Source organism: Puma concolor, chromosome B4, assembly GCF_028749965.1.
Source record: "Puma concolor isolate L17-30 chromosome B4, mPumCon1.1.hap2, whole genome shotgun sequence".
NCBI lineage: Eukaryota > Metazoa > Chordata > Mammalia > Carnivora > Felidae > Puma > Puma concolor.
The window spans coordinates 63,581,232-63,641,936 of record NC_141673.1 but is presented as its reverse complement, the minus strand read 5'-3'; the positions used below and the strand labels follow the sequence as shown (position 1 = coordinate 63,641,936).

The following is a 60,705-nucleotide window of genomic DNA, read 5'->3' as shown; positions in this document are numbered from 1 at the left end:
TAGATGAGGTCCTGTAGTGCTCAAGGTATATGTGGTTGCAGATGCTGTCAGCACCTACCAGAACCTAACCTGCTCTTCTAGACCAAAAGGCAAACCATCCTGAAATCTCTCTTTTTTTTTATTTCCAACGTATTGCAGACCAATGCTTTGGTAAAATAAAATAAAAATAAATTTCCCCTCAAAAGAGATTTTTTTTTGGAGCGCCTGGATGGCTCAGTCGGTTAAGCATCTGACTCTTGATTTCAGCTCAGGTCATTTCACGGTTCGTGAGATCGAGCCCCATGTCAGGCTCTGTGCTGACAGTGAGGAACCTGCTTGGGATTCTGCCTCTCCCTCTCTCTTTCCCTGCCCCTCCCCCACTCAAAATACACAAACATTTTTTTAAAAGGAGATTTTTTTTAAAGATATACAAAATACAAGCCCAATTTTTCTTTTTTGAGAGAGAGAAAGAGTTGGGGCGCCTGGGTGGTGCAGTCGGTTGAGCGTCCGACTTCGGCTCAGGTCATGATCTCACAGTCCGTGGGTTCGAGCCCCGCATCGGGCTCTGTGCTGACAGCTCAGAGCCTGGAGCCTGTTTCAGATTCTGTGTGTCTCCCTCTTTCTCTGACCCTCCCCTGTTCATGCTCTCTCTCTGTCTCAAAAATAAATAAATGTTAAAAAAAATTAAAAAAAAAAAAGATCTACAAAATACAAGCCCAATTTTTCTTTTTTGAGAGAGAGAAAGAGAGAGAGAGAGTGTGTGTGTGTGTGTGTGTGTGTGTGTGTGCAAGCCGGGGGAAGGGGCAGAAGGAAAGGGAGAGAGAGAATCCCAAGCAGGCTCCTCACCCCACCCAGAGCCCATCAAGGGGCTTGGTCCCACAATGACAAGACCATGATGACCTGAGCTGCAATCAAGAGTCGGATGCTCAACTGACTGAACCACCCAGGCACGCCACAAGCCCCAATTTTTATTTTTGGAATCAATAGACATAAAATTGTTCTATTGTTAAAAGGGGGGGGGGGAATGTACGTTCCTAAGTGGTTATTCTCAAATTCTGTATTTATCTCTTCTCAAAGCAGTAACAAAGTGCCCGTGGCCCAGCACTGGTGTATGGCCCCATATTCTGTAAAGCACTACCAGCCGACACAGAGTACAGCTCATACAACAAGCATTAGCATCAGCCGCCAAAAATGTGTACTTGCCCTCTGGACACAGATGGTGGCTTTAGTAATAATAATAATAATAATAATAATAATAATAAATGTGGGGGAAATAACCCAGAAAAACAGCTAACTGGTAACTTATCATCATGGACACGGTGTTGCAGATTGTTGGGAAAGCTTATGATATGATGTTAAGTGAAGAAAGCTAATACACAAGCCTGTCTGCTATGAACTCACAGAAATTAAAAATGCACAGAAGGCAGACTTAAAAAGCAGAAAGAAAAGGGAATCAATTTATTAAGGATCGTGGGAGGATTTTTTTTCCCTCCTATTTCAAATGTCCTTTTCTTCCGTATTTAAGCAAAAAGTAAACATTTTTGCAAAAGATGGGGCTGAGGGGCGCCTGGGTGGCTCAGTCGGTTAAGCGTCCGACTTCGGCTCAGGTCACGATCTCGAGGTTCATGAGTTCGAGCCCCGCGTCGGGCTCTGTGCTGACAGCTCAGAGCCTGGAGCCTGCTTCGGATTCTGTGTCTCCCTCTCTCTCTGCCTCTCCCCCCTCTGCACTCTGTCTCTTTTTCTCAAAAATAAATAATTTTTTTTTAATTTTTAAGCAGGAGCTGAGATGACAGCTGCCAACAGCTACAGAGGTGGGAAAGGCGGGTGGTGGGAAAGAACAAGAGAGGTGTCTGGGAGCAGCGGTGAGAAGGCATCCTAAGCTGGGAGGGGCTATGTGAGCAGCTTCAGGCCTCCACACCTTCTCTGCTTAATAACTGTTTAGTGGACCGTCTCCAGGAGATACTGTGGGATAGACGAGAGAGTGAACCTGAAATTTACAGTCACAAAAACTGGTTTCAGCTCCCAGCCCTACTTCTACTAGCCTGTGATCTTAGGCAAGTCCCTTACTCCAGAGCCTCAGATGCTTAAAGGAATCAGTAGCTATTTCTCAAGGAAACTTCTCCAATGCTCTAAGGCATTGAAAAAAGCATCGGGGTGCCTGGGGGGCTCAGTCGGTTGAGCGTCTGACTTTGGCTCAGGTCATGATCTAGCAGTTCGTGAGTTCGAGCCCTGTGTCGGGCTCGGTGCTGACAGCTCAGGGCCTGGAGCCTGCTTCTGAGTCTGTGTCTCCCTCTCTCTCTGCTCCTCCCCTGTTCACACTCTGTCTCTCTCTCAAAATAAATAGATTAAAAAATATTCGTTTTAAAGAAAAAAGCATGGAACACTATAATACACGAAAGAAGCGTAGATATAGTTACTCTCAGATCCTGGTAAGATGACCAACTGCCCCGCTTTGCCTGGGCTTTCAGTGCATAAAGCAGGATAGTCCCAGGTAAGTCAGGACAGTTGCCACCTTAGTTCTGGCATCTCAGAACTAGGTCTGCACAGCCTTAGTCCTGGCGCTAACCCCCCCCCACCTCGAGGAGCTGTTGGTAGGGAAGGGAATCCAAGGCTCAGCCCCAGGCACGGGAGATGTGGGGAGAAAACCAGCAGAGCCAGGGGAAGGACAGGAAGTGGAGCTAGGGGTTGGGATGGGTCAGTGTAGGAGAGGTACCTGAAGGCAAGGATTCTGCGTCAGGTAGAGGCAGAGAGAAGAGGCAGAGAAAACAGAGGGCATATGACAACAGAGGTAGATCCCAGACAGGAAGCAGCCGTGGTGTGGGAAAAGATCCTTGGGTTCAGCTTTGAATCCTGGCTCCGCCCTTCCTGGCCCCAGGGCTTGGACAAGCACTTGAGCCTCTCTTTCCTGGCCCATAAAACAAAGATAATAATACCAGATTCACAAGGTGATTATAATGAGTAGCTGAGATCAAACATGGAAAAGCATGCTGGAAATTCCAAAGAGTCATACAAGGCGGGGGGCGGGGGGGGGGGGGGTCCCTCACACAGCCTCCCCTGAAGACCCCAGAGCATGTGAGCTCACCTCTCTCTCACCTGCTACAGCGCTCTGTGGCGACACTCATTTTCGAGCCCCGTCATGAAGAATGCCATGTAGTTAACTCTTCCACGTGTGTACCAGCTAAATAAACAGGAAGCTCACCCAGGTTTATATTCACCCTCAGGCTGGATAGGGAGAATGATTAAGTTACGGTAAAATAAAAGAGGAAGTCCCAGACAGAATTTAGAAAGCTTCTTTGTCTCTGGCTGTGACCAGCTACCAGCATCCAATGCCAACACCCCAGTCTGTCTCCGGTCCGCTGGATGGCCCCTGGTGGGCTGCTGTCACCCCCGTGAAGGCCTTGGGGAAAGACCTGAACCTTTGGTATAGGGTAACAGCTATTCTCTGCTCCCTCTCAAGATAAGAGAAACTCGGCATAAGGTGAAGCATGAGAGAGTTTTACTTGACCTCAAAGAGATACTTGTCCTCGGGTCAGTATTGGATGCTGGGTGAGGTTTCTGTAACAAGCTGCTATCCCTATAGGAAACCCCTCGACCAGTTGGTTGGTCAACAAAAGCAGTGGTTTCTGAGTTTGCTGTATGTTGGGATCCTCTGGAAAGCTTCAACAACCACTGGTGCCTGGGCCTCCCCACACTCCCCCACCCCCAGACTACGATTTCACTGATCTGGTGTGTTGTGATCTGGGCTCTGGAACTTTTTAAAGGTCCCAGAAGGCTTTAATGGGCAGAAAAGTTCTGAACCCACTGGCATGGAGGAGGCAGCAGAACCAATGAAATCTTGAATCTTGAGATTCTATTCAGCTCAAGGACAAAAGAATACACAATCGTCGTAACCTCTTACCAAGTGCTTTCTGTGGGCTAAAACATGGAGAGTCTCAATCTAGAAGAGACATTATAAGGAAGCCATTCTTTTAAACTATCTTTTTAAATTTATTTTGAGAGGTGGAAAGAGAGCAAGTGGGGGAGGGGCAGGGAGCGAGGGAGAGAAAGAGTCCCAAGAAGGCTCCTTGCTGTCAGCACAGAGCCCGATGCAGGGCTCGATCCCATGACCCACGAGATCATGACGTGAGCTGAGGTCAAGAGCCAGATACCTAACCAACTGAGCCTCCCAGGCGCCCGTATAAGGAAGCCATTCTTTTTTTTTTTTTTTCAACGTTTATTTATTTTTGGGACAGAGAGAGACAGAGCATGAACGGGGGAGGGGCAGAGAGAGAGGGAGACACAGAATCAGAAACAGGCTCCAGGCTCTGAGCCATCAGCCCAGAGCCCGACGCGGGGCTCGAACTCACGGACCGCGAGATCGTGACCTGGCTGAAGTCGGACGCTCAACCGACTGTGCCACCCAGGCGCCCCAAGGAAGCCATTCTTATAATTACTCTCGTTTTCCAGGTGGGGAAAAGGAGACGTAGAGAGCTCAGTAACTTGCTCAAGAATACACAGATGACAACGGTGGTGTGGAGATCTGAACCCAAGCACTCCCACTCCAGAGCCCACATGTACCGCAGAAGATGTGGGGTCTCTGGAGATAGACGTGCCCTCTTCCTCCCCTCCCCGCTCTGCCCACCTGCCAGCAGCACTCTCCTTAAAGGGAAGGAGCAAGTCCGTTGAGGGCTCCAGCTTGCCCTGCTTGTCTCCCGGGTGCTGAAACCCAGGGCTGCCAAGAGGGTGAGGCCCAGGGCACTTATCAGCCACCTGATCACAGTCTCGGGCAGCAGTGGGAGGCAGGGTTCGAGAGGAGTTGCCACAGTGACAGGCAGGGGTAGCCCCCACAAATCTGCTCCCCATCTCAGCCTGCACCTCCCAGGTCTGGAGGCGGATATCGCCGGGCAGCGCAGAAGTGTGGCAGGGGTGTGGGGACAGAGAAAGGGAGGGAGGGAGAATTTCAGTCACCTCTGCTCAGGAAGGAGGGGACAGCTGTGGCCCTGGTGTAGGTATGGAGGCCTTTAGTCTCCTCCAGACAGGAGTTTCTGGACCCCTGGGCAGCAGAGGAAGGCAATGATGTGACAGAGATCAGGGAGAGCAGGGTCCTGGGACTGAATCAAAGCTCCTGGCCTGGGCTTCCCATTCCCTCAGACCACTATTCGCCACCAGCCCAGAGTCTTCATATTTTACAAGAAAGAACTAGCTACAAAGAAAGGAAGGCCTCGGTCAAGGTCACTGGGAAAATTGGTGATGCAAGAGCTTGGGTACCCTCCCTCCCAACCCAGAAAGAACCAGAGCCTATGAAGAATTCCCACAGCCTCTCTGTTCCTGCAGCCTGGGCGAAATGGATATGGGGGAGCCCCACCTCCAATCTCTAACAGGCCCTGCCTGCAGAGGTGAGAAAGCGGTGCCCCACACAGAGGCACACCCCTGGGAAAACTCTCTCCTAATTTCTGGGTTGTGGTGGGTGTTTGCAGCAAGAGTGAAGCCTTCAAGCTTCTCCTCAGGCCCCAAACCAGCCAGGACCCCCCTCCCCCCCGATATCCTTTTGACTAGAATCCCGGGGCCTACCTGGAAACTAAGGATCAGGCAGTGTCTCTCTTTCTCGTAAAACCCAACAGGTGCTCTGGGGCCGCAAGCCCTCACAAGGTCTCAGAGCAGCCCTGCACATTCTCATGGCCAAGGTCCAGAGATAATATTGTTCCAGACGTATCAAACCCTTCCATCCAACATGCTGGAAGCCATGACTATTTATACAGCCATTTATAAAGCTGGCACCTCTCTCTGGTCTCTAAGGCAAAGGGAGCAGCGGGACAGGTGTGGGCCCGAAGGAAAATAAGGCTATGGGTTGGATGGGGATTGAATTCCAAGAGAGACCTCGAGGCCCTGGCAGGGGACTGGGGTTGTCTGGCAGAGGGTACTTCCCTACGCCGGGCCAAAGAGGAAAACAGGATCGACTCAAGGTTACAGGGCTAGTAAGTGGTGCGCTGGGGACCAGAATCACAAATCCACGGGGGGTGGGGGCAGGGAATGGGAGACCTGTGGGAACCTCCCAGATCATGTCTCCCCTTGCCCATAGTGGGAGAGACACAAACGTGAAGAATTAACAATGTCTTACCATTCCTTCTTTTAAAGAATAGGTGGGGGGCGCCTGGGTGGCGCAGTCGGTTAAGCGTCCGGCTTCAGCCAGGTCACGATCTCGCGGTCCGTGAGTTCGAGCCCCGCGTCGGGCTCTGGGCTGATGGCTCAGAGCCTGGAACCTGTTTCCGATTCTGTGTCTCCCTCTCTCTGCCCCTCCCCTGTTCATGCTCTGTCTCTCTCTGTCCCAAAAATAAATAAACGTTGAAAAAAAAAAATTAAAAAAAAAAAAAAAAAGAATAGGTGGGTTCCTGAAAGGTCGTCCATTGACAGTAATGATCATTTACTGGGCTCTCACAATGTGCCAGGGCTTAAACAGACGATATCATTCAACCTGAGCAACCTCGTTTTATTGATGAGATTTAGCACGGAGCAGGCGGGGTGGGGGAGAGGTGGGGGGGCCCCAAGCAGCTTGTCCATGGTTTGGCAGCTTGCAAGTGGCCCCCACCACACCAGGGAAGCCTGCTGCCAAAGCCTGTGCTGGATCACGTTCTGCTTTATGAGGCAGGTTCGGAACAACTGCTGGAGTTTGAATCCTGGCTCCACCACTTAATCTCTCTGTGCCTCAGTTGCCTCATCTGTAAAGTAGAGGCCATAACACTGCCCACCTCTGTGAAGATTAAATGACCTCGTTCATAAAAAGCCGCTGGCAGAGGGGCACCTGGGTGGCTCAGTCGGTTAAGCGTCAGACTTCAGCTCAGGTCATGATCTCGCAGTCTGTGAGTTCGAGCCCCGCATCGGGCTCTGTGCTGACAGCTCACAGCCTGGAGCTGCTGCGGATTCTGTGTCTCCCTCTCTTTCTGCCCCTCCCCTGCTGGCTGTCTTTCTCTCTCTCAAAAATAAATACACGTTAAAAAAAAAAAAAAGCTGCTAGCAGAGTGCCAGGCGAATCACAAGACAGCATCGGTTTTAACAAAGATCGTATTGCTGCACAATGTGTGCAGATTTCTATTAACCAAACTGTTTTTTCCGTCCCGCTTCCCTTAACAAATCAGAATGTCATCGTGAGCCAGAAAACATGGCCCTGTGATATTTTGTAAACCATATGAAAGACTCAGAAAGTTTTTTCTTTAATCATCCTACTTTAAGGAATACGGCAACTTCCTGGTAAGTTTGAAACAAGCCATTAAGCTAAAGGCACTTCTCTCCACCGCCAGGCATTCACCACCAGGGATGGGATGGAGCGGAGGGGGGTGGATGGAGGGACACCAGGTATGGCCAACAGTGGGTTTGCTTTTGAGAGGTGAGGCTGCAGCCCCTGTGGGGACCGGCTGCAACGGGACAGTCCCCAGACTTCCCTCTCTCCAGTTCTGGCTATTCCGGGTAAACTTTTCACTCCAGAGCGAGAACATTCTCTGTCAAAGCTGCAGTTGTGTGTTGTGTTTTTCTAGCCCGGTGAGCACTTGGCTCTCTGGCAGGTGGGTGTTTACTTAGCTAAGAGTTTCTGTGATCACTCTAAGGTGTGTCTTCTCTTTCTGTTTCTCTGACATCCTTTGGCAGTCCTTTATGCTAATGAGGACCATGATTTACAAAGAAGGTATTCATGCATGGACTCATACCTTTGTTCATCTTTTGTTTTTGCTTCTCCCACCTCTATGTCCCCGGTTGATGAGGGTCCTCCCTGGCCCTGCACTGAACCTGTGTTCCACCCAAGTACCCCTGGATCTGCCTTGATCGAGTGCGATGTCTGAGGTGGGGAAGGGCAGTGACCTGTCATGAGGCCATTCTAAGTTCTTGTCGGTTCTCATAACTCTTCAGATCCGAAGGCTTCACCCCACATCGTATCAAACACATTCGCTTTTGCTATGAAACATTTGAATTTTTATAATTGCCTTTTGAAAATATTTGTCTACCAACAACTCATTCAATTACAACTAGCTGTAATTTGTGGACAATTTCAGACATACTTGGAATTACTGAAAAGCAAGCAAATCTAACCTGTAACTTTTTTCAAATGTAATGAAATTTTTATGAGTTGAAAATCTTATCAGTTAAGGACGTGGATCCGTGTCATCCATAGTGTCTGATGGCTGAAAAGGCCTCTGCTGCCTGGAAACTAGAGCTTCCTGTCTCCCTCCAGGCTCAGGAGGAAGTCTCCGTGTGAAAGGGTCTGCCATGACCCATGGGTGGGTGTGCAGACTAGAATCGGGGACCATGGGGGGGCGTGTGGGTGGCTCGGTTGGTTAGACCCCCCACTTCGACTCAGGTCATGATCTCATGGTTCATGGGTTCTAGCCCGAGTCCACCTCTGTGCTGACAGCTCAGAGCCTGGAGCCTGCTAAGGATTCAGTGTCTCCCTCTCTCCCTGCCCCTCTGCTGCTTGCACTCTGTGTGTGTCTCGCTCTCAAAAATAAACATTAAAAAAAAAAAAAAAAAAGAACCAGGGACCATGGAAGCCAGAATGAAAATTCCACCACCAGGTGCGAACCACAATGCAGTTTATTGAAGCTACAGGACAGAGAGGTCTTTTCTTGGAGCCAAAAACGGACAAGTACCACTCATGGGAAATCAAGGCACAGGTAGGTGTGTGCGTCGGCTGCCTGGGGCTTTCCCTCAAGCCAGTGGGATGTGGGGCTGGAAGGGGGGCACCTGAGAGGCAGAGATGATGAAAAACCCGGCTCCTGGGCCATGCCCCTCAGCCTGGCTTTGGGTCAATAGATGGTTTTTCAACCCAATCATCCTTGGCAGCAAATTTTGGGCTAAGATGCCAGTCGTCTGGGAAGGTGGGACTCCAGGTCGCAGGTCAGAGATGCAGTGGTAAAGGGTCCCACGGGGTTGTGGAACAGCACGCAGAACTGGGGTGTGTGGGCAGACGAAGGGGGCTGGGGTCTTGAGACACCTGGGGCCCCCCCTTCAGAATTTGTGGTGGGACCGCCAGCTCTGGGAGGAACTTTGTGAGACCTGGCAGGAGCTGTTGCTGCCACCCCCACTGATGGCACATGAGCCCCCCGAACTAGAGAAGCCCCCGCGTACCACCGAGCCCCCTCCGGAGCCCAGGCCCCTGTGGGCCCCAGCTCTGCCTTCCAGGGTGGCCCCTCCCTGGGCACAGCCGCTGTCGCCTCCGCTGCTGGTGTTGTGTACCATCTCTGCAAAGAGCATTTGAGGTCAGGGAGCCTATGGGGCATCCTACAGCCCCGGGGCCACCCCCTCTGCCCTCCAGCCTTCCCCGGTGTCCCACCCACTGAAACTCCACACAGGGTGGTGAGGGCAGGTGGCTGGCAGGGGAAGGAGGGACTCAGAGCCCCTGGGTTACCCTGGCCACCACCCAAGAGCTCTTCCCAGCCTGCAGGTGAGATGATCTCACACCAATGCTGGCCCACGATTTGAGAAACCTTAATCTCAGCCGTCCAGCCCCTTCCCAGAGAAAGCACTGGGTAACTCACCAATGCTAACAGAACTCTGGCAGTCACCAGACATCCTGTGGGAAGAGCAGAGGTCAGTGTTAGCGACCTGTGTGGCAACTCCCTCTGCTAGATGCACCTGCTTAGGTCCACAGCAATTGACATTGGCAATAAGAAATAGGATGGACTCTGGATGGGTAAGGTTGGACTTTAATTATTGCCCTTCCTACTAACATCCCAGAGTAACAGTAGAGGAACATCCCCTGGCCTACCCATCCTCTCTTTATTCAGTAAATATTATTTGAATCCATATGGGCCAAGGTCCTGTACCCAAGGGTCAGGCTACAGGAACTGACTCTTCAGACCTACAATTAAGCCAATGATAAAGAAATGGCCTAGAAATAATATTTATGCCTATGACTCCTCTTTGCAGACATGTGTTTTACAGCTAAGACATGAGACAAGAAGGGTGGGAAGTCTACCCAAGGTAAGGTTCAGGTGGTGTCACTATTGTACAGAAAACACAGCTCTCTGGAGGTCTGGCATCATCTTGCAGCCCTGAAGAGGAGCAGGCTGGGCCCACCAAGGGCGCATCACCACCTCCAGCAGTGCGCACATGCACACACTGATGGTACCCGAGACCTGGCAGCTGGCTCAGGCAGGAAAGCCACCGGGCATCACTACCTCTTTGGGAACCAGAGGGATTCCCACTAACCTGCATTCCTCGCCTTCCAGGAGGGTCCGGTAGATGGCAATCTCAATGTCCAGGGCCAGCTTGACATTCATCAGCTCCTGGTACTCCCAGGGCAGCCTGGCCAGGTCCTCCTTGGCCTGCAGCAGGGAAGCCTTGAGGTCTTGGAGCTTGGCATTGGCGTCCCTGAGGGCCAGCTCCCCGCCCTGCTCTGCATCAGCGATGGCCGTCTGCAGGTTGGCATTCTCGGGGGATGGGGGCAGGAGTTCGATTTAGATTCAAGTGACATACACTGAGAGCCTGCACTGTATGCTTGGTGTCTGCATGTGGGTCACCTCACACTGGGCAAATGAGGAAACTACCACCCACAGAGGTTAAAACCTGGGCCTTCGTCTAGGTCCTAGCACATCAAGGAGTGGAGTTAGTGACACCTGGCTTCAAGGACCTAGCCCAGCTCACAAGGAGTCAGACTCTGCATTTCTCGCCTTTCATGGTAAGAGACTGAGCATCTTCCAAAGACCTCCCACCTCCAAGAAGTCTTCCTGGATTATCAGAGAAACTTTCCTGAGCTACTCTCCCAATTCATTCTTCACCCAGTCAGCTTCTTTCCCCGACCTCCCTAACCTTGCCTGTATTCAGTATTTCTGACCCACATCAGCAACCAGACTCCAGGGACAGGACCTGGATCCACATGACAAGCTTTGCTCAGCACCCAGCCCAGAACTGCACCTGGTCAATCTTGGCATGCATGAGTCCAGGACATGGTTTCACTGTGGTAAGTGCTGAGCCCTGGGATTTATGGGGCAAGCGTAAGCCCATAGTCTCAGACACATGCTCTTCCTCCTCTTCCCACCTGCTTCTTGGTGCTCTTGATCTCAGCCCGCAGCTTCTGGATCATTCTGTTGAGCTCAGAGATCTCGCTCTTGGTGTTCTTCAGGTCATCTCCATGCCTGCCGGTCATGGTCTGCAGCTCCCCCAACTGTGTCCAGGAAAGAGTTACCCTTTCAGAAAGCCAGCAGGTGCCTTACAGATCCCCTAACCCAACCCTTCACATCACACACAAGAAAACCAAAACACAGACATGTGACTACCGCAGAGCCACCCAGTTGGCGGAACTGAGTGCTCTCGCCCCTGCATCAAGGGACCTGTCTTCTAGCACAACGGCTGCTGTTTGTGGAGCAGACAGTTTGCACCAGGCCCTGTGCTTGATGTCATACTTCACAACAACCAGATGAGAAAGGCAAGGTTACCTCCATGTTATGAATGGGAAAACTGAGCACAGACTGCTTAAGTCCCATGACTAAACTCATCCAGCTATCAAGTGACAGTGCCGGAATTTGAATGCCAACATTGCAGATGCTAGAACCATCTTCTTAACCAGCAGACTGTCCCTCTTTGGGCAGAAAAGACAGAAGAGTCAGCCGTACATGGGCCAGCTGATGCCCCATTCAGATTTGGGAACAGAAGGAGGGGGATAGAACTCCTTGTGCCTGTAGCCCCTTTGCTCCACCCCCCTCTGTGTCTCCCCACTTCTTTCCAGATGTTGACAACCCCTCAGTGTGATTGAATCAGAGCACACAACGACAAGGTCCTGATTGGTGGAGGAGTGATGGAAATGTCTCCAGCAATAAAGGGAATGCAGCCAGAGGGATTAAGGATTTTCTGACCTGGGCATACTGACATTTTGGGCAGCATAATTTCTTGTTGGGAGGCAGGGTCATGCATTATAAGATGTGTAGCAGGATCCCTGACCTCTACCCACTATACTCCAGTAGCACCCCCACCGCCACCCCAGGTGTGACAACCAAAAGTCTCTACAGACACTGTCAAACATCTCCTGGGAGAAAATCATGCCTTCCCCTCCTGTTGAGAAGCACCAAGTTAGAGCAAAGTCAGAGCTTTCCGGTTAGGAAGGGAGATGTATGTGGGTGAGATCAGACCAGTGAGGCAGTGAGGGGACTGCTATGCTGGCGATAGAGAAAAGAATGACTCAGAGGCAAGGTCTGCCCTCCTGGATGGCCTGCTCATGTAGCTTGATGGGAGAGCAAGATCCTCCAGAGTTACATGTTGGTGTCACCCACCTTGGTCTGGTAGAGCACCTCGGCCTCTGCCTTACTCCTCTGGGCAATAGCCTCATACTGTGCACGGACCTCAGCAATGATGCTATCCAGGTCCAGGCAGCAGTTGTTGTCCATGGACAGGACCACAGACGTGTCGCTGGTGTCTGCGGAGCTCCTGCGGAGCCAGGCAGACATGCCCATTCCTGAGCAGATCCACACCAGGGCCCCGCAGAAGATGGGGAGCCACCAGCTCTGGAAGGGTCGGGACTGACTGAGGGCCAGGTGGGAAGGTATCACTTTTGTCAGAATCACAGACAGGACTCAAGCGCCTAATGGTGAGCTCTGAGTGCCTTCCTCTCCAGGAGGGGTCAGGCAGGTGGCGCAGAGGCTTGCACGTGAAAAGCACACTCACGGCATCATAGAAGGTCTTCAGGAAGTTGATCTCATCTGTCACAGTCTCCACCTTGGCCTCCAGTTCCACTTTGGTCATGTAGGTAACATCGACATCCTGGGGGACAGTTCAAACACTGTTCCCTCCAGCCTGTGGGCTGGCCCAGTCCTGGGCCATGAGGAAGGGGCCACAGGAGCCTCTCCCCTCCCCCCCCCCAGGAGCTCCCTCTCAGGGGAAATGAGGCAGGCGTGTCCTCACAGGACTAAACCACTGTCTGACAGGCTGGGCTGGTGCATACCCAACAGAGAGGAGCAAAGGAGCTAAGGGGCTGGGGAGGGGGGCGGGGAGGGAGGAGAGCAAGGCTGGGGCCACCACAATGGGCCCAGGGCAGAGGAGGGTTTGTGACTGTGCAGCCCTCAAAGTTTCTCTTTAGATGGATTATGGGGATGTACTCCTGAAAACACAAAACCCTGTTGCCTCCCTTTGTCCATTTTCTCATCAAAACTCAAGACCTAATGAGATTCATAAGCCCCACATGCCCATCAGGGAGAGGTATCGCCAAAGTCTGGCAGGCCCTTTATAACCTGCCCCTGCCTGCCCACCCTGCTCAGCAGGCTCCCTCCCTGGCCCCGGCCCTCACCCACATAGCCTAAAGGAGACCCTCAGCTTAGCAGGACTAAACTCATGCTTCCCCTCAATCTTCCAGCCACTCTGCTTAGTGGGAGGTGGGGGTAGGGAGGGACCCTTCACCTTCTTCAAGACCACGAAGTCATTCTCTGCAGCCGTGCGTTTGTTGATCTCTTCTTCATACCTGTGAGAAAAGAGCCCCTGTCTGATCTGCCTTCTCTGGGATGTCCCCATGGCCCCAGAGCCCTTCTCATAAGTAACATGGACTCAGGACTTCTGCCAGTTTCACTCAAGACAGGTGTCATTGCAATGCACAGCCCTTCCGAAGTCAAGGAAGAATTCGTTCAACAGACTCCCTGCTATGTGCCAGGTACCACTTAATAATAATGAATAACCACTTCATTACTGGACACTGGAGTAGAAGCCCGTTCCTATTTTGGGGTCCTATTTTGATTCATCTCCTAAGGCTTCCTGGAAATTTTTGGATTTTTGAAAACCATTTCTAAGACCAAAGGGAGATGGCTGAGCTGCCAGGTGCTTTTGGGAGGGAGGTGGGTGGTACCAACTAGCATATAATGAGTATAGTAGCCCCATGGGCTCCCAGTAGACACATAACAAATCAGTGAAACCCAAGAATGGGTCGCTAAGAATGTGCCAGTGAATTCTGCTTGTATTAACTCATTGAATCCTCGTTACAACCAATAGGGTAAATGCTCCCACTCTTTCCATTTTACGGTGAGGAGACTGATCACAGAGCTCCTAAGTGGCAGAATGAGGCTTGGCCAAGGCACAGCAAGTTGCTATTTGCTGAGAAGCTTATTGACAGGGGAAATAAAATTCCGATTCGGAGGAGAACCTGAAGACGGTCTAGCCCAGGGAGGACAGAGGACGTTAGCCGAGTCTGTTAGCTTCGGGGTGTCTTGGAACTCCCCAGAATTCTGTGTGTATACCCTTTCACTAAATTCTCAGAAGGACTTCTGCCTCAAGCAAGCCATAAGCCACTCCTTTAAAGACTGGGCTACTGAGAGTCAGAGAGGATGGGGTAAATTCTACAAGCTTACAGCTAGCTGGAACAGAGGGAAGCCAGAGCCCAGGCCTCCTGCCACCCACCCCTGCCACCTGCCAGCTCACCCGCCTCACCCAGGGACGGGGCAGTGCACACCTCTTCTTGAAGTCTTCCACCGTCTCCTCCCTGCTCCTCAGCTCACCCTCCAGCTTGTCCTTCTCTGTGTGCAGCCCATCCAGGAAGGCCTTGAGGCTACGGATGTAGTTCTCAAAAAAAGGCTCAAGGTTGTTGTCGTTGCTATTAGAACTGGAGCCCTGCTCCTGAAGGAGGGTCCACTTGGTCTCGAGGACCTTGTTCTGCTGCTCCAGGAACCACACCTGCAGCCCAATGGGAAGAGCCCCAGGGAGCTGTCTAGGGCCAGCTCCAATCATGGCGGTCCATGGCTTCCCCAAAGTCCCAGGGGTCTCCTCCTCTCTCCTGCAGGGCTGCATTCTGTAACTCTGCAACAGTTTAGTCCTTAACCCATGTGGACAGCAGCATTGGGGTAATGCAGGGGAGGCAGAGCCCTACTGCACAGGTAAGGAAGCCGAAGCCCAGAGATGACCAAGGACACACAGCAAGTCAGTAACAAAACACAAGTGACGTTTCCTGATACTTAGGCTTGATGATCTTCCCGCTATATCATTCATTCATTCCTCAGTCATTCGTTCCTCAGTCATTTAGTAGTCAACAAATAGCAGGAGATCCCAACATCCAAGAGTAGATAGAGTCCCCAGGAAGAGGTTTGCAGGACCGCCAGGTACACTGCACTAATGTGGGAAATGGCAAAAGCCACAAGGAACTGGCTTTCAGGCAGCCAGTGTCCCAGGAACAGGGTCCAGACACACCTGGAGTCAGTCTCGTCTGACAAACCTGGTTAAATGTACAGCTCAGCTGCATTTAAATTGAACCACTGGTTAAAAGTTCTAGGCCAACTGTACACACATGTAGAATAAATATTAATTGGCCATTCAACAAACATTTGCAGAGCACCAAGCTTGTTGCCAGGGCTTATGCTGGACAGTCAAGACCCTCAAGACCATGAGAGGCTCAAGACCCTCAAGGCTCATGAGAGGGAAGGGAGCAGGCACGGAGAGGGGCCCGTTGGGAAGGGAAAGCTGGAGGAGGGCCAATCCAGCCAGGAAACGGGTGTAGACCACCTCGTCCAGACCCAAGAGACCACCAGACTTTCCTCTTCCAGGCTCACATTAGGATTCCCAAGGCCTCCTCCCCCTGGCTCACGTGACAGACACCACCTTCCCCATCTGGGAAGGTTGGGTTTCCTCCCCAGGAAAATTTAAGAAGAATAAGAACTATAAAAATCACCACCGTTCTGCAGCTGGGCAGTGGCTACTTAACTTGAGCCAGATCATATGCCAGTGAAGGCTCTTTTCCACCATGAGTTTTCTGAAGTATCTTTTTAAAAAAAATTTTTAATGTTTATTTTTGAGAGAGAGAGAGAAAGAGAGAGAGAGCAGGGGAGGGGCAGAGAGAGAAGGAGACGCAGAATCCAAAGCAGGTTCCAGGCTCTGAGCTGTCAGCACAGAGCCCCACATGGGGCTTGACTCCCAGACCCACGAGATCATGACCTGAGCTGAAGTCGGACACCTAACGGACTGAGCCACCCAAGCGCCCCTGAAGTATCTTTTTATTTATCATCACGGTGTATATGCTACAGGGCTAGTTACATCCAACACATCATCCTGGAGGAGTAGATTTTTGTCCTCAAATTCTTTACATTGTTCTTGCTTCCATATTAGAAACAAAGTTTCAGATACCTTCAGACTCAGTGTTCCAAGTTGTTGGGACACTGTCATCTGTACTTCCCACCAGCCAGTGACATCCTTGTCTCTCATCTTGAATTCCTTTTCCAGGACGCACTGCCTAAAACCCATAAATTTTACAGAAGCCCCATTGAACCTACCAATTTCCCTTTTGTTATTTCCATTAAAGTTGAAAGAAAGAAAGAAAGAAAGAAAGAAAGAAAGAAAGAAAGAAAGAAAGAAAAAGAAAGAAAGAAAGACGAAGGATGCCTCTTCCTCAGGTTGTTGAGAGGATCATGTATGAGAAAAGTTCTCTGTCACTTGGGTGCGGTGTGAATGTAGGTTGTTTTTGTAACACTTGTCTCCTACTTCCCTTCAGCAGCAGAGACCAGTCTTGGTGCCTCTGCTGCTGGCAGTGAAACCGTAGCTCCTCTGGGGGGAAAGAGTCTGCATAGAGCGTGCATTCCCACTAACACATACATGCAGATAGACTCGCAAAACCACACACACGCACACACCTGCTCTCTGATCACAGTGCCCTGCCCCGGGCTCTCTTCCCCGTGAAGCCCTTTATGTCGCAGACGGGGACTGCCCTCCTTGCCCCCTCACCCCCTACGTACCTGCCCCATGCCCTCAAGGCCCTGATTCTTGCCCAAAGCTTCTCGCTAATCTGAAAAAGCAAGACACAGCAATTGAGTCTGAATCGGGGCACAGACTGAGAGTTCACAGCCCAGGTGCTGTCTGGACACAGCCACCTCCTGAGTCTCCTTGTACCCAGCTTCCTTTTCTGCACATACAGGGCTTCAGACTTGAGTGGGCGGGGGGAGGGGAGCGGGGCTCACATTGGACCTACTGAAGTCAGGGGTTCAAAGGAGGTATGGAAATGAGAGAAAGGGCTCCAGTGTCCTAGCCCCACATTCCATCCACCGCCTCTGCCTGCTGACGTCTGTGATGCTGAGGACAGAGTCAGCCTGGGGAAAGTGGAAGGAGGGTGGGTTTGCGGCTGGGAGTTGTGGGGAGGAGACATTATAACAATATTCATATAAAGTCACCCTGTTTGCGCAGACATGTGAGGCTGGTCCCGACTCCCAAATCCGAACGGTGCATTTCCAGCGTGGCCCCTGCCTTCCTCGAAAGAGACCTGGGAGCAAATGAGGAAATGTGCCACACTGTCTTCCCACCCCCTGCCTACCATTTTCTCCAGTCCTTGCTATCAAGGGAAACACTTTGGGACAATTCAGTGGCTTCCACCCCTTGATGGTTGCCAGCAACCTGGCCCGGTTTGAATATGCTGAGTATTCAGGTTGCATTTTAAATATAAAGAACAGGGGCGCCTGGGTGGCGCAGTCGGTTGAGCGTCCGACTTCGGCTCAGGTCACGATCTCGCGGTCCGGGAGTTCGAGCCCCGCGTCGGGCTCTGGGCTGATGGCTCGGAGCCTGGAGCCTGTTTCCGATTCTGTGTCTCCCTCTCTCTCTGCCCCTCCCCCGTTCATGCTCTGTCTCTCTCTGTCCCAAAAATAAAAAATAAACTTTGAAAAAATAAATAAATAAATAAAATAAATATAAAGAACAAATTCCAAAGAAATTGGGGTGGAAGTTTGAGGCTCTAATGAGGGCCCATCCCAAATCCCTTCTTCCTGACAAAGCCCACTGCTAATCCCCCACACCTGCAGACTATAAACCCAGCTGGTCTCCTCGGCTGCCTCTTAGAAAGGGGAGCAGAGCGTGTTATTACCAGCGCAGCTGGGCCTTCCCAGAGGGGAGGGCATAGGGGCTCCTCGAGAGGCTCGGGGCCCTGTAGCCCCTCCTCTCCATGGCCATGGCTAGGCCTCTCATGAGGGTACCATGACCAAGGCCCCCTCTGCTCTGAGGAAGCCGGGCTGTCACTGGGGGGAGTTAGGAAGGCAGAGGAGAAATCGCTCCTGGCTGCAGGGAGCCCTGGCTTCTCTGGGAAACAGGGCGCTCAGAGTCAGGCGCTCGGGGTTAAGGACCAGCTTGGCAACACATAGCACAGCAGACGGCAGATAATGTGGGTTGGGGACAGCGGTGGTTGGGTGGAGCTAGGAAGGAGTTGAGGAGAAAGAAGCGTGTGGGGCTGCGTCAGGATGGGGGCACTGAGTCAGGAGGCCTTGGATCGGGTGTGGGGGAGGTGAGGGACTGTGTTTTGGTGTCCAGGACAAACTGTCATCCTGTTGTCAGCAACTGGAGAGAACCCTGCTCTATAGGGAACTGTTCAACACCAGGTGAGCTCTGAGCCAAGTCATACTGGGGAGGGACCAGCCTCGCTGCATCTAGAACCCAGGAAAGGTCTTAGGCCAGCAGCTGCTGTCCTAAAGGACAGGGTCCTTGACAGATGGGTGGCCTCCTCAAAGTGCCCAGACGCTGCCACCCCAGGAGGCCATCAGAGCAGTGCCATGGAAAGCACCCTGGACAGAAACAGGAAGCCCTGCTTCCAGGCTCCGGATCCCTCTGGGCTACCATTTAGCCAATCAGAATAGAGCTGATGAACTCCTGCTCCGCCTATGAAGCGGCTGGGAGTTGGGACGTGAGGTAAGTGCTATACAGTGTTGTATAAACCAAAGAGCAGACACGCTGTGTCTGTTTCTGTGTCTGTGTCTGTGTCTGTGTCTGTGAGGGACTATAATAGCGGCACGTAGGCAAGCCGTGGCGTGCTGGCCAGGGGGCGGGCTCAGTGATTGACATTCACAGACCTCTTCCCTTCTACCCTCCCTCCCAGCAACCCTGTAGGGAAGGGCACGTAGTAGTTCCATTTCACAGATGAGGAAAACTGGGGCTCAGAAGTTAAATTGCCTGTCTGAGGGCCCACAGACAGTAAGTGCCAATAGCCTCCGATCCCGTTCTGTCCCAATCTGGAGCCCGTGTTTGTGGAGCAGCCAGGCAAGACTTGGGCTTCCGGCACAGGCCTCCTGTGGGGACCCCACACAGTGCTCTGTGTCTGTTCCTACCCAGAGCTCAGCTCATGGAACAGGCCCTGACTCTGAGCAACTGACTCGGATTTGATCAAGTTTGGGAAATGGCAGATGAAAACAGAGTGCAGAACCAGGAGCCAAGGTACAAGCAGGACCCTACTCTTGTCTAAGCCCCCAGCAAGGGCACTTGGCAGTAGTTCCCCAGCAGTGGGGGTAGTTGATGGGTGCTATATCATCTTACCTTTTTCCAGTGAGTATCAGAGTCCCAGTTTTGCAAGCCAATGGGCCGCAGGCCAGGGCCATGAACCACCCTGACACTAAGCGGTTCACAGTTAGTAGCCCCGCCTCTAAATGAGACCCTAGTGTGAGGCTCCTCTGCCCTCCCCCTCATCTGCTCCCCAGCCACCCTTTCCTGAACACCTTTCCGTGCTGGGTACTACCTTGACCTCTTCTGACTGGCTCCTCCTCTGTACCAGGGATCATGAAAAATCCTCTGGCTTCAAGCCCCCCTCCCCTTTTCTTTACACCCAAACTGACCCATAATTTAGAAACCAGCAAGCACCCCAGCCCCAATGGTGTCCTGTCTTACAGCTCCTGGGACACCATTGCCCCTAAGGAAGTCAGACGAGAATGTCTTTCCTCCCCTCAACCAGCGGGAAAGCCCGTGGAGGGCAGGACCATACTTGGGGCGGTCTCTATACCCTCAGCACCCAGCCAGCCAGCCTTGTACAACTTGAGCCATTCTTGTTTCCAAAAAGTGCCAAGCCACAGCCTCGTAAGCGTACGTGCCAACACTTAATAGCATCTGACATTTGTGGAGTGTCTTCAACTTTTTAAAATCCTTTCACTTATCAGGACTGACAGACAAATGGGCAAGCATGCCACACAGAGACACACACCCTCCCGTGACTCACAGACAAAATGCTCTCACACGACCTGCAACCCCAAATGAAAACGACCAAAGCATTAAGCACGAACGAGGTTTGAAGACTGATAACAGTCAGAAGGTAAATGCTGTCCCAACCTACCCTCTGACTCTGCTTTCTCCCAAGAGGCATGGCAACCAGAGCTGGGAATGAGGGTCAGGCACAATGCTCAGAGAGCCCAGGCAGGGGTAGCCAACCCTTGTTTTCCCCAGGACTCCATTCCCAGCAAGGGGTACAAGGACCACCATCCATACCATTATCTTTCCAAACGTCCATTCATTCTCTCCGCGGTCGTTCGTCAAGCACCTACTTACACCAGGCACCAGGCTACCCAATAGGAACACGATTCTGCACAAGACAAGGTCCAAGGTCTGGAGAAACTCACAGTTGTATTGAAGGAGGAGCCAGTCATGTAAACAACTCCTTATATCACATCGGGATCAGTGCTTTGGACAGTGGTACTATAGGCATAAGAGGAAGAAAGGCTATGGAAGGCATCATAGAGGAGGCAATTTTGAGTGGGGTATTGAGGGATGAGTAGGAATGGGCCCGGTGGATGGACAAAAAGAGAAAAGCATCCCCAATAGAGAGGAAAACGTTTCAGATACAGGTGAGTGGGGAGGGTTAGTGAGAGACCCCACATTCTTGCAGAATAGAGGACATGGAAGGGGGGGACAGGTGATATGGAAGGTTGAAACTGATTATGATGGTGTCTTTGTGCTATGCTCCAGAATCAAGGCTTCACTCTGTGGGAAGTGGCCTTGGGGCTGACTGCACATCAGGACCACTGGGCAGCTTTTAAGAATCCAGATCCTCAGGCCTCACTCTTGATCTCCTGAATCAGAATCTTAGGTAATGTGGCCCAGGCACCTGTATTTTTTTTAAGTTCCAGTTTGCTTTAACTCTGATGTACTAATCCCTAAAACATAAGCAACCTTATTATAGGAGGAAAACTTCCACATCATTGTGAAGGGCTGGGGGAGCCATAAGAGAGAGTCACCCGTCCTGTCTTCAGACCAGGTATAGACTTTTATCTAGACCAAGAGGCTGGGCCAAGCCGCCAGTCTTTAGAGGCAGGTGCAAATGCTGATGACTGAGAAGCATCACCAGAGCGCTGGAGAGCCAGCAGGGAGCTTCGAAACACATCACTGAGAAAGGGCAAGAAAAGGTGAACCACAGCCTAGGGCAAACATGTATCTGATGGGTCTCCAAAACATCATGATGAGGGAAAGAAGCTAGACACAGAAAGAATATATTCTGTATGATTTCATTTACATGAAATTCTAGAAAAGGCAAAGTAACCTGTAGTGACAGAGAGCAAGCCCCAGCCTGGGCCTGAGGGCTGGAGGATGATTGACAGCAAAGTGGCATGGGAGAAAATTTTGGAAGATGTCCTATATTTTTTTTTTAATTTTTTTTCCCACGTTTTTATTTATTTTTGGGACAGAGAGAGACAGAGCATGAATGGGGGAGGGGCAGAGAGAGAGGGAGACACAGAATCGGAAACAGGCTCCAGGCTCTGAGCCATCAGCCCAGAGCCCGACGCGGGGCTCGAACTCCCGGACCGCGAGATCGTGACCTGGCTGAAGTCGGACGCTTAACCGACTGCGCCACCCAGGCGCCCCAAGATGTCCTATATTTTGATTGTGGTTGTATTTACACGGGGATACACCTCTCTGTGAGTCAAAACTCACTGAAATGTACTCTGAAAATGACTGCATTGTTATTGTATGCAAATAATACTTCAGTGAAATTGATTTTAAAAAGGGGACAAGAAGGGCGCCTTGGGTGGCTCAGTCAGTTGAGCATCTGACTCTTGATTTCAGCCCTGGTCATGATCCCAGGGTCTTGAGATCAAGCCCAGTGTTGGGTTCTGTGCTGAGCATGGAGGCTGCTTAAGATTCTCTCTCTCTCTCTCTCTCTCTCTCTCTCTCTCTCTTTCTCTCGGCATCTGGGTGGCTCAGTCAATTGAGCGTCTGACTTCAGCTCAGGTCATGATCTCGCAGTTTGTGAGTTCAAGCCCCACATCAAACACTCTGCTCTCAGCACAGAGCCCATTCTGGATCCTCTGTCCCTTTCCCCCTGTCCCTCCCCTGCTTGGGTGCTCCCTCAAAAATAAAACCATTTTAAAAAATTTTTTTAAAGAGCCAAATTATGGAAAGAGCCTAGATGTCCATCAACTGATGAATAGATAAAGAAATTGTGGTTTATATACACAATGGAATATTATGCGGCAATGAGAATGAAACATGGCCTTTTGTAGCAACGTGGATGGAACTGGAGAGTGTTATGCTAAGTGAAAGAAGTCATACAGAGAAAGACAGATACCATATGTCTTCACTCTTACGTGGATCCTGAGAAACTTAACAGAAGACCATGGGGGAGGGGAAGGGGAAAAAAAAGTTAGAGAGGGAGGGAGCCAAACCATAAGAGACTCTTAAAAACTGAGAATAAACTGAGGGTTGATGGGGAGTGGGAGGGAGGGGAAAGTGGGGGATGGGCACTAAGGAAGGCACCTGTTGGGATGAGCACTGGGTGTGGTATGGAAACAAATTTGACAATACATTTCATAATAAAAATAAATAAATAAATAAACCATATTCAAATTGTAAAAAAATAAACAAAACAAAATACACACTTGTCAATAATTACAGTTTTTTTTTTTAAACGTTTATTTATTTTTGGGACAGAGAGAGACAGAGCATGAACGGGGGAGGGACAGAGAGAGAGGGAGACACAGAATCGGAAACAGGCTCCAGGCTCTGAGCCATCAGCCCAGAGCCTGACGCGGGGCTCGAACTCACGGACCGCGAGATCGTGACCTGGCTGAAGTCGGACGCTTAACCGACTGCGCCACCCAGGCGCCCCATTATAATTACAGTTTTTATGAAGGGAAATAGAAACCACGTCTACTCTGGTCACTAAACCACTTAGGATAAGAGTGACTTGAAAATGGGACCCAGAATTAAAGACGGTTCTTGTGCGTGATGCCAATCCCTCACTGTACCGAAAAGGTGGCATTATGCTCCAAAGGGCTGATGTGGTTTGTCTACCGTCAGGTCCTTATAATCTGGGAATAGCTCAATCTCCGGGGGGGGGGGGGGGGCGGGGGGGGGATACAAAAGAAGGCAGGATTTATGCCTTTCAAAGAGTTCAGGTAGTAGTGATGGTGGACGCAAAGTGTTCATGCATGGCCCTTTCCACGGCGGAGCAGGGTCGCTCTCTCCCATCGCCCTCACCCCCTCACCTCGACTCTCTGACACAGATCGAATGACAAGGGAAGTAGAGTGTGTCATTCCAGCTCCAAGAAAGTCCTGGGAGGTCCAACGGGCACAACGGGAACTGGGCTTGCCCCCTGAGGAGCGCCATCCCACCTGGCTTCGGCCCCAGCTCCCTGCTTTCCTCTTCCTTGCCCAGCCCCACCTTCATGTGCCTTCCTGAGAAGCACAAAGCCACTCTGCTGCTGTGCACTTGTCCATCTGGCCACCATGCCTGCAAGAGGAGAGAAGCCTGGGCTGGGCACAGCTGTGTCAGAGGCATGCTAGGAAGGTTCCCCTGCTGGCCCAGCTCACCCCATGTTCCAGCTTCCAGGTTCCAGCCCTGCGATCCCATGGGTGAGCCAAACAGAAAGCCAGCCTGGTCATAGGGACCCACTGAGTCCTGTGTCCTCCCAGCTCATCCGGCTCTGGCATAAATGTTCAGGATGTTGGTAATGGACCATAGAATGGGGTAAGGGCAGTACTTCTCCAAGCCCAAACAGACCTAGATCGCACACGGCCTCCTTTCCCATTCTGCAGCCCTGCTACGCAGGTCCAATCCTCTTTTCTCCCATATTCCTCTGCTCCCCCACCCTGAGGCTTGGGGACCCCCCATGGCTCGGGAGTATCTCTCTCTTCCTAAGTCAGCACTGCAGTTAATATCCCTGCAGTCTACCACGGGGCTAGGAACTCACAGAGAGCGACCCCAGGCTTCTGTCTCTGCAGCCCCTCTCTGAATCTAATCCTTGTGCCCAGTCATGCTGAGGCCCAGCTCTGCTGCTCTGGTCCCCAGACAGAGGGCTCTGGGAATAAGGACCATGAATCAACTCCTTGGTCACAGGAGCCCCAATGCCTAGCACAGGGCCAGGCACAGATTAGGCACTCTATTTGCTTTATTATTTACATTTTAGTTACTATAATTGTAATAATAATAAAATAATAATTATTAATAATCTGGTTTCTAGACCCTTAATTAATATGAATTAATAATAACAATGTGGGGCACCTGGCTCAGTCGTTTTAAATGTCAGACTCTTGATTTCGGCTTAGGTTGTCATCTCACGGTTTCATGAATTCCATCCCCGCATCGGGCTCTGCGCTGACTTCGTGGAGCCAGCTTGGGATTCTCTCTCTCTCTCTCTCTCTCTCTCCCTCTCTCTATCTGCCCCTCCCCCACTCCCGCTCTCTCTCTCAAAATAAATAAACGTTAAAAAGATAATAATAACATTGCATCACTATTTGCCAGACACTTTTGAAATGTTCAGTATATGTTCAATGAATTCACTCTCAGGACAAACCTCTGAGTAGATACAATTATCATCCCTATTTTACAAATTAGGAAACTGAGGCACAGAATAGTTAGGTAAATGACCTATGACTGAGCAGCTAGAAAGCCACATAGTCAAGGTTAAACCCAGGCAGTGTGGATCTAGAGTCTGTGCTCATAAACACAGTCTACACTGCAGGTCTACCAGTGAGACGCATTAAGCTTCTTCCCTATTCCTCACTTTGAAACCTGTCCAGGTGGGTCTGCAGGCAGCTGGTGTAGGACTCAAAGAAGGGCTGCAGGTCATGGGCACTGGCCCTGGAGGTGGCCAGCTGCTCCTGCAGGAGGCACCACTTGGTCTCCAGGAGCCATACCTGTGGTCAACCAGGGAGGAGAGGTCATGGCCTGCCTGGCCTCCAGCTCACGAGCAGACCCACTGCCCCAACCCAGGCTTTATGTTCCCAGGCCCCCTCCCCACCACAGGCCCTCACCTTGTCGATGAAGGAAACAACCTTGTCATTGAACATCTTGATTTGCTGCTTCTCTTGGCCTTCACCCTCCTGATCTAGAGGGTCGATTCCCATGTTCAGGGACTGAAGGAGGCTCTGGTTGATGGTCACCTCCTGGATGCTGAGGGGAAAGCCCCCTGAACCCTCATGGCCCCCAGATCCACCAGGAATGCCTCCAAAACCACCATATCTCCATTGCCCCTTCCTCCAGCCTCACACAGGCTCCCTCCAAAGGCACCCAAACATCCCCAGCATCCCCACACTGAGCCCCCAGCCTGGGTGGCACACTAAGCAAGATTTTCTTGCTTCCCCCAAGGCTGTATAGGCTCTGGCTGCCAAAGGCACCCTGTATCATGACACAGGCTATGAAAGCAGGTTAGATAAAGGTGTCCCCTCCAAAAATGATGTAGTCCTAGGAGTGCAGAATTTCGTCATAGACAGTGGGCTGAATCTCTGTCCCCCACTCCACTCCGCTGCTTGGGCCTCAGCTAGAAGTCCTTTGTGGTAAAGCCTCATAAAGATCTGCTACAGCTCTGGTGGAAATGCAGTAAGAATGCTTGAGAAGTGGCACAATTTGTTTGTTGTAGGGGATTTAGCGTAACCAATTATCTGCTGCCTTCTAAGTCTGCACCAGCCACCAGGATTTGGCATTGACTTTGCAGTGCAGACTACTACTCAGTAATGGCATTGCGTTTCCTAAGGACAAGGTTATGTTGTATCGTGATCCAATAAGGGAGTCCGTCTCAGATCCTCTCCAATCACCAGGATTGGACAGCAGGGGGTGGTGGGGGAAGAAGACACAGAAGGCTCCTCCACTGAGAACTCCCCGGCTGACAAAGGGAATGGAGGTGCACGCAGCACATGGAGAGACACAGAGACCCTAAAGCCACAGCAGGGCCATGAGCCTCAGGACCTGATCTCAGGATAAATTTGGAGCAATTCACACACACACACACACACACACACACACACACACCCCACACACACACACACACACGCACACGCACACACACACACATGCCCTCCATGAGACCTGAAGGGCCAACAGGGCTTTACTAAAGACACATTATGACAGACTAGCTTTATCTCATTTTCAACAGGGGCCACTTGCCCAGTAAGCCAGAGGATACTACAGGTGTAGGGAAACAGGGTCCCAGAAAGATGCCAACTGGGTTGCTCATGAGGCAGATGGAGAAAGACCTGGAGGAAGTATAGCACCGGTAACACATCCATGGCCAGCTGACTCCCATTCCCTGACCTGGACAGTGCTCCTTGACAGGGTGCTCGATCCTCCGCCCTCATTCACTATGCACTCATCCAGTATCTGCTCTGGGCCCGGAACTGCCAGGTGCCGCAAACAATGGCTGTTGCCTGCTCTGCCTGCTCAGTCTGCCAGTTCACGGGCCAGCAAGGAAGGCAGACACGTCAATACAAAGGTACTGAGAAAGACAGGTGTGTTCAGGGCCTGCTGGTGACACGATGAGGGGGTGAGTAACTCTGCTGGTAGCTGAGGGGCAGACATGGAAATCTCTCCTCAAGAGCAGATGTCAGAGCTGAAGGAAGATGGGGTCTCAGAGAGTATGCCCACCAAAAGGGAAGCATTTGCAAAGGACCCAAGACTTGGAATAGTTCAGAGTGTTTAAGAAAATGGGAGCATTTTTGCTCACTGGTAAAGGTAATACAGAAAAAGGTGTGGTGTTCTGGGACTGCGTTGGAGAAACAGGCTGAGCCCCTTCAAGAAGGCCTGATAGGTCATATGAAGATGTCAGATTGCATCCTCAGGCAATAGGGAGCACTATAGGACTTAATGGGGGAATAACATGGTAAGATTTGTGCTTCAAATGCAATGCAGACACCCTCAAAGTCCTCCAACCTCCCAGATCTTGCTTCCCTTTAATAACCAACCAAATGTCCAACCCCCATTTCAATTCTGCAGGGAGTTCAGTACCTCCCTCTCCCCCACACTCCTGTGGAGCCCTGAGCCAGACCTTCCCTGGTCAGTCTACAATACATCTTCCTACCTGTTGCTCCCAGTCACCAAGACCACCGTCTGCCCCTAGCCCACCCTGGCCAATAGCTGACCCCAACCCTCTTCCTTTGCCAATGATGTACTGTAATGAGAGTACAGTACGATCCAGGAATGACCCCAGTTCCTTATCTGACATCCCTGTGATAGAAATGTCACGGGCATCCCCTGGGAAATGCTTCCTTGACCATGGCCTCCATGTGTGATCTCCTGACATGTTGTAGGAGCCACTCTTCCTCCCTCTCTCTCTGCCCCTCCCCAACTCACATGCTCTCTCTTTTGCTCTCAAAAATAATTTAAAAAAAAAACTTAAAAGAAAAAAGAAGTAAGGATATAAACAACCCATAGTACTTCAATTCTATGGAATACTCTTGGCAATAAAAAGAAGCAAACTATTGATACACACAACAAATTGGAGGCATCTCAAAGGCATTATGCTGAGGGAAATAAGTCAGTCTCAAAAGGTTACCTACTGTGTGACTTGTTTATATGAGATTCTCTGAGAGACTAAACTATAGTGACAGAACAAGTCAGTGGTTGCCCATGGTTAAAGGTGGAGGGAGTGTGTCACTATAAAAAATAACATTCAGGAGGGGCGCCTGGGTGGCGCAGTCGGTTAGGCGTCCGACTTCAGCCAGGTCACGATCTCGCGGTCCGTGAGTTCGAGCCCCGCGTCAGGCTCTGGGCTGATGGCTCAGAGCCTGGAGCCTGTTTCCGATTCTGTGTCTCCCTCTCTCTCTGCCCCTCCCCCGTTCATCCTCTGTCTCTCTCTGTCCCAAAAATAAATAAACGTTGAAAAAAAAAATTTTTTTTTAAAAATAACATTCAGGAGTTTTGGGGGGTGACGAAACCTTTCTGGACCCTAACTGTGGCGGTGGCTTCACGAATCTATACTGCATAACTGTTAAAATTTATAGAATAGTTCACCCCCAAAAAGTCCATTTTAACATATGATAATTAAAAATACAGACAAAGGAAAAAGGAACATGTTGAACAATATCACGGCAGAGGGGTAGAGGTGGGGGAACACTAAATTAGCAGGACACTAAATCTACAAGACAAATGACCAGGTTTCTTCAAGAAATAAATTACAAGGAATAAAAAAGAGGGATATGACCCAATTGCAATGCATGAACATTTTTTAGATCCTGATTAAACAAGTGCTTTTAATGCAAACATTCACAAGACATTATAGGAAATGTGAACTCAGACTGGATTTTTTTTATTTGAATATAGTTGATAAACTGGACTGAATTTTTTTTTATCAAAGAATTAATGTTTATCCTGTTAAGAGTGATAATTTTAATATGGTTATATTATTTTAAAAGTCCTTATCTTTTAGAGAAACTTAAGGACTATGCATGAATAAAATAGTGTGACGTCTGGGATTTGTTTCAACATAATCTGGAGGGGTAAAAGGAGTGGGGAGAATAGAAATGAAACAGAATAATGAGTTGATTGTTGAGTTGATCGTTGATGGGTACAGAAAGAAGCATTCATTTACTCTTCTGTCTATTTTTATATTTATTTGAAATTTTCTATAATAAAAAAGTTTTTTTGTGTTTTTTTTTTTAATTTTTTTTCAACGTTTTTATTTATTTTTGGGACAGAGAGAGACAGAGCATGAACGGGGGAGGGGCAGAGAGAGAGGGAGACACAGAATCGGAAACAGGCTCCAGGCTCTGAGCCGTCAGCCCAGAGCCCGACGCGGGGCTCGAACTCACGGACCGCGAGATCGTGACCTGGCTGAAGCCGGACGCTTAACCGACTGCGCCACCCAGGCGCCCCATAAAAAAGTTTTTAAAAAGCTACTTCCCTTAAGATTAAATATAACACCTTTCTCTTCTATTCCAGCTCAGGATGAGTCAGTGGCAGGAGCTGCCAAACTGCCAACTGCAAAGTTGGAGGATACATAGTGAGAAGCTCCATGCCCACTCTTTTCCTTGGGCTAGTCAGGCCACTCTTGGGAGTTTGGGTTGGGTTCCAGACATCCAGAGGATGTGATGTCTATGACAGAGCACCCAGAATGGTAAGGGCACCCAAAGCAGAGTTGGAAATGGAATGATTCCACAAGGAGAAGGAATCCGATAAAGGGGAAAAACATCCTCGAACATTTGTAGACTGTTGTGCACAAGAGGACTTAGGATTTTCCCTATAGCCACAGAGGGGAAAAAACTTGGACCAATGAGTAGAATTTACAAGGTAAAACTCAGTTTAGTGTCCTTTATGAAAGAGAGGAGTTACTTTCCACAGGAAGCTGCTGACTATAGAATGGTGTTTTAGAGAAGACTTCAGTATCCAAATGGGGATTCCTTTTCAGGGCCTCTGAAGTCATTTCTAGCCTTGAAAGTCTGACTCCTCAGAAATTAATTAACAGTGGTAACCCTCAAAATAATAGTGGTAATATCTCCCATATATTGAGTACCTATCTTGTTCTAGGAGCTGACCTCTGTCATGCATTGTACAATTTAATCAATACATCAGTCAACAAGTACAAATTTTCTGTCTGATATCACATAAGATACAAACAATATACGGCATAGTCCCTCTCTTTAAAGAGCTTATAATCTAGGGGTGCCTGGGTGGCTCAGGTGGTTAAGCGTCCAACTTCGGCTCAGGTCATGATCTCACAGTTTGTGGGTTCAAGCCCCACGTTGGGCTCTGTGCTGACAGCTCAGAGCCTGAAGCCTGCTTCAGAATCTATGTCTCCCTCTCTCTCTGCCCCTCCCCTGCTCATGCTCTGTCTCTCTCTGTCTCAAAAATAAATAAAACATTTTTTAAAACTTTAAAAAAGTAAAGAGCTTATAATCTAGTTGCTAATCAAAATTTGTATACAAGTAGTATAATATCTGTATGAATATTTTCACTTTATAAAATACTTTCATGTATATTATTTCATGTATTTTTTGAAACATCCCTGAGAGGTAGATATTGTTTTTATTATCACATTAGCGAATACTAACAGCTAATATTTTAAATTACTCTCTTCCTCTGTGAGTGTCCAGTTTCCAATTTGCTCATCATGAGCCTAGCTCTGATCAAGAGAAGAAGACTATCCTCTCAATTTTCTTTATTTTCATTTCCCTCTCATCCCAATAAGGGAGTTAAATTAAACATAATAATCCAAAAAATAATAACAGTAATAATAGTAATAATCCATGTTTTTAAAAAGGAAGCAAGTATGCTAATCATCCAATGACAAATACTGCCCAGCAGCTGAGACAAAAAGCAAACATGCTAAATTAGGTAAGTTTTATTATATATAAGGACTCTGACACTTGTTTGTTGTTCCTGGTTTTAAAAGAAACAAAACAAAACAGACAAAGCCTGGGTCTATTTTAAAGTTGAACTTTGAAACAAATATTAATATTAACATTACTTGATCTTAAGTGGAAAATCTGTGAGCACATGTAAATAGTCAGAACTAAAGGAGGGACTGAGAAGTCAGGTTTGGAGGGATTGAATCCCCCAGGTATCTGGACCAGATCTCAGAACCAAGGACAGAGCCGGGCTGTGACTAGTCAGCTTCTGCCTTCAAAGACCAAAGACATTCCACCCCACAAATCTATCATGAAACAAACAAAACCACACATGTGACATTGGTACACCATGCAAGTTACAAGCATGGACTCTAGGGTCCAAGTACTCATGTTCAAACCCTGGCTGTACCACCTGCTAACTGCATCCTTTGGCATAGTGTGATCTTTATGTCTCTGTGCTCCTTTTTCTCATCTATAAAGTGAGGATAATCATACTTACCTCATAAGATCATTGTGAAGATTAAATTATTTATGTGTGAAATTCCCCGAACAATGTCTGAGGAGGTGAAAATTACTTAATAAAACCTTTTTTCATTTATTGATTTTCCAGAGCCTTGAGATCTCAAGATGTGGGAGGAAAAGGGAGACAGAGAGCTACAGAGTCTTACTGGGAAGAGGGGCAACTGTCATTGAATCATAAGGAATGAGGACACAAGGGCAAGGTTTGACCACATTCTCCTACCACTGTAGCCTAAAGCCCCCAAGGGAGGAGATAAATAAAGGCTGCCCCTGGAGGTGACCCAGGCTGGGCACTGCAGTTAGTCAGTTGGCTGTCACCGAGCCATTTGGAATTCTTGGCAAGGATTACTGATGCCAGTATGAGAAGTGTGCCAGCCCCAAGGCGTGTCCTGCCCTGGGATAGATCCAAAAAGAGTGAAGCACAGCGTGGCAACTGAGCAAAGTCCGACCCAGTTGGCTTAACTCCAAAGACACCCTCAGCACCCTCCTCCTCTCTTCTTCTCTCACTCCATACGTAGCTGCTAATGTAACGTCCTGCAGGCCACATTTTGAGTATGTTGCTCTCTGATTCAGCAAACATCACGGGTCCCTATTACTCTGAAAAACTCATAGAGTCAAATACACCATCACATATTATAATTTAATGAAGAAAAGGAAACAGAGACCTGAGAGGAGGCAAGGAAGAGTTTCTATGTAAGAGAACAATGGGCAGGTGATACGCTCAGGGACAAACTCCTAACCTGACAGTGTCTACCTGGGTCCCCTCTTGGCTTTGAGCCTCCAAGCGGATGAGAGTATTTTAGGAGAGAGGAGCGATTATAGAGAGGTGTGGCTAAAGGCAGGGGAAATCCTACAGTTGCACATCAAGGTCCAGTCTCAGTATTTGATGCAGGAGCTCTGGTCACTGCTGGTGGCAGTCTGCACGATCCTAGCCAAGGAAGAGGATGAACTGCTCAGTCTGGGACTCTGATCCATGGAGATGCTCGTGCTTCTGGACTGGATGCCTTTCCCACATTGGTGGACTCACTGTCCCTTTGGATGCCCTGGCCACCTCTGTTGCCCAAATGCCATTGCTGCTGCTGCTGCTAGTGCTCCCAGCGCTAATGTTCTTGCTGCTGGATGTTTGGCTGACCACAACTGCAAAAAAAAAAAAAAAAAAAAAAAAAGGAGGAGGCTGCTCGGTGTCATCTGTCTGTCTAAATGCCCACTGTATGCATTCCTATCTTTGGAATGAGTGTCAGAGAAAATTCAAAAAAAGGTGACCACCCTCCCATGGTAGGGAGTTCTTTGTCTGAGGGGGAATCCAGGACACACACTGGATAGGACATTAGATAAGTCCTACCCAAATACGACTCTCCCTTTGCCCCTCCCTTTCTTTTACTCTTAGAATCAAACCGTGGAAAAGACAATTTGCAGGTAAGCAAGCTGAAGCAAAGCCACAAGAAATCATCTCAAACAATAGAAATGGAGTGTGTAAGATACTCACAGATGCACACTGGGCTCTGACACTCCCCAGACATCTTGTTTAGGAAAACAAAATAAATATGATGGGAACCTCATGGTGGTTCCTCTCAGCATCTCTGTTCAGAATTATCCCTTGGGATGCCAAAGTACAATAATCTGAGTTGCAGCATCAGGGACTGAAATTAGACATGAGAAGGGCTTCCCTGGGATTCTAGGATGGGGATGCAGAGAACAGAGATATAATGTGTCTCTGGATACTTGGCTCTGTCATCACCTTGGCCTTGATTCCCTCACTGACAAACCTGGGATAATATACTTCTTCATCAGTTTGTTGAAGAGAGTAAATTAAGCCATGAAGAATGTCTAGTACAGTGCTTGGCCTATACCAAAAGTGACACAGCTTTTATCTGTGCCAGAGATATAGAGTCAAAGAAGAGAGACTGATGCAGAGAGGAGTGGAAACCAGTTTGTAGAACTGGAGGAGCAGGCTACCAGGACCACCTAGTACCCATCTTGTATTGTCCACCATCCCAGGATTGACTGACACTGACCTTTGGGAAGAACCATATGCCTGTTGGAAAGCACTAAGTATTCAGCTGTAACAAATATATAAAGTTGGTGTTGTCCCCGAGCCCAAAGGGGGAGTGCTAGGCAGTATAATTCAGTTAAGCGAGCATTTGTTAAGACCCTCCTTTGTTCCCTACCACTGTGTCTAGCCAAGGACCATACAATCCTTTGAAACTTGATTCTCAAGTTGCCCTCCTTGCCTTGGCCAGAGTCCCCACACACCTGCACTCCTCACCACCCAGCATCTTCTGGTAGGTGGCAATCTCCACATCCAATGCCAATTTGACGTTCATCAGCTCCTGGTAGTCACACAGGAGATAAGGCTGGTATTCTGAAATGGGAAGAAAAAAAAGAGAAGGGCTGAATCTTTAAACCCACCTGGGCACATAGCAGGTGACCACAGGTCTCCCTCCAACTGTCTTAATGAAAACTTCTAAGCTGTGTGCTGTGTTGTTAACCATGCTAACTTCTTCTGCCCATATCATTCATATCCATGTAGCTACACTATGCTAGGAAATTCCAGTGGTTATTTGAATCCTTACTCAGAGATATTGGTCACCTGCTTCCCGATCTCTTAAATCTCATACCCCACGGTATGAGACCCCAGAAACTCAATGCCACATATTTCATGGAGTCTGGGGCCACACCCAATGAAATGAGGGAAGACCATTCTATCTTGAAGATGATGGCTGGGAGTAAAGGTAACATACATGAAGCCATAGCTCTGTATGGTGTATCTTGGGAAGCCCCCTGTAGGTTCCAGTGAGGACCTGAAAGGCTTTCCAGCCTGCTAGGTTCAGATACCCCACCAGCATCAGAGTTAAAATCCTAGGCTTTGGGGAGCCACACCTGCCTGCTTCTTGGTGCCCTCAATCTTTGCCCACAGCCTCTGGACCATCCTTTTGAGCTCTGCAATCTCACTCTTGGTGCTCCTCAAGTCAGCGCCATACCAGCTGGCTATAGTCTGCAGCCTCCCAAGCTAGAAGGTGTGGAGCAGATAGGGAGAGATTATCTCTAACCCTCAAATACATGTGTGTTAAAAGGAGAATAGGGGGAGCCTAGGTGGCTCTGTCAGTTGAGTGTCTGACTTAATTTCAATTCAGGTCATGATTCCTGGGTCGTGGGATTGAGCTCTCCATTGGGCTCCATGCTAAGAATGGAGTCTGCTTAAGATTCTCTCTCTCTCTCTCCTTCTCTCTCTGCCCCTCTACCCCCACCTAAAATGAAAAAATAAAATACAATGAGAATAGAAGTGCAGTTAATCCAGAAATTCCTAACATTACATGGAGGTCCAGCAGGCATTTAGAATGAAAAGTATTGCTTAACTAAAAATGTGCATTATCTGGGATGGGGCCAGGAGGGGCTGGAGGTGAAGGAGCAGGAGCCCTGGGTGAGTCTAGACTGATGCAGTCACCCTTATTTACCTTGACCCGGTACAGCCTCTTAGCCTCAGCCTTGCTCCCCTGGGTGATCTCCTCATACTGGGCCTTGACCTCGCTGATGATGCTGTCCAGGTCCAGATGCCAGTTGTTGTCCATGGACAGGATAACAGACATACCACTGGATTCTGACAGCACCTGGTTGTACTCCTACATGCCCTCAGGAGCACACCTTTGCACAGTGTTGCCTTCTCTCTGGGATGCCCTAAACCTTCCATGCACTGGCTCTGGAACGTTGTGAGATCTAGAAAACTAAATCTCACTGGGGGGAAAGGAAGGGGACAAGACAGAGACCCAGAAACCAGGCAGCAAGAAACTTCCCAGCAGGCAGTGAGGGATTTCCCTTAACTCTCCCAAGGATTTCCATTGGGAGGCTATGTACACAGAGATTCTAAAGATATGGGCTGCAGATTCTGAAAGCTTGGAGCCAGGGGAAGGAGAACGTAAGCAATATTACCAAGGAGGTATAAAAATGAAAAAACGAAAAAGAAATAGGGATAAAGATGGGAAAGACTTTGCAAATGTTTGCTGCCAAATAGATTTCACAAAGGAAGCTGAATGCCCAGAATCAAGCAAGATCTGACACCACATGTTGTGGCTTCCACCCTACAGGATAGTATAGAGGTGCTTACCGCTTCAAAGAGGGCTTTCAGGAAGTTGACGTCACTGGTCAGACTCTCCATTTTTATTTCCAAGTCCACTTTGGTCGTGCAGGAAGTATCCACATCCCGAAAGTGAAAAAAACAGAGAACCAGCCTTCTTAGTTTTAGTATTGCTCTCATTCATTACCATTGCATTTAAGAATATTGATACTGGGGCACCTGGGTGCTCAGTTGGTTAAGCATCTGACTTCGACTCAGGTCATGACCTCATGGTTCGTGGGTTCCAGCTCTGCTTCAGGCTTTGTGTTGACAGCTCAGAGCCTGGAGCCTCCTTTGGATTCTGTGTCTCCCTCTCTCTCTCTGCCCCTCCCCCGCTTGTGCTCACTTGCTCGCTCTCTCTCTCTCTCTCTCTCAAAGATAAATAAGCATTTTTTAAAAAGATACCATGCTTATGTAGTTGTGGGAGCAAAAATCACTTAAACCAGACATTACACTTGCAGTAGAGAGTTTTGACAATTAAGCTCAGTGTTAGAAAAGATCTTTATTATCGATTTTTGTAATTTTTAATAGTTGGAAATAAACTGTAATATGTAAGGACTGGCTTAAAGCCATTTTGCAACTGATAAACCAAACACACTTGAGAGATATCTTAGCTACAGAAAGAAAACCCTCAGGGCGTAGGTTCAGACTCAAGGCTGGCACTGTCCCGGGTTCTGGTCATTAACACTTGGAATCCTGCTTGGGACAAAGTATTCTCCAGTCTCACATCCCTGGGAAGGCACCACCATTCCCCCTTCCCTCATGCCATCTCCTCCCTGTGCTGTCTTGTTCTTCCCCACTGGCCTGCTCATCTTCTTCAGAACCGTGAACTCATCCTCAGCCTCTGAGCACTTGTTAAACTCATCCACGTACCTATGAGAAAGGAAGGAGGTCATGCTTAAGGGTGGCTGAGCCAAGGGTATGTGCACATGTGCCCAGGGAAAGGTGTTTTTTCCAGGAGCTAGTGTATAACCTGGGGCAGGGCTGCAGGTGGCTATTCTCTGGATAAAACCAGGCTAAAGCCAGTTGAGTGGCATGCTTTATTATGATGGTAGGGCCTTTAAGAGCACATTGGCACCCCGTTTCTGACACTACAGGGTATTGGAAATAAGGGGAGCGGGGAAGAGGGGAAAGTGGGTAATGGGCATTGAGGAGGGCACCTTTTAGGATGAGCACTGGGTGCTTTATGGAAACCAATTTGACAATAAATTATATTTAACACACACACAAAAAGGAAATAAAACATGTGGTGGAACTGGTACATAACCCCTGGTGTCCTTGAACACCAAATTCATAGAGGTCTCTGAATTCTCCACTGCAGGAAGTCAGTCTCATCCTCATGAACAAAGACCCATGGTCACTCCCAAGGCCACCTTCCATCTGCCCCAGAAGCTCCCAGCTGTTCCGTTCTCCATCTGTGTCCTACCTCCCCTTGAATCTCCCTCATCATCCAGGACAAACACATTCTCTAACTGGTCCTCACTCTTGGCGGTACGTTGAAATCATCTGGGGCTCTATAAAAGCTACCAATGCCTGGCTCCAATGCCCAGAAAACCAATGAGTCATGAGTGCAACCTGGACATTCAGAAGTTATAAAGCTCCCAAAGTGATTCTGGTAAACAACAAATGATGAGATCCACTGTTGTTAATGCTAGAGTGCCTGACATCTTCCTGTGTCTAAAGGAGCTCCCTAGATGCCCATGCTGTGACATACACCTCATTCTCCTTGCCACCAACACAAATATCAAAAAAGAGCAGATCCTCCTGTCATCAGACCCCCAACCTGATACCCCATCCTTTGGCCTACAGACTCAGGTCCTTGAGGACATGCACCAACAATTTCCTGGCTGGAAAGCCTCCACACCTCCTGACCTGCACCACAATCACCTAGACTTCACTCACTTCCTCTCATATTCCTCCACAAGAGTCTGCATCGTGCTCTGCATTGTGCTCCATCCAGCTGATGCCGTTCACTCAGCAGCCTGTCCAGGTGGGCTCGCAGGCAGCTGGTGTAGGACTCAAAGAAGGGCTTCAGGTCACTGGTTCTGGCCTTGGAGATGGGCGGCTGCTCCTGCAGAAGGCACCACTTAGTCTCCCGTACCCTGTTCTGCTGCTCCAGGAACCACACCTGTGGTCAACAAGGGAGGAGACCACATGGCCTGCCCAGCCTCCAGCTCATGAGCAGACCCACTGCCCCAACCCAGACTTCGTGTTCTCAGACCTCTTCCCCACCATGAGCCCTCCCCTTGTCGGCAAATGAAGCAAACTTGTCATTGAACATCTTGATTTGCTCCTTCTCTTGGTCTTCACCCTCCTGATCTAGAGGGTCGATTCCCATGTTCAGGGGCTGAAGGAGGCTCTGGTTGATGATCACCTCCTGGATGCTGAAGGGAAAGCCCCCTGAATCCCCAAGGCCCCCTGATCCACCAGGAATACCTCCAAAACCACATCTGTCTCCATTGCCCCTTCCTCCAGCCTCACACAGGCTTCCTCTAAAGACACCTGAGTAAACCCATCAGAGCCCCCTGCCTGGACAGCACATCTGGCCACACTGAGAGAGACCTTCCTTCTCCTCCCAAGGCTGTTACATGCTCTGGCTGCCAAAGGCACCCCCTATCATGGCACAGGCTGTGGAGGCACTGCCTCCCCCAGAGCGCGAGGCTGAGTGGGACCTGGTGGGGCTGATACAGCCCTGGCTGGATGCCACGACAGCAGAGCGACCCCTTGAGCCCTTGGTGGCCTGGGACAGCCTGCTGGACTGCTGGCTCATTACTTTCTCTGGGCACAGGAAGATGTCCTGGTTCAGATGTCTCTGAGGAAAGGGCACCTTCTGACACAGGGAGATAGGTGGCCCCTTTTATAGGTCTCAGTGAACTGGTTTATTAATTGGATGATTTCCAAGGTTTCATTCTCTGGCTACAACTAATCCCCACACCAATTTCATTCGCTGTAATCCCAGAGTCTCTATTTCAAGTCTTTCCTGTAATTAGCCTTTTACAGACTTTGCGCACTACTGAACCAGGGCCCTCCCTTGATGAATGAGCTTGGCTCCTGCCAGGCATGGCTCAGTCCCAGGGCCCCAGGCACCAGCTTCTCAGGAGGCAGCAGGTTCAACTGGGTGACTCTGTGGCTTTTTCATTCCCCCAAAACTCTGGGCATCCACTGGTGTCACTGTGCTCTCTGCCTCCCAGAACGAACTCTACACAGGAGTCTGGGAAGAGTTTGGGAAGACAGAGTGGAAAGTGGGCTCCCTTCTAACTGTAGCACCTACAAATCTCACAGTGTGTCCCCATGGAATTCACCAGAGAGCCTCTGCTGGTGCATCCCTGGTTCTACAAGCAGCACCTCTGCTACCCCAGTCACAAGGGTGAGAATGTTCCAGACTGACCCAGAGGCCTGAGTAAGTGGACTCAATACCAAAGACATTCATCTGAGCATTAACAGTGTTCACTATTGGGGTGACCAAGAGATCTCTACTGTCTCCTCTGTCTCCCTGTGGCTCCCTGCATGGTTTTATTGCTCCTGTTCAACTCACTGCCCTGGGAGCCTCCACATCCCCTTTTTCACTCCCATGCCAGGTTTCTTCCCTTTTCAAACGTGCCTCCTCGGTTCCCTTTCCAGAAAGCCTCCCCCTTTCAGGCTCCTGTGGGTTCTGCTACCTGCATTCCCTTTCTTCCTCTTTCCTGCATGAAGGCTGCAGCCCTGCCCCCTCAACAATAGACACCATGGGCAAGGGCGGGGGGGTCTTATCTGTCTGGTGCAACAGTGCCCCCATCACCCAGCACTGCACCTGGGCCCAAGTTTTGTAGAATGAATGGCTGCCCAGTTTTTCCTGCTTCTGGTACTGCCCCTCTACATGGGTCCCTGTGTGTGTCCCACCTCCATTGTCACACTGGACAAGAAAGCCTTTTCCCTTAGGACATTCCTCCCACCCAGATTGTCTCTTACCCCAAGCTCAGGACTGAGCCTGGCACATGTGAGTTCAGGATACGGTTTTAAGACAAAAACTGGTAAATTAGCTGCCATTTGTGTGGATGGCTTCTCTCTCTGCTAAATATGCCAGCTGTGTATCAAACCCATTTTAAGCACACAGGAAATGCAACCAGATAGCCCATGGGTGGGAGAAGGGACCCGACTCATCAGAAGGCCTTGAACCTCCCTTGAACTCTCACATTCTTTTATCTTCATAAGCCCCCTTAATCTCACCTTGGATGCTTGTTGTGACAACCTGACCACCTTCGGAGCCTGGGAGAGAGGCTGCATTGTCCTCAAAATAAAAAAAAAAAAAAAAAAGTGATTTCATTAAGAACTCCACACTTGGGGTAATAGCAAAAGCCACCCTAGCTACAAGGAGAGATCAGAATCTGGTGGTTTCTGGTGAACCTGGGCCAAGGAAAAGGACCCACTACAGTGGGAGGGATGCCAGAAGACCTTCCCAACAGAGAGGTTAGGAGAGCTGGAGCACTCGGGGCTGCTGTGGTATCTACCCTGGAAGGAAAGGAAGTCATGATTGGGTGTCAGACATGGATCCATTGCCATCTGACCCTGTGTGAGAGACCTGAGTACCTTCTAGTCACACGAGGTGGAAAGAAGGAAGGGAAAAAGTCAGGCAAGGTCAGGGGCACTAGAGTTTACAGAGTTCTTTCTGCTTCCAGTAAGAGCTTACACTGGGCTTGGAATACACATTTCCTCACACCTCAGCATCTGCATGGACCTAACACCATGCCTTGCCTCTATAGACAGCACCATGGGAATAGCTCACCAGATGGCAAGTCAGCTCTCAAAGATTTGTGGGAAACGTACTCATTGCAAGGCACACAAGACAGCACAAGAGCTAAAGTTTAGGCAAAAACAGGTCTATTCAAACATTTATTGAGCATATTTTGGTCATAGAGCAAGGAATTCAGAGGAAAAAGGAGATGTGTTCTATATATGTAGGAAGCAAACAGTCTGACACTCTCACCCAGAACACGAGACAAGCACAGATGGAGCCAGTAATAGCCATGTGTCTATTGCAGTTATAGGAGGGGATGGAAATGGGATCTGTGGAGGGAAGTTAGCCATGGAAGGTTTCCCAGAGGAGATATCATAAGCCAATTTGATAAAGAAGATGCACAGCATCCCATGTTGGGATGAAAAGACTTGCAGGAACCAGCCTGTGCAGCAAACATTACAGTTTTATTTGAAGCAGGATCATCAGAAGCTACTTAAGGCAACAGAGGGTAGTATGTTATATACACAGATGCGGGGGCGTGTACCAGCATGACCCATTGCGTGGGAAGAAATTATGCCGGTCATGGCAACCTGGAAAACTATGGTGGGTCATGGAATTGGACATGGTTCGCTTCTCCCCCAAAGACCCACCCAGAACCTCTAGTCTCTCCTTGCTCCCATCCACCCCTACATCGCTGCCAACATGATCTTATACAAATACCACTTTCAACCTGTCACTCTTCCACCCAGAAAATGACTAGGCCTCCTGTTCTAGAAGAATGAGCTTCTCCCTTGACCTCTAATGCCCTTCCTCCTCTGCCTCTTATTCCTTCCTCCTTCCCCAGTGCCTCCCTTTAATATTAAGGCCTTACCACTCCATCCAAGTCAATTTTCTTGCTATCGTTTGGTGGGAAGTTGGACCAAACCACTTCCGAAGTTTCTTCCACCCCCTGGGTTCTGGGATGCTATAATGCTTCCCCACCTTCCCTCGCCATCACCCTTGGAGACTTTTGCCTCTGAGAGTGTGATCCACCCTGCATCCTGACCCAGGAATTCCTTGATCTTCTCAATTACACTCATCTTCTTCCTCCTCCACCTCAGCCACCCACTCAGGGCCATGCCCTGGGTCATCACAAAGAAATGTTCCCTCTTGGAAGCTTAAATCCCAAATCCTACTCTCTGGCCATAATCTTTCATCCTTCAGTTTACTCCCACCTACCTCCCACCACACCTGCTCTTCAGTGTTATAAATACTACCATTGTCTTCATCCCTTCATTTTCTCCTAGCCTATTAGCCCTCTCACGGCCTCTTTTCCTGTTCTTCCCAACCTAAGCATTACTCATTCATTCAACAAATACCTTTTTAGTATCTATTATGTGCCATGCACTTACCAGGTGGTAGGGAGTGGTGAACAAAATTAATACTGTCTCATCCCTCATGGAACAGTCTACTGACCATCTGAACAACCTTTTCACCAGCATCCTCCATTTCCTTATTCTGCTATCTTCCACCAGTCACCTAACGAAGTCCCATGTCTAGGAGGAGGCTACAACATTCTTTTCCCCTCCTATCCCAAGAGCTGAGCCCTGCTGGGAGAATCACACAAGCCTGTAATCTGGGGCACAACAGAGTCCTGATCTCCACTTCAGCTGGGGGTTCAATCCGTCTCTTGTCCTGTCGTCTTCTCATTCATGCCTTTGACCTTTGTCCCAAACTTCCACCACTCTCTTCCAGCCGCTTCTTAGTCCCCACTTTCTGTTCAAAGAAGATGACCTGGCTTCCTACTTCCCTGGGAAAATTTAGGTTATCATAAGTGATCTCCTTTTGGCATCTCTTCCATGCCTTCACTCTTAGCTGCCTCCACACCCACCTTATTTTTCTTCCTCTTGTACAGGGTTACAAGACAGCCTCCCTACCCACCTCCTCTAGTTTTTTACTCAGTTACCCTCTTTCCCACCATGTCCTCAATCTCTATTCTATGCCCAAGTCTTTCCCATCTTTAAAGTCCCTATCTTGACCCCATGACACCTTCTTGCTATTATCCTGTCTGTCTCTTCCCTTTCTCAACTAAAGTTCTCAAACGGGTAATCAAAATTCACATTATCCATTTCCCTATCACTGGTCAACTCCTAAACCTATGAAATCTTCTTCTGCGTATAATCACCATATTATGGGCACCACAGTCCTGAGAGTACATTCTTTGTGGCTTCCTAAAAGCCAAATGCAGTATAAACCCTTAGGCCCTCATCTCCTCATAGATCTCTCTGCTACAGTTGAAACATGGTAGTAGCATGTTTTCATGAAAACCATTGTTTTCAGTATCACTTCACTAACTTGCACATATTTTTTTGAATCTCGTCATTCCTTAAAGGGCTATAATACACATAAATAGGTTCCAGTCTTCATTCTCATGTAACTTGGCAATTTTCTTTCGGATGTGGTGGATAAACCATGGATAGATCCAATTTATCAGGAATTTGGACAGAGCATTCCTTGCCAAAGAAAGCACATACCCATTCTTTGCAGGCTGAAGTCAATCTAAAGCCCTACGATTCTGTGGGACCCTGGGCCACAAGGGTAACTTGCTCACTTGGGTGAGCAAGTTAAATAACTTGCTCACTTGGGTGAGCAAGTTAAAAGAAGTGGTGGTGTTATTACTGTCTCGTTCTAGAAAGACAGTGCCAACCCTGGATGAAACGGTGTAGAAGCAGGCCAACTACAGAGACTAGAGACCAATGAATCAACAAGGAATTAGAGATATTTCCCCTCCTCCCAGATCTCAGAGTTCAAACACAAAACCACCTGGGAGGCCATGTACATTTATGTGGGTTGTGTCCTTCACAAGAGTGATAAAGAGCCAAAATTTAACTTATGCTCTGGTAACCAACCTGTGTGTGGTGGCATGGGCTGTGTCCATCTGGAGCACAGGCATCTTTTACTTTACACAAAGTATTGTCCTCTGCCAGGCCTGTAGAGCTGTATCTGCACAGAGTGGACACCCGTTTCTAATTCACAGAAAGACCAGCCAGGCCAAGAAGACCTTGGAACACCAGAGTTGGACATAATAAGCCTTGGGACAAAAAGAATCCACTACTAGAAAACATTTGCTTCTCTTGTATCCCACTGGTATTTGGGTCAGTCAAGTCATGTTGTAGTAAAACTACCTGAGTTCAAATTCTGACTCTCCAGCTCCTAATTACATGATTTTTCATAAGTTGCTTAATTAGCACGCTGTGCCTTGGCTTCCCTCAATAAGCTAAAGATAACAATATGATCTACCTCATAATGTGGTTGTAAGAATTATTTTAGAACAGGCCCAGGTGTATAACAGCACTCAGTACACATTAACTCTTAGCTAATAGTGTCATCCTATGTATAATGACGGAAGATCATCTCTTGCATATCAACCAAACAACATAACTGCCTATTACCAGGGTCCTTATCAGGGGTGTGTGTGTGTGTGTGCATGTGTGTGTTTGGCGGCGGGGGCAGGGGGGTGGGGGGTTTCCTGTTGCTGTTTAGTGTGTTAAAAAGAAAGCCACAGTCCCTTGGGGCGCCTGGGTGGCTCAGTCAGTTGAGGGTCCGACTTTGGCCCAGGTCATGATCTCGCAGTCTGTGAGTTCGAGCCCCGCGTCAGGCTCTGTGCTAACAGCTCAGAGCCTGGAGCCTGCTTCAGATTCTGTCTCTCCCTCTTTGCCCCTCCCCCACTCATGCTCGCTCGTGCTCTCCCTCTCTCTCTCTTTCTCCCTCTCTCTGTCAAAAATAAAAACAAACAAAAAAAATTTTTTTTTTAAAGAAAGAAAGCCACAGTCCCAAAACAGAATCATTTAGGACAAGTCAGCAAACCAAGAGTTACTACCTAAACTAACTGCACTTTTTGACACCCACCCCCCCCCCCCCCGCAGAAACGTAACCTTTAACTAGCCAATGCAGAATTTTCTCATCAATACTAGGAAATTTACTGATAAACATCTTCCACTCCTCTTAAAAGGGTTACCTTGTCTGAACAATGATTCCTTGCTAGTAAATTCCTTTCTCCTTTTTTTATGCCCCCTCTCTGCCTTTAAAATCCTTTTGTTCAGTTCAGTGGAGCCTCTCTATACTGGTTAGTCAGGATGCAGCCCAATTCTTGAATCATTTAATAGAGCCAATTAGAGGGGCACCTGGGTGGCTCAGTTGGTTGAGCTTCCAACTCTTGATATCAGCTCAGGTTGTGATCTCACAGCTGTGAGACTGAGCCTCACGTTGGCTCCATGCTGAACATGGAGCTTACTCGAGATTCTATCTCTCCCTCTCCCCGACTCCCCGGCTCACGCGCGCATGCTGGCTCTCTCTCTCTCTCAAGATAAACATTTTTCTAAAAAGCCAATTAGATCTTCACATTTACTCAATTGAATTTTGTTTTTTAACAAGTGTTTCTCTGTTTCAAAAAGGCAGGCATGTGGGTGTGGGTATGTGTATGTCTGTGTGTATATGTAGGTGTGTGATGGGTGAGGCAGGAGTTACAGTCAAAAGACTCAGATACATCAGCCATGTGCAGATGCAGAGATTGGGTAGACCCATTCAACTCTATACTAAAATTTGTATTTAATTCTAACTGAACAGGAATAATTATGCAAAGCTTAAAATAACTGTTAGAAATGCCTCAGGTCCCAGACTTTCTTTGTACTTCCATCACAAAAGATTATTGTCAGACAGCTAAGACCCTACATCTTAATTACCAGTTTCTCAGGGCAAAAGGTGCATGAAATCAATTTATGGGCATTCAAATGAGGACTGTGTAGGCATCGACTGCAAGTAACAGCATCTTTAATAAGGCAGAACCTGGCTTGAAACAACCAAAAGACTAGTCTAAGCAGTAGCATGAGAAGGAGCTCTAATGCACACTTTTGTCAATTGCTCTCCCCAGATGCCAATAAAGGGTAGACTGGGGGAGGTGATCGATCCCCAGCAGCTTGGAGGCAGGGAAAATGCTTAGGAGTTTATCTCTATCAGCCAGGGATCAGCTAATAAGGGTCTTGACTTCTGACCTTGGCCAGAGTGGAGTCCTCAGAAACTCAACCAGGGGGATAAAAAAAAAAATCCAGAATGGTCAGACAAGGCAGAAGGTGGGCTGGGGAGACACATCAATCCCTGCCCCAGCCACAGCCCAGCTTTTCTGAATATTCCAGGCAAGGTTTACAACTAATCAGATGGCAGCAAGCCAGGGAAGCCAGGGAAGCCCACTCCCCTCCGAATCCCGGAAGAACTTTGTAATGACTTCTCTGGTATAAGGCGGGCTGCCCACTGCCCCTGGTTCTTCACCTCCAGGGTCTTCAAAGATCTCAGGGTATTCTCCACTCTCCCCAGGAGAACTAGCTCTTACCTGAAGAGAGGCATCCTTCAAACCCCAGTCAAGCAGCCATCTAGCTGCTCCCTCAGCCTTTGCCTCAGGTCAGATTCCCCACCAGACAGACTCTGAGATGGAGATTGCAATCAATTCTGTAAAGGAGTTATTAAAGCAGGATTGGGAGTAGAGGGCCATTCACAACAGACCCCTCATCCCTACATGACTGACCCTGCTTGTTTCTCTCTTCACCTCCCCACCCCACTCCATAATCCCATCTGCCACAGCAGACTTGATTTGGGAAGTGACTCCTCCCCATTTGGAACTTGGCCTCACGTTCCCACAATCCTGTTAGCCCCCTCTGGCCTCCCTCTGCTTGGGCCAAGTTCTGTCTTCCTCACCCCACTCCCCCCACAGGACACTCATTCTGGCCCAATTATGACTGTTGCCCAGATTTTGGCCTCCTGAGTGGCTCGAGTGCTGTTGGAATCCTTGCCTCTGACAAGTAGATTAATAAGAAAACCAAAATGACTATCCAAAGAGAAAATGGACTGCACAGAGACAATTCACAGAAAATGAAAATTAAATAGCTAATAAATGTATTCATAATGTTCAATCTCATTGGCAATCGAAGAAATGAAAATCAAACCAAGAAAATTGTCGAACACTTTAAAAAGAATACTGCAGTGTTCATGCAGCTGGAGAAACAGAAAGTTTTACGCATTACCTGTAAAAGTACCAGCTGGCATACTCTTTCTGAACAGTAGTTTGACAATATAAATCATAATTTTAAAGTGGCCTAGCAACTCCACATCTAGGAAGTTATCTTAAAGAATGAATAGGACAAGTGTTCAGAGACACGTGTGTTCGTTGCAGCGATGTTTATTATTGTGGAAAAAGTGGACGTAACATAGGCAACAAAATGTGCTATATCCACGTAATGGAAATTGTGCACTCATTAGGAATGATAACCTTGGCCACTGTGACAGGAGGCAGGGCGTGGCTCCTGGAAGTCAGTCATGGGGCCCCGGTGCAGGGCAGCTGGGCAGGGCATGGAGGCCTCTGGGCCCGAGCGCAGGTGCAGACTCACCGGCCTCAGGCTCCAGGGAGGCCGACCAGCCACTAGCCAGGGTGGAATGGAGGCTGCAGAAGTCTTGGAAGAAGAGAGCTTTGCACTGTCCACCTCTTCCGCCTCTGAAGCTGAATTTGCTGCTGTGGTTGGATCTATCGAGGACATTGTCATGGATGCAGAGTTCCAAGTACTGCAAAGAAATTTCATGGACAGATACTACCAGGAGTTTGGAGACATGGAAGAGAATAAACTCACCTACACACCCATCTTTAATGAATACCTCTCTTTGGTAGAAAAGTATATTGAAGAACTGCAGCTGACAGGGATTCTGGGATTCAACATGGCTGCTTTCACAGCAACATTAAAGCACCATAAAGAGGAGATGGCTGATGACCTATTCGACAGGCTGCTCACATTTACAGACTGTCTGACATTTAAATAGGTATTTCGAGACTACAGAGCAGAAAAAGAAGGCTGAGGACTGGTCTTAAGCAGTGGCTTAATAGTGACTTCGTTGTGCAAATCCTCTTCGGTGGCAGCTTCCCAGAACAACCCCTAGCACTAGCTCCCACCTGTGGGTAATGGCGGCCTTCTGGACAACATGGGCCCAATAGGCCAGGGGAGGGTTCTGCTCCTGATGACTGGAGACCACACCCTGGAAAGACTGACTCTTTTCTGCAACTGTTTATTAATGTTAGGTATTGATGGGTTGAAAAGATAATTACCTGATGCTCCCAGGACTTCTCTTTTTCCTGAAATACTTTCTTCTATTCAATAACCCCTAGTACTCCTGCCAAAGTAGACACCTCTCTCAGGTGTTTTGGAGAGTCAGACTGCTCTGGGACAAACACTATGTCAAGCATTTCATCTAGAAGGCCCCTTCCCCCAGAATACGTGTTCCTGTGACAACCAAGAGGAACAACACCATCGTAAACTCTCCCTGTCTGCAATACCACAGGCAGGTTTTGCATAAATCTCCCCCTGCTCACAGCTCTTTCACTTGATTGAGAGTTTCAGTCCTTCAAACCCAGTGACCCACCTGTGTGGAGTTTTTTACTATTTAGGAATGCTTATCTATGGTGTTAAAACAGCTGGCCCTGTCTTCAGATTTCTGAAACCCCTATTTTCAGCCCACCATCATGGGAAAATTAGAACCAGTCTTGGCTATGGGAATAAACTAAAACATGATGTCTTTTACCCAAAAGCTACATGTGAAAATCAACTCTTAGTCTTGGGTTTACAGTTCTTTTATCACTATCTTCTTCTAGTCTTGATGGAGTCCTACTGTGGCAAAAGAAGCCTTTTTTTAAAAAATAAGAATCATTTTTGAAAAAAACATTTTTATAGATGAATACTCACACTAATCTGGCAGATTTAATCTTAGAATTTCTTTAATTATCCAGTTAAAGATCTAAGTATTAAATGGTTGTGCTTTTTTTTTTATTTATTGATTTTGAGAGAGAAGAAGAGAGACTCGGGAGGGGCAGGGAGAGAGGGAGAGAGAGAGAATCCCAAGCAGGCTCCGCACTGCCAGCACAGAGCCTGATGTGGGGTTCAAACTCATGAACCATGAGATCATGACCTGAGCCAAAACCAAGAGCTGGATGTTCAACCAACTGAGCCACCTAGGCTCCCCTAAATATTTGTACTTTTTAGTTGTTAGCACTATGAAGGCAAAAATACTTTCTTCATTGGAGTTACTATTTTACTGAATACCAGTGAATATATACTATAGTCTGGAAACAGACTAAAGTTATCCTTTTCTTATTGCATATTAAGTATTTATGCAGATTTGCTTAAAATCCTTCCTGTATAAATTGCTTTGTTAGGTTTTGGGTTGGGGTTAGAATGAGTTTGGTAAAAATGTGATTCTCCAAGCTCTGCCCTTCCAGCTCTCTTCTCCTCCCTGCCAAGTTCATTGGTCTAACTCGGTCTGAATAGGAAGGGATAGCAAAGAGCTTTAATGGCCTCTGTCTGGCTTAGGTTAGTAAAATGTTTGGTAGAATATTAATGACCAGAGAACATGTATGTCACACCTTTAGAAAGAAGGAAAAAATAGTAATTTAATTCCCAATGTGTACCTTTGGTTCTTTTTTTTTTTTTTTTAAGTAAAAATAAGAAACTGCACTGGAAAAGAAAATCTCCATCTACATTGGTTGTTATGGTAAGATATTATTTGGTAAGTTTCTTCCCAGCTAGACTGTAAACTCTATGAGAGCAGAGACCGTATGTGTTCTCCACTCTATTCCTGAGCCTGGCACAGTGTCTGGAGAATGATAGGATCTCACTCTAGTGTCGACTCGCTTACTGGATAAATTCCACAATAGATCAAGTGAAAAATCAGGTTACAAAGCAATATGTATTTTAAGGCCCTATTGTGTAAAAGATGATGTATTTACATGTACCTATCCATATGTATGTGTGTGCGTGCATGTGCGTGCATACACATAGGAAAATGTCACAGGATGGTGGAATTATAGATGATCTCTCTTTTCCTTTTTTTTTTTTTAACTTTGCTAAATTTTATGCATTTTTTGCTACAGGTATGTGCTGTTTTTGTAATCTAGAGGAAGACCTTTAGAAGAAGAGGGAAAGAGTGGGGGATAAAGAATAAAAGATAAAAGATGGAGAATGAAGAAACAGTTGCCTCCAGGAGACAGATTGTTTAATCCTAAAGACGTAACTGGTAGGATTTCAAGCTTCAATTTGGAAAGGCTCCTGTCACCTCTCTGACCATTACATAAAGGTGAATACTACCTACTCTATATACCCTGGCTACCTTCAGAAGCAAAGAGCTGCCCCAGCTCTGTCTTCACATGGGAGATGGATTTGAGGGATTCTTCATGGCTCAGAAAGCTCAGAATTGCCAGCTTTCCATATTAGAGATATTCCATCCTCTCCAACCCTTAGCCTGGCCTCAGACATGGTGCCCTCACCTTGGAAGCTTCCCTGCTTCACTGGCATATGGTTTAGTCCCAGCCTGTGTCAAGAACATAAAACGTGATGCTAGCCCTAGAATTCTCCTGGGCTTTGGTCTGGACATCTGCCCTGTAACCTTGCCCCACCTCCATGTTGCCCAGACTCTCCTTCCCAAGACTGCTCCAGGCTTCTGCTCCAACATGCCTTGATTGACCCCCCACTCCCCTGATTCCAAGTATCCTGTAGTCTTTTGCCAACTCCCTCCATAGCCCCCTTGCAAGAGCTCATAAGAAGGTGCCAGGCTCTCACTGTCAACTTTCAGCTTCATCCTGCCTTGGAGTGTGACCTATTCCGGGGTGGAGGGAAGTCCTACTCTCATTACTCTCTTCATTCTTTCAGTTGACCCCCAAACTTTCACCGTGTGCCCCACATACTTTGCAAGGCCCAAGACAGCATTCAGGAACAAGCTCTCCATACGTGGAATGGATGGATAAGAGACTGAGTGGCCATCCCCAAACCCTGCTGCTTCAGTCTTGTGAGAGCTGGGTTAGTCCAGTGCAGTCAGCCTCTACCTGGAAAGTTAGGCAGCACAAGGAGCAGAGCATCTGGGGTGTCTTCCTAGGGATTGGTGATGCTTCTTGTAGTGTCTTTAAAAGGCCAGTAAGAGCAGCAAAACAGAATAGACTGTTCTACTTCCACAGTACCTAGAGCTATGCCAAGGGTATATGGGGAAGGAGCTACCTCCTGCCAGCAGGCCTTGAAAGGATAGGCAAGGATTTATTACACTCTCAAGTGTAGGAACTTTAAAATTAGATTCCTCCAAGGCTTGAGACCAGGTCTGCTATATTTTGGAGATCAGATGGGGTAGAGCGTAGAAGATCAGATCAGACACAAGAACATGGAGGCCAGGTCCTGGTACTTTTCTTGGACCATCAGATAAATGTACAGATGACCTCTCATTAGTCCAGCTCTAATCTGACTTTGGGAGGTGTGGGGAGATAATGTATGATCTACAGTGACTTACACATTTTACCATGCTCAAAGGCATGCAGATGGGATTGGATTTGGGAGTCGGGGAAGGAACAGAGACTCCACTGAAGTTCTCAGTTTCCTGGTTTCCTTCAGTGGCTGTCTCATTGCCCCTCTCCTCCCTGGGTTTAGGTTTCAGCTTCCTGAGAACAGCTGGGAAATGCCAGTATAGAGCGAGTATGCATCTTCCTCAATCCTAATTTTTCATCCATGTGGAGAGAATTCCACTAGTGGCTCTACTACTCTCTCTCTCTTGCCTGATGTGAGTTTGCAAGGAAGGAAGGGCATGCATAGCTTTGTCCCTCCATCTCTCAAGATCGGACTACCCAAAGCAAGCTTATGTTCTGCTCTCCTATGTCCCATGAGGGGTCTGAACCCATAGGAAGGCTACAATGACCCTATATTGTGTCTGCCCAGGTAGGAAATCTGGTCTAATCCTGAGGTCCTATAAAGGAACCCCATCCCACCAGAGGTATAAACAGTATTCTCCAGTATCTGCTTTGCTGATAATAAAGGCAATATTGGCTCTCCATTTGCTCATTCCTTTGTCTTATTTTTTAATTGGCTCAGAACCTGGTCTGGGAAAAGAGGCTGTCATGCATTGACCTCTTCAGACTCTAGGAGCTGTGTTTGCAGAAAGAGAATTTGCTGTGTCTGGCCAGCATGGATTTGGAGCAAAAGAGCCACAGTCCCAGGAGAATCTCTTCCCTTGATGAACTGCAAAACCCTCTTTTTCCAAGACTGGATCCCAGAGGTCTGCTCAGAGGCAGGAGGATGGATGGGAAGACCTCCATGGGAGTGGAGGGGTCTTCGCTTAAGCAACATAAATACTCTTGGGCAGACCAATCACAAGAACCCAGCCAAATGGATAAAGGAGAAGCTAAGACTATTGAGCATCCCTTATACCTGCCATAACTTCTGGAAGACCACCAACCACACCTAATTTCTCTCCTCTCTTGGACCTCAGTTTATTCTATGACTCCCTGAATGAAAGCCAAACACCAGAATGTGAAATACAGTGCAATTTATTGAGAAAAGAAAGTGCAACATAATCATCACCAGAGGATCCACAGCTGGGGGAATTAAGGGGACAAAGGCAAGGTCAGGACATGATGCCAATGTGAAGAAGGCACCCTGAGAACCAACAGTCTAGAGAACTTGACCATTCACCCTCTAGCACCCCCGCCTCCTCAGCGGGGCTGAAACGTGCCTACTTCAGACCATCGATCGACTCCCAGTGAGAAAGGGAGATGGGCCAGGGTAGGAACAGGCCAGGCCGGAAAAGCCCACAGTGGTATGGGCTCAGGTATTGCTACCATCATCAGGAGCCATCACAGGCTCATCTGGGGGCATCATCCTCTGGGACTAGCAGCTGGACCTTCCTAGCCTAGGAGAGGTCTTGGGGATGGAGGAGCCAGGAAGAAGTTCAGCCCCTTCTCCGGGGAACTTGAGGAAAAGCGAGGCTGAGGTTGGCATTTGTTGATGCCAAGCAAAGTAGGAGGTGCTGTGGCAGGCTGAGAGGGATGCAGGTGGGCGTGGACACGTGACCCCAGAGGATCACTTGGAGCAGTGCTGGCTCGAGCTGGTGGTCTGGGAGAAGCGGATGCTGGTGCTGCCTCCACTGCCAGACTTATAGCTGCTGCCTCCCGAGGTCTGGATGCCACCAGAGGCGGAGCCAATTCCACTCCGGCTCACAGAGCTGCTGCCTCCGCTGCTGAGCCTGCCCCCGCTGCTGCCACTCTGGTAGCCGCCGCTGCTGCCACCACTGAGCCCTCCATAGCCACCACTGCTGCCTCTGCTGCTGCTGCCGCCTCTGTAGCCACCGCTGCTGCTGGCACTGACCCCTCCGTGGCTTCCAGCAGAGCCGCTGCTGGTGCTGGTGACATTGCTGATCACCGCTGCAGAGAACAGGCACTCAATTCACGCAAAAGCCTGGGTCTGCATCACAACTCTACCCTGCTTGGCTTGTGAATTGGAGGAAGGTGCTTAACTTCTCTGAGGCCTCAACTTGTAAATAAATGACAAGAGTGAGCCTGGCTCTCTGGCGTCCTTCCCCAAGAACAAGAGCCAGCAGCATCCATGGAAATTTCTGGTTCTCCAACCTAGGGAATTCCCCAAGACCATGGGCATTTTAGCTTTGGCCTTAGAGTTTCCCAGCGTATGTGAGGCGGGGAGTGTGTGGCCATGGCCCTAGCACTGTTTGGTGGCCTGGTTTCCTTGCATGGGCCAGCCTCTCCTGCTGTAGATCAGTCAGTGAGGGTGTCTCTGTGGCCACCCTTTTTGCAACCCAGGGAGAGAATTTTTGAAGGGCTACTTACAAATGCACACAGCACTCTGACACTCTCCAGACATCCTACAAAGGAAGAGAAAGAGATGTGGACTATTTCTGCAATGAGTCATTAGCCACAGAGCTGAGGGTTCATTACCTTGGGAGCCACGTTCCCCTATTTGCCCTACTAGAGGTCAAGCTCTCGGGGGAAGAAGGCTATTCCAAGTGTCTCTATGACCACATCTCCCCAGGAAAAGGAGCTTGTGGGGCCAGGGGATGGGGTTGAGGTGCTCAGAAGCTTCACCAGCCATCCTCCATTTCTCCATCTGTCTGCCCTCTTTCCCTTAGTTTCCAGAGCATCTGTTCCAGGCAAAGTGCTCAACTACCCAGCCCCCAATTGGTTAGTCCCGCCTCACCACTCTTCCCCTGCTGAGACCGTCTTTCTACCTCCCTCACCCAGCCCTGGTTTTCTTCTGATTTTCCTCTCCCAGGAAGCCTTCTCCAGTGAGCCTTCCCGGGGTGGGGGTAGGGGTGGTGGTTCAAGGTAAGGTAAAATGTGAGAGGGGCTGACACTCAACACATGAGGAGCTTGAAAATGTCCTGCCCACACAGCCCATCTTTCTGTGCCTCATTCATGTTCATGGAGCAGGCACGTCCACACATCTGAGCAGACATGGAGTGCGTCTGCACCCCTTGCCAGTGTGGGCCCCCCTGTGGTCGACCACTCTGTCCTTATCCCACAATCCCCAGTACACATAGCACCATCTTCACTCTCACACCTTTCATTGATTTATTAAAAAAAAAAAAAAAAAAATCCATAAGCTTCCTTCTCACCCCTGAGTTCTGCTTCCTCCATCAGATTGGGAGCTGCCTGAGGACAGAGGTTCAACACAGGATGCATGGAGCAACTAGTCAGCAGAAAGATCTCTCAATTCTTGACAATCCTTTGGCATTTGATATCCACTCCCTAAGCCCTTAACTGCTGCTTGATGCTGTGCTATTTTTCCAGAGTATGTGTGCATCGGCCGCCTGCCCTGTGGACTCAGCCTCAGGGGTGGAAAGTTACAAGACTCTCTCTACTGTGCTGTCCAATATGGTAACTACTAGTGACATGAAGCTAGTCACATTTATTAAAATTAAATTAAGTATAAAACTCAGTTCCTCAGTTGCACTAACCATTAGTACTCAAGTGACTAATGGCTACGGTACTGGAGAGCACATAAAACATTTCTGTCATCTCGGGAAGTTCCAGGGGTACCTGGATGGCTCAGGTGATTAAGCGTGCAACTTTGGCTTAGGTCATGATCCCACAGTTAGTGAGTTTGGGCGTCGCATTGGGGTCTCTGCTGTCAGTATAAAGCCTGCTTCGGATCCTCTGTCCCCCTCTCTCTCTGCCCCTCCCCACCTCAAAAATAAATAAACATTTAAAAAAAAGTTCCAGTGGACATCACTATAACTTTTGTCATAACCCCAAAGCACTTTTCTGTACTCATTGCTCATAAGAATGATCAACAGAGCTGTGTAATACATATATCCATGGTAAATAGGAGAATTGGACGATCTTGATTGACAAAAAAAAAAAAAAAATGGGGGGCACTTGAATCCTAAATTCTGTTGTTCAGGAGGTTCCTTACCCCTTGTCTGAGTTGTCCTCTCCAATCATCTTGCTCTCTTTCTTCATTATCAAAGGTCACTCTAAAATCCTATCTGGAGAATGCTGGCCCCACAGCCCCTCACCTGCATTCCTCGCCCTCCAGCAGCTTGCGGTAGGTGGCGATCTCCATGTCTAGGGCCAGCTTCACGTTCATCAACTCCTGGTAGTCCCGCAGCAGCCGGGCCAGGTCATCTTTGGCCTTCTGTAAGGCAGCCTGCAGCTCTTGGAGCTTTGCATTGGCGTCCTTGAGGGCCAGCTCCCCACGCTGCTCAGCTTCAGCGATGGCCACCTGCAGGTTGGCGTTCTGGGCCAGGAGGAGGTAGGAGACTAATTAGCATAGTGATCAAGAAACAGCTGATTTTTCCTGAAAGTTCTTTTCTCCATTCAGCATCCCTCCATCCCTTACCACAATGGCACATGCCCAGGAAACAGAAGTCCATTTTGCAATTGGTCTATTTATCTATGGCCCACTGAAACTAACTCCTGTCTCATCAAGAAAAGGAACACTGGGGCACCTGGGTGGCTCAGTCGGTTAAGTGTCCGACTTCAGCTCAGGTCATGATCTCACAGTTTGTGAGTTCAAGCCCCACGTCAGGGTCTGTGCTGACAGCTCGGAACCTGGAGCCTGCTTCAGATTCTGTGTCTCTTTCTCTCTCTCTGTCCCTCCCCCAACTTGTGTTCTGTCTCTGTCTCTCAAAAAAAAATAAATGTAAAAAAAAATTTTTTTTTAAAGAAAAGGAACACTGATTCACTGGTAAAGGCAGTAGTGGTAACTGGTAACTGGTTTTTTGCAAGACTGTTAAATACTCCCCTGCCTAATCAGTTTATTCCAGTGACACAAATCAGCCATTGAGGTAATGTGAAGTTCATGACAAATAGTTCACAGAAGGTAGATCCTACTGAGAACGGAGTGTTTAAGGCCCTCCCTACAATTGCAAGATTTGCTGGGAAAGCCAGCAGGAGCAACCATCTCTCCTTAGGGAACTTGAAAGATTTCTGAGGGAATCTCAGGGAGAATGGAGTCTCCCAGAGACTGCTATCCCACATGTGACACCATGGAAGGACAGAGAAAGCGTGTGGCAGAGGCACAATTGTTGCTCCTCTTTCTCCCCATGGCCCAGAAGACCTCCAGGATCTCTCCAATAGGACCAGACCCACCTGCTTCTTAACATTCTCGATCTCGGCCCGCAGCCTCTGGATCATCCTGTTGAGCTCCATGATCTCACTCTTAGTGTTCTTGAGGTCATCTCCATGCCTGCCGGCCGTGGTCTGCAGCTCCCCAAGCTGACAGAGGGGAAACCAATCAACATAGTTTCACAAAGTGTTAGAATATTCTTGATGAAGGTCAGCAGGACCTAAACCTAGAGTATGCAGGCAAGGAGAGGGCTCCCACCTTGGTCTGGTACAGAGCCTCAGCCTCTGCCTTGCTCCTCTGGGCAATTTCCTCATACTGGGCCTTGACCTCGGCGATGATGCTGTCCAGGTCCAGGCAGCGGTTGTTGTCCATGGACAGGACCACGGACGTGTCACTGACATGACTCTGCATCTGAGACAGCTCCTATAGGGAACATGGATGGTCATTCTCACCATCCCTTGGCCCCAGGAGATGCTGGGAATGAATAAGTCCAAGAATCTTCTACCAGCAGAGATATCCCAAAAATGGGGCCAGGAATGGAACAGTCAGAAAAATAAGCTTGCATTTCAGGCCTGGCTACAGCCTAAAAGATGCCAGGCAACAAAGTTAAAGAAAAAAAGTAAATGTGCAAATAGAATAAGGTTGTCAGCCTGAGAGTATCAGTCAGTGAGCTCAACTATGTGGGTTTCCAGGGGACTGGAGTAGGGAGGAGTGCTCTGAAGGAACTAGCTGTGATACTGGCATAGGTGCCAGAGGGAAGGTGTAGAACAAAAAGGGCTGAGGACAGAAGGAAAACAAAGAAGTCAGAGAGGGACCCTGGCCTTGTGGCCCAGGTCTATGCAGGCTGGGTAAGCTAAGTTAGCATTTCCCAGGTAGGGTGTAGCTGAGTTCTGAGCTCTGTTGCTGGTTTTGTGAGTGTTTTGCCCCTTAACTATCCCCTATGGTCTTGCTTGGGAAGCATGTCAGAGAAGATGCAGACAGGAAGGCTCTGGAGCTCAGCAAAGCAAGAAATCAAGGAATCACCATCTCATAGAGGGTCCTCAGGAAGTTCAGTTCATCTGTCAGGCTGTCCACCTTGGCCTGTAGCTCCACCTTGTTCATGTACGCAGCATCCACATCCTGTGAGGTGTGCAGACAGGCAGTCAGACACCCAAAAGAATGACCCGCAGCCCCCTTACCACCCACAGCTCTTTCCTAAGCCTTTGTCCCTCCTCTTGTCCCCCCCCCCCCCCGTCCTTCCCCTAATTTCCACTTCTCACCTTCCCTCTTAATAGAAAATCAAAGTGGTTTTCTTCCCTTTAGTTGCTTTGACCAACCAAACCCTGATGCTTTAACAAAATATAAACCATATTAGCCAGGCATGGAGTATGGGTAGATAAATCACATTTATCTAACATGTGACTTTGGAGGTTTGGTACCAGGTAACCAGCCTTCTGAATAGAAAGGAGGATATTCTATTCTTCTCACTACTTCATCTTTACAATCAAGTCAGCTGCAAGTATTGGCTGATTGTTCTTATTAATACCATCCAGGGTACCCTGTAGGCTGCAAACCTTGATTAATGCTACACATAAATTCTTCATTATTTGTTCGCATTACTGATCAGTTCATTAGTCACAGTGACATTGTAAGGCATCTTTCCTCACCAATAACCTATTTAGAGCTGCTTCCTTCGTTTCCAAAACTGTCAGGAAAAATATAAACCCCACACCCAGCATAGGGTCACTGTGCCCCAGAGCTGCTGGCTCTGCCCTGACTCCATGGGGGTGGTGCCCAGAAATAGAGCCTTGATCTGTTCCTCCCCGCTTGCTCACCTTCTTGAACCCCACAAACTCATTCTCAGCCGCATTGCGCTTGTTGATCTCATCTTCATATCTGGGACAGAAAGAAGCACATATTTGGACAGTGACATTCCAGAAATAAAAAAAAAAAAAAAATTGAGGATCCCAAGCACTCATCCAGAATCTTCTCACCAGGGGACAGGACCAGCTTCATGGGCGTGTGACCTGTGCAGTTACACAGGTCCCTGAGTTCAGAAAGTCCTAACAGTTTAATGTTCTGCTGGCACCAACCCGATTTTTTAACAAGGGCCCTGCATTTTCGTTGTGCACTGAGCCCCTAGAATTACATAACCCATCCTGCTTGAAGACCTTTCAAAGCTCAGGCCGCTGCCTCGTCCTCCTTCCTCCAAGCCCAGGTAACAGGCTGAAGTGTGGGGAGATGGGAGAGGGAGGAGGGGAGGAGGGGAGGTGGGGAGGAGGCGCCAGGGGCGTGACTTCTTGTCTGGCTGTGACAAAGGTCACAAAGCTCAATGTGTGTACGTGAGACCCAGAGAGGTATTTGCTCAGACTGGGTGCTTCTGCCTCTGCCCTCTCTGTTTCTCTTTCCATTAAGAGTTGCTTCTTACAGGAATTTGGGTTAAGAATGAACTCATGTCTCCTGAATGCACCAGGGTTATGAGATTCCTGCTCGTTAATGACTAAAATCTCCCCCAAAGGGTCTGGATCTCATGAAGACTGAAAATGGAATGATTCCAGGAGAAAAGGTTTCTGGGCAACGTCAATCTGAGTTGCCACTGGATTCCCAGAGCTCAGCACTGAGCCCGGCACAGAGCGGTGCCTGCCAGATTTGTGCAGTTGACCCAAGATGGGGCTTCCCGGAAACGGGTGAACCCACCCCTGTGGGTCCTGACCCCATAGATATCTGGAGCTCCCTCCTCACCTCACAGACCTCAGAGGGTATCAACTACAACCCCAGACATGCAGGACAAGGTCGATTGAAGCTACAGAAACAGAGTACTAGACTGGACACATTGAAAGAGTGTTTTACAAAGTGTGGCCCTAGACCATCAGCCAGGTGGTCTCCCCCCTGGGAACCATGGGGCACTAGACTCCTGGTACCTGCCCCACACCTACTGATTCACAATATCTAGGTCTGGAGCACAGGAATATGTGTTTCTGACAAGCTTCCAAGGTGATTCCCATGTACAGTAAGTGTGGAGGGCTCTTCATCCCAAAACATTTTTAATTCTGGGAAGATTCTCTCATCCACCTAAGTTAGTGTAGGAGGGGCCTGCCCAGAGCCTGAGAAACGTGTCAGAATCAGCCACCTAGAAGTCTCAGTTCCCACCCTCTGACCTCTTCCGCTTGGTCATGCCTCACTCAATAAGTCCATCCAAGAGTATTGACTGAAGGTGCAGTCAGGGACAGTTAAAATCTCAAACCGGGGCTACACCTCCCTGCTAATCCCCTGGAAGGCGGAACTCCCCAGTTGGGGCCCTCACTTCTTTTTGAAGTCCTCCACGAGGTCCTGCATGTTCTTCAGCTCTCCTTCCAGGTTCCCCCTCTCCCCCAGAACCAAATCCAACTGCCTGCGTAGGAAACTGATGTAGGATTCAAAGAGAGGCTCCAGGTTGTTGGGGCCTGAGCCAGTGCCTGTGGTCTGCTGCTGGAGCAGGTTCCACTTGGTCTCCAGGACCTTGTTCTGCTGCTCCAGGAACCGCACCTGCATCAGGTGAGAAAGACAAGGAGTCAGCCTCCTGAGTTGGGCAAGTGGGGCCAGGCAGCCCAAAGAGTAGAAAATGAACCCAGTTCTCCAATCAGCGATAACCTCTGTTGTGCTGTGTTTTGTTTTTAACTTGGAAGAGTGAGAATTTAGACGAGTGAGAGCTAGAATATGTTTATACCTAGTATCTTCACTTATTCTATCTCAGTTAATCCTCACAACCACCTATAAAGGAGGTGTTACTATATCTCCTCTGTAGACAAGGAAACAGAGTCTCAAACAGTTTAACTTGCCCAAAGTGACATGGCTACTACGTGACAAAGCTAAGGGTCACACTCAACACTACCTTATTCTACTAGGATCCTTTGGAACACCTCTACAGGAGGCCAGCATAAATAAAGTTATTTATAATTGTTTTTCAAGTGAACGTTTTACCTCCCTACAGGCATTGAAAATAGTCAACAAGGTCTAACTTTTCCTAAATTGGGCCATATTGTCCCTAATTGTTTCCCCTTCCAGTTACTCAGCTTACAGCTGACTTGGGTTTAACTTCACACTCCCGGTTCATTCCCCCAGACCCAGCACACCTTTCCCTGCCCCAGCATAGATAGCTTGAATCAAGAAGGTGAGCCTGGGTGGCTCAGCTGGTTGGGCATCTGACTTCAGCTCCGGTCATGATCTTGCAGCTCATGAGTTCAAGCCCCACGTCGGGCTCTGTGCTGACAGCTCAGAGCCTGGGGCCTGCTTTGGATTCTGTGTCTCCCTCTTTCTCTGCCATGCTCCTGCTCATGCTCTGACTCTCTTTCGCTCTCAAAAATAAACAAACATTTAAGAAAAAAGAATTTATTTAAAGGTGAGTCAGTTGCTGAGACCCACCACTAAGAGATAGTTCCACAGTTCTTAGTAATGCAAGTTTGAGTTCCAGCTCAATTCCAGTTCAATTATCCAGAAGTTTCTTTGCAAGAGAAATTGAATGTTAGCTATAATAAGCTCATGGCTAATACCCCAGTCTTAAAAGGGAGAAGGAGCATGTTTGGACCCTCACTTCATTTTCCCTAGTCCTATCCCTAGAAGGAAATTGGGAACTGGATTCCCTTTCCTTCCCCTGTTTCACAGCTAGGAAAACGGGGTCTGAAGAGCAAAAGAGTCATGTTCGCTGTCCTAAAGGGCCCAAGGTAGAACCAGGACAAGAAGCCAATACCTCAGGGGTGCCCAGGTGGCTCGGTTGGTTAAGAGTCCGACTTCAGCTCAGGTCATGATCTCACAGTTCATGAGTTTGAGCCCCACATCGGGCTCTGTGCTGACAGCTCAGAGCCTGGAGCCTGCTTCAGATTCTGTGTCTCCCTCCCTCTGCCCCTCCCCTGCTCATTCTCTCTCTCTCTCTCTCTCTCTCTCTCTCTCTCAAAAATAAATAAAACATTAAAAAAATTAGAAAAAAAAAGAAGAAGCCAATACCTCACCTATGAGCCTGGCAGATCCTACTGGCATCTTGGTATACCAATCCCCTGGCAGCCAAAACCATCCACGCCACCTTTGAGCTTTGCCCTCACCTTGTCGATGAAGGAGGCGAACTTGTTGTTGAGGGTCTTGATCTGCTCCTTCTCCTGGGTCTTTACTTGCCCAATCTGGGGGTCGATCTCCACATTGAGGGGCTGCAGGAGGCTCTGGTTCACAGTCACTTCCTGGATTCCCCCAGGGAAGCCACCAGGACCAAAGCCACCGGGCCCACCAAAGCCACCGGGCCCACCAAAGCCACCGGACCCACCAAAGCCACCAGCCCCTCCAAAGCCACCAGCCCCTCCAAAGCCACCTCCCATTCCTCTGCCACCACCAAAGCCACCACCAAAGCCACCTCCATAGCCACCCCCAAAGCCACTGCCACAGCTGCTACGCCCTCCCCCAAAGCCACCAGCCCGGGAGCCACCGGCCACGCTGATGGAGATGCTCTTGTTGCCACCCAGGCTGTAGAGGCTGCGACTGCCAAAGCCACCCGCCCCACCCCGGAACCCGCAGGCCCCTCCGCTGGCTCCCCCCGAGCGGGCCACACAGCTCATCCTGCTGCTTCCTGAGACCACGGCAGAGCGACCCGAGAAGCCCTGGCTGCCGCCACTGAAGGACTTCTTGCAGACTTGTCTGTTCATGGTAAGAGAGCTTGGAGGTCAGCTAGCAATCCCTTAGCAAGAGCCTAGAGGGATGAAGGCAGAGGATGGGGACAGAGAAGAGGCTGGCCTTTATATACTGAGGAGTTAGGCTTGGCACAAGGA

General features: G+C 48.8%; 3 protein-coding genes and 1 pseudogene across 4 annotated transcripts; 1 reads left to right on the top strand and 3 right to left on the bottom strand.

The window, feature by feature from the left end:
* Positions 1 to 8,795: 8,795 nt before the first annotated feature.
* Positions 8,796 to 25,258, bottom strand: LOC147579151 (keratin, type II cytoskeletal 3-like). Its single transcript, XM_086715117.1, has 11 exons — positions 25,148 to 25,258; positions 24,886 to 25,104; positions 14,369 to 14,589; positions 13,330 to 13,390; positions 12,582 to 12,696; positions 12,210 to 12,352; positions 10,982 to 11,107; positions 10,153 to 10,373; positions 9,480 to 9,514; positions 9,070 to 9,182; positions 8,796 to 8,891 (listed from the first exon to the last, which is right to left on the bottom strand). The coding sequence occupies exons 1-11, from the start codon at positions 25,256 to 25,258 to the stop codon at positions 8,796 to 8,798; spliced, it is 1,461 nt and encodes a 486-aa protein (XP_086571243.1).
* A 6,326-nt stretch (positions 25,259 to 31,584) lies between these two features.
* Positions 31,585 to 40,527, bottom strand: LOC112867463 (keratin, type II cytoskeletal 2 oral-like). The gene is given in 10 exon segments (XM_086715116.1): positions 31,585 to 31,636; positions 32,962 to 33,070; positions 33,589 to 33,718; positions 34,164 to 34,328; positions 34,811 to 34,907; positions 35,633 to 35,692; positions 36,722 to 36,765; positions 36,768 to 36,947; positions 37,059 to 37,219; positions 40,515 to 40,527. Coding segments are annotated over 10 exon segments (1,011 nt in total).
* Positions 40,528 to 45,878: 5,351 nt separating this feature from the next.
* On the top strand, positions 45,879 to 46,513 carry LOC112867462 (ADP-ribosylation factor-like protein 2-binding protein pseudogene; annotated as a pseudogene).
* Positions 46,514 to 50,888: 4,375 nt separating this feature from the next.
* KRT76 (keratin 76) lies at positions 50,889 to 60,582 on the bottom strand. Of its 2 annotated transcripts, none has more exons than XM_086713304.1 (9): positions 59,992 to 60,582; positions 58,221 to 58,441; positions 56,752 to 56,812; positions 55,961 to 56,056; positions 55,196 to 55,360; positions 54,961 to 55,086; positions 53,886 to 54,106; positions 52,198 to 52,232; positions 50,889 to 51,777 (listed from the first exon to the last, which is right to left on the bottom strand). In XM_086713304.1, the coding sequence occupies exons 1-9, from the start codon at positions 60,580 to 60,582 to the stop codon at positions 51,437 to 51,439; spliced, it is 1,857 nt and encodes a 618-aa protein (XP_086569430.1). In that variant the 3' UTR covers positions 50,889 to 51,436. The 2 variants fall into 2 exon arrangements, with proteins under 2 accessions (XP_086569430.1, XP_086569431.1); XM_086713305.1 differs by having other exon boundaries at positions 55,196 to 55,342.
* Between the last annotated feature and the right edge of the window lie 123 nt (positions 60,583 to 60,705).

What these genes read in the sequence shown, in the direction of transcription:
- LOC147579151 (XM_086715117.1), bottom strand. Translation starts at nt 25,258, where the DNA reads ATGATACAGGGTGCCTTTGGCAGCCAGAGCCTATACAGCCTTGGGGGA. An exon ending in AGTGTGGGGATGCTGGGGAT is followed by an intron (nt 25,105 to 25,147) that starts GTTTGGGTGCCT and finishes GGCTGGAGGAAG; the next exon opens with GGGCAATGGAGATATGGTGG. An exon ending in TCAAGAGCACCAAGAAGCAG is followed by an intron (nt 10,374 to 10,981) that starts GTGGGAAGAGGA and finishes CCATCCCCCGAG; the next exon opens with AATGCCAACCTGCAGACGGC.
- KRT76 (XM_086713304.1), bottom strand. Translation starts at nt 60,582, where the DNA reads ATGAACAGACAAGTCTGCAAGAAGTCCTTCAGTGGCGGCAGCCAGGGC. An exon ending in TCGCCTCCTTCATCGACAAG is followed by an intron (nt 58,442 to 59,991) that starts GTGAGGGCAAAG and finishes CACCTGATGCAG; the next exon opens with GTGCGGTTCCTGGAGCAGCA. An exon ending in CTGGAGGGCGAGGAATGCAG is followed by an intron (nt 52,233 to 53,885) that starts GTGAGGGGCTGT and finishes CTTCCTTTGTAG; the next exon opens with GATGTCTGGAGAGTGTCAGA.